General features: G+C 46.7%; 1 long non-coding RNA gene across 3 annotated transcripts; it reads left to right on the top strand.

Annotated features, from left to right (window-relative positions):
• Positions 1 to 62,608: 62,608 nt before the first annotated feature.
• On the top strand, positions 62,609 to 68,118 carry LOC120227733. 3 transcript variants are annotated; one of them, XR_005527362.1, is made up of 5 exons: positions 62,609 to 63,313; positions 63,396 to 63,542; positions 64,468 to 64,579; positions 65,113 to 65,247; positions 66,687 to 68,118. It is a non-coding gene; the product is annotated as an uncharacterized LOC120227733 (long non-coding RNA). The 3 variants fall into 3 exon arrangements; XR_005527349.1 differs by lacking the exon at positions 66,687 to 68,118 and having other exon boundaries at positions 62,965 to 63,313; positions 65,113 to 65,797; XR_005527357.1 differs by lacking the exon at positions 66,687 to 68,118 and having other exon boundaries at positions 62,966 to 63,313; positions 65,191 to 65,797.
• Positions 68,119 to 72,089: the final 3,971 nt, after the last annotated feature.

Raw genomic sequence — 72,089 nt, 5'->3', positions numbered from 1 at the left:
TTATTATTTTTTATGAGAAGCTGGTTTTCCACCACAAACGTTTTCAGTGAGTCAGTACTGTCTCTTTGTCATTTCTGTCTACCCAACCTTTCCTTCCTGCTTCAGACACCTAAATCCTACCATCTTTTGAGAGCCATCGCCTCCATGAAGCCTCCCCTGGTTTCTCCAGGTCTCATGAACTTCTGTTCCCTCTGCAAGTCACTCTGGCCTATATCAGGCACTCTGGCGCTACCATGAATATGCCCAGTTTTCAGAGAGTCTTCAACCTCTTAGGCCTTGGGTTCCGTCTCAACATATAGGAGAGAATTATCTCTGCCTTTTGAGGGTGGTTAGAAGTGGGGGGAGAATGAATATGTAAGTGCCCTTAACAGATGCTGGATTAAAGTCTTCTTACATTGTCGATAATAACAGCTCAGTAGTGGTCAATCACGTACTCTATGCGAAACCCTGTGGGGTATATGTTACATCTATTATTCTGTCATTTAAATAATCATTCAAGTGACATCATTCAAGAAAAATTGATAAATTGGACTTCACCAAATTTGAAGACTTTTGCACTTCAAAGGACACTATCGAGAAAGCGAAATGACGACTTGCAGGCTAGGCAGAAATATTCGATGTCCTAAATTAATATAGGAGAAATATTAACATGGAATATAAATATGTAAGTACTTGATAAATAAGAAAGTATTTGAAAATCATATATCCCATAAGGGACCAGTAACCAGTCTATATACAAAGCTCTTACAATTCAAGAAAAGGCAAATGACCCAATCAAAAGGGGGCAAGGGCTCTAAATAGACATTTCTTCAAGGAAGCAATATGCAAATGGCCAGTAAACACAGGAAAGGGATGTGTAAGGTCCTTCATCATCAGGGAAACAGAAATCAAAAGCATAATGAGATGCCATTTCACACCCATTAGAAAGACTGGGACCAGCAAGTCAGAAAATAACAAGTGTTGGGGGCACCTGGGTGGCTCAGTCAGCTGAGCATCCAACTCTTGATTTTGGCTCAGGTCATGACCCCAGGGTTGTGGGATCAAGCCCCGCTTTGGGCTCTACACTGAGAATGGAACTTGCTTAAGATTCCTTCTCCCTCCCTCTTTCTCTCTCTGCCCCTCCCACACTCACTCTCTTTCTAAAATTAAAAAAAAAAAAAAAACAAAGAAAAGAAAATAACAAGTGTTGGTGAGGTTGTGGGGAAATGGGAGCCCTTGTACAGTGCTGGTGGGAATGTAAAATGATACAGTTTCTTGGACAGACAGGCACGTCCTCAGATAACTGAACACAGTTATCCTACGAACCAGGATTTCCGCCTCTGGCCATTGGGAGGGAATGAGGCGAAATGAGAAAGGCCAAGAGAAACGAACAGATACGTGAAACACAAGCCCGTACAAAAATTGTACAAATGTTTATAGCAACATTATTCATAATAGCCAAAAGGTGCAAACAACCCATACGGTCTTCAGTGGATGAATGGATAAATACAATGTGGTATGTCCATATAATGGAATACTATTCAGTTCTAAAAAGAAATGAAGGTACGGATTGGTGCTAGAACGTGGGTGAACCTTGGAAGTATGATGCTAAGAGAAAGTAGCCAGTCAAAAAAGACCATGTATCATTCCTTTCCACTGGTTTGTAATGTTCAGAACAGGGAAATGTATCAGACAGATACAGACAGTAGGTATCTCAGTCGTTGCTGGGGGTTTAAAGAGGTGATAGCTAATGGGCACAGAGGTCCTTTTTGAGGGGGCAGAAATGTTCTAAAGTTGCCTGTGGAAATGGTTGCTCACATCTATGAATATACTAAAAATCACCGAAATGTACGCCTTAAATGGATGAATTCTATGGTGTGGGAATTAAATCTCAATAAAGCTCTTATAAAGGTAGCCATTCAATGTTTGTGCTCTAAGAAACAAAATCGGAAGGGATACCGCTGTCAAATACAAGAAAGAATTTCTGGACTCTTGCAGAACATGCTGAATAATGATAATATGGCCCCGAGTATACCCCTGGTTGCTGCTGTAACAAGTTACCGCAAACTTAGTGGCTAAATGCAATGCAAGCTAATTACTGTCCAGCTCTTTGGGTCTGAGGTCTGAGATCAGTTTCACTGGGTAAGCTTCAAGGTGTCTGCAGGTCCGTATTTGCGTTTGAGGCCCCTGGGAAGACTCCATTTACTTATCTCTTCCCAGTTTCTAGAATCTACCTTGGCTCTGGGCCCCCGTGAGTGTCTTGGCATAACTTTGACCTCCACTTCCATCTGCAAATCTCCTTCCCTGACTCTGACCCTCTGTCCTTCCTCTTTCAGGTCCTGGTGATACACTGGGCCCACTTGGGTATAATCCGGGATGACCTCCCTCCTTTCAAGATTCTAAACTTAATCACATCTCTAAAGTCCCATTTACCATGTCAGGTAACCTGTTTATAGGTCCCAGAGCTGTGGGCATCTTTCCGGGACCATTATTCTACCTCCCACAAGATGTTAGAGTTGCCATCCCTTTATTATTATTTTCTTAATGTTTATTTATTTTTGAGAGAGAGACAGAATGTGAGTGGGGGAGGGGCAGAGAGAGGGAGACACAGAATCCAAAGCAGACTCCAGGCTCTGAGCTGTCAGCACAGAGCCCGACGCGCGGCTCGAACTCATGAACCGTGAGATCATGACCTGAGCCGAAGTCAGATGCTCAACCGACTAAACCACCCAGGTGCCCCATACCATCCTTTTAAAAAGGAAGTGGTCCCTCACCTGTCCTCTATGACAACACAGGAAATCTTCAGACGTCCCTTCTGGCCTGGCACCTCTGACATGTTCTTTTTGTTTCTGCCTTTCTTCGCTTTTATTCCTGCTTCTTCCACTGGAACTGGTTGAATATTGGATGGGGGGGGTGTCTTGGGCTCTCAGGTAAAGTATTTGAGTCTTAGCTGTGCTACTTACTTGTAAGAATGTGGGAGAATTAAGGAATCTCTTTAAGCCTAAGTTCCTCCTCATCAAAATGAGGATTATAATATCCAGCTCATAAAGTTGATGTGCAATGTAAGCAATGGCCCAGGCACACGGGGGTGGTGCATTCGCCACAGGTCATTGGCATGGCCATATTTCCCCCATTCTTACCTATGTCTCTCTCCTTTGAATCATGGGAATTTGCACACACTATTGAAATAGCTGTTCTCTACTCTGTTACTACACAGTGAGCTCCTTAAAGAATGAACGATGGTCTTCTTTCTCTGAGGGTTTCGCAGAGAGCAGATGGATGGATGGATGGATGGATGTGGATGCACGGATAGGTGGATGGCAGATGGGGCACTGCTGAGTGGGTAAATGAATGAACCATGCATGGAGAGATCGATGATGGATAGGAGGCTGCAAATATTGTATGTAAGTGTGGATGCAGGTGTATATTTAAGTGTGTAGTTACATATGCATGTACGGGTTTATGGATGAATACATAAGTGCACGGAAAGATGGATGGATGGATGGATGGATGGATGGATGGATGGATGGATGGATGGTTATATAAATACATGAGTGAGGGGATGGGTGCATGCATACATGAATAGATCAATGGATGGATGGAGGTTTAGATGACTGAATGGATGGATAGACGTGTGTGTGTGTGTGTGTGTGTGTGTGTGTGAGAATGGGTACATGTATGCATGTGTAGATCCGGGGATAAACCGAAGCATGGACTGATTAGGGTATGGATGATGGAAATATGCATACATCTATAAATGGATGGATGACTGGATAGTTTTATGGATGAATGAGCGATCATTTAAGCAACTGCATTCTGGCACTCAGAACATTATTTCCATCCTAGATCTTTATCACCGACATTTTCTCTAAACCCAAGCATGGAAAAGAGTATTCTACAAGGATCTACCCTGTGTCCCATAAAAGGAGGCCTGGTGACGTGTGGCGCCATATTAAAATGATATGAATCAATATCATGGCAGAAGTGTTCACTAGAATCATCTCTAAATGCCTTCTCAGTATGGTATCCTCGGGGCGGATTCAAAGCTTGGCCCAGCTTCTGCGGCACAAAATGACATGACCACAAGGGATCCCAGATACCATTTGTTCCTACTTTCTCATTTTCCAGATGCGGAAGTCAAAACCCAGAGGAGGGAAAGGACTTGCCCAAGGCCGCCTGGCGCAGGAATGCCAGATCTGAAATAAGAACTCGGACACCCAGACCAGGGTTCAGCTGCGAGACGCCACTTGGCTTCGTGAGTCCCGTCAAACCTCTCTGTCCCCAGATGCCTCTCACGGCCAACCTCACGTGCCGGCCCCCAAATAAAGAGACCTTCTCTCTGTCTCTCTGTCTCTCTGTCTCTCTGTCTCTCTCTCTCTGGCTCCCACACCCGTAGGGCCTGGGAGCCAACCTGAACTTGCTCATCTCCTGTGTGGCAGTCATTAACTTAGCTGTCAACACCTGGCCGGCTGAACAGTCAGGAGGATTCAGAGAGACAAGGGCTTTGTCTTATGTGGCTAGATCCTGAAGATGCCCTCTGGGCTTTCAGTATTTAATGTTCTCGTCTCCTGACTCTCTAAAGGGAAATCTTTCTTCTCTTTCTCTTTCATTAGTGGAATAAAAGGAGGGAAGACAGAGTTTGCCCTAGTTACTCAACAAAGGCATACCACAAAGCCTATGTTTGTTCATCCCCGAGGCCGTGGGGGGCCTCCCCGGAGTCCTCCTGTGATTCTCAGAGCGGTTGGCAGTGGTGAAGTCAAGGCCTTTCCTGCTCGAAGGTTACATCCTCCCTTCTTGCCCGGGGAAGTCAGGTGTGTGGATATGGGGCAGAGCCCTGTTACAGTGGTGCTTTTGCAAGTCAGCCCCACCTATCTCTGGATTTCTGAACTTTCCGGTTCGAAAGAATGTAGACCCCTGTAGAGAGGAGCCCTCTCTTCTGCCGGAGTCCCCTCATCTGGCCCCGGGACCTGTGTGGGGACAACAGCAGTGTCAGTAATAATAGCTATCGCCCAATGAGACCACTGGCCAGCTTGACTCCGTCCTCACCACAGCTCTGGGAGGGGTGTCCTTTGGGCGGCCCCATTGGATGGAAAGAGAAACTAAGGCCTGGGGAATGCCACCCAGCTCGGGTCCCAGCACTGTGTTTAATTACTGCCTTCTAGGGGCGCCTGGGTGGCTCAGTCAGTTGAGCGTCCGACTTTGGCTCAGGTCATGATCTTACAGTTCGTGGGTTCGAGCCCCGTGTCGGGCTCTGTGCTGACAGCTCAGAGCCTGGAGCCTGCTTCCGATTCTGTGTCTCCCGCTCTCTCTGATCCTCCCCTGCTCATGCTGTCTCTCTCTCTATTAAAAATAAATAAAACATTAAAAAATTTTTTTAAAAATTACTGCCTTCTACCAGGCACCTTACCAAACACTTTAATCCACGTTAAGGCCTCACCAGGTAGGCCCTATTTTTATCGCTATTTATAGAGATGAGGATACTAGGAACAGAGAGCTTGAGTGATTTGCCTAAATACGCACAGCTGGAGGACGGCAGAGCTGTCTCTGTTTGGCGGTGACTTTTGTAAATTATACTCTATGGGATTATCGAGTCATAAATATTTGGGGCTCGATGGGGCTATGAGGACTATCTAGCAAAAAGATCATAGGTCCAGACAAAAGACCAATGGAGGCAAAGTGACGCACCAAATATCACACAGCTTTGTTAGCTGCGGACTTCTGGCAGAGTTGTAGAATTTGTATTATATTTTAAGTATTTAAATTATTATGATAATAGTATTTAGATTATCATTACAAATTCTTATAGCATTATTAATATTTTAATAAGAAGAATTTTAATTATTTAATTTAATTGATTATTATTTTTAAATTATTAAATAATAATATTTTAAAACTATTTTAAAATATTATTATTATTATTTTGAGAATTGCAACAGGCCTTGGGGAATTTTTGTAAATGTGCACTGTGCAAATCACACTGCAAGGTCATTAAAATAATAATGCCTTGTTGGAGCGCCTGGGTGGCTCAGTTGGTTAAGTGAATGGCTTCAGCTCAGGCCATGATCTCGCAGTTCATGACTTTGAGCCCTGCGTCGGGCTCTGTGCTGACAGCTCAGAGCCTGGAGCCTGTTTCAGATTCTGTATCTCCCTCTCTCTCTGCCCTTCCCCTGCTCACGCTCTGTCTCTCTGTCTCTCAAAAATAAATAAATAAACATTAACAAATTTTTTCAAAATTTAAATTTAGCAACGGTCGTCTGTGTGCTTCATGTTTATATCGAAGGTGAGCTTCTCATTGGAGTAAAGGACCCTGGGTTTCCAATGACCGCGGTAATACAAAGCTGCCTGTTGAAATAAATGTAGGTGACACCAAAGTGAGTCAGCACGCAGAACATCGTTACACACACCAGTTTGGGCAGTTTGTGGCTGTTGCAAAACTCGTCACCATAAGGAACGGCCATTGTTTTGGGAGATCTCTGTCTGGATGAGAAGTGGAGAGTTAGCAGACAGGAAGCCTGGGGAAGACATGCCTTTTCCTGATTCACATGAAGGTGCTTCATCTGTTGGGTCTGAGCCTAAAAGTTGACAGTGGTTGGGTGGTTCATGACAGGTGCGGCTTGCTGCTATAACAAACAATCCCCAAACTTCGGTGGCTTGACCCAATGGGCGTTTATCCTGGTCACACTAAAGGCCAATTGGATGCTCGTCATTGGTGAGGAGTTTCCATGGGGTCATTTAGAGACCCAAGTTCCCTCTGCCTGGTGGCTTTGCCATCCTCTAGGACCTTCATGTCTCCTGTCTCCATTTAGCTGGGAGATTTTCATGGTTATCACTTCTGTCGCATCCCATTGGCCACACCTCTGTCACATGACTACCCCTAACTTCCAGGGCATCTGGGAAGTAGAGTCTAGCCATTTACTGGGGAAGAAAAAGAAGTGGGCTGGGTGAGCCGCTAGTCTCTCTCTGCCCTGGATGGTTAGTGCACTCCATGTATTCAATATTCAGTCGACATCAGTTTATTCATTTAATATTTCAATATTGATTCATTCAATACTTGTTGAGCACCTATCAGACACTAAGCACTTTTGCACCTCGACTTAATTCCATAAAGTGATGGTTTTACCCTTTTCCTATGTGTTTGGAGATCATTTATGAGATATGTCTGAAAAATTAATTACACATACTGTATTTTCAGTTACAAGGAGTGATGACTCCACTCTTACCTTGGGTCTAGAGATAATCTGTGAGCTAATGTCTGAAAAACAAATTGCACATCAATGGTGTATTTAAATTATCTTTTCAGAAATACTTACCCATCTTCCGTGCTGATGGAAGAGGGCAAGGGCCATGTCTTAGATGTTATTCCCAAATACCTAACGCTTAGCCAGGCACATGAATGACTTATGTGAAAGAACATAGAAATTTCTGGAAATGATGAGTATATCAGTTGTGGACTGGACTAAGCGCCAAGATCCTCATCCACATCATTGTCTCCTCAGCCAAGAAAAGACTCCCAAGGCTAAAAGGAAGGGTGTCCTTGGCTTGGTACCCATGTCCTATTGCCCTGGGGACATGCTGTCGGGCAGCCGTCGGTCAGAAGAGGTTGGGGACCCTGAAGGTCTTCAGAGAGCCTCCTATCAATGAGCCCTGGTCTCCCTTCTCTCATCCAAGGCACAGGCGGTATTTTCTGCTTAATAAGATCTATATGAACTTGCCTGTTGAACTCATCCATAGGTGAATTCCTCCAAAAAGTGGGGTTCAGAGTGTCCTAGGAGCATGGTGAGTATGGCTAGCTCTTTCTAAAATGTTGAGTGCACTCTGCCCCCCCTTTCTTAAAAATAGTTCATTCATTCAATCATTCATTCACTCACTCATTCATCTAACTTGTATTGAATCCAAAGCATTTGCGGTCCTTTGTGTAAGTCATATCTTCAGATATCCGCTTTGGGGGTGGTTTGCAGCCTTGGCATCTCTCCTCCACGAACCCCAGTGACACCACCCGATAATTTTCTGGGACATGTTTCTCCTCCTCTTCACCTGGTTCCCATAGCTACTCTCACACTAGTCACACACAGGCCCTTAAACATATATTCCAGAACCCTTTCTCGTGTCATCCACATTATCTGTAGGTATCTATTCTCTCCATAGTAATTTGGTTCTTTACCAAAGATTGTTAAGTAGGGAAGGACATAATAAGATTAGATATACTTTGTTTCACTGTAGAAGGCTAATTCTGGGGCAATGGAGGGTGGAGGGAGGGGATAGAGGCAAGCAGAAGTAAAGGAAAGGCAGGAGGCTGGGGGAATAGTCTGGAAAAGGGCATGGAGCTAAGAGAAGCATCCAAGTGGGCTGGGTGCGGGGGTGGGCCCTGCAATGAGACCTAGGAAGGTTCGCACGCTTGCTAGCCATAGCAGCTTTGGGCAAGCGATATCATCTCCCCAGCCTCATCTTTCTCATCTCTGAAATAGGTCTATTGTGGCACCTCACAGAGCTGTTTGAGGGCTAAACAACGTAATTTGTGTAAAACATTCCATGGAAGGCTTTCTAAATGGCTTTGAAAGTATTTATAATTTCTAATTCATATAAAGCCACTTTTTCTTTAATTTTATATAAATTTTTAAAGTTTGTTTATTTTTGAGAGACAGAGCCTGAGCGTGGGAGGGGCAGAGCGATAGAGCAAGCGAGACACACAGAATCTGAAGCAGGCTCCAGGCTCTGAGCTGTCAGCACAGAGCCTGACATGGGGCTCGAACTCATGAACTGTGGGACCATGACCTGAGCTGAAGTCAGACGCTCAACCGACAGAAGCACCCAGGCGCCCCCACGTAAGGCTGCTCTAGAGAAATTCTTGGCATGTGGGGGGCGCTCTAAGTTCGCTGGTATCCTTATGGCTGTGGCGTCAAAGTGGTTTTGTGCGCCTGCGTGAGTGATGGTGCGTTTGGCCCAGGCATGAAAGCTTGGAGCTCATTGAGGGAAGGATGGGCAGCTGGGTGTGGGCTTTGTTAGCCCTTGTGACCTCCTAGCCTCGGCTCCCCCTCGGTATGTTCTTGACAAGTCCAGGGACCGGCTAAGCTGGGCTTATGCGTGTAGATGACCCAAAGCCTTAGGGCCAAGAGGCACAGACCTCTCTGCTATCTCTGGTGTTCATGCTTCTATTGGAAGAAGACTCTGGGGTCTAGGGTGTCTGATTGTGCCACAGCCGAAGGGAAGCCTCCTTTCCACATTGGAAAATGCAACTGGGGTCACGTCACCCGCTGGTTGAAAGCCTCCCGTGGTGTCTCCTCGCTCTCATGATAGAAGCAGAGTGCGCATACTGCCGTGGCACGCTGGGTTCTCCCGGAAGCGGCTCTGTGATGGAGTGAAGTGCACGGCATGAGATTTCAGGTACGTTCTTGGAATCGGTGCCTGTGGAGACGAGAGGAAGGGTACAGGAGCAGACAGAGGAGATGCAGGCCTGCCCCTGGACTTGACCGCACTCAGGGAGGACCCAGGAGCCAGAAGGCCCTTATGAGTTGTTTTGCACTGCACTGGCACGACCACACCTTTATAGTCCTTATAAAGGAATCAGTCACTGGACATAGGTCCCCCTGAGAAGGGGCGTGACCTTGGGCTAGGTGGCTTGCTGCTCCTGGAGGACTCCTTGAGGAGGCTGATGGCTGAAGGTCAACTCAACGGCTCACAGTGGCTTTGGCAACTGGGGTGGCACATTTTCCCTTAGAGGGATCTAGAGAGTGTGTCTCCGTGTCCACTTCAACGGCCGTCTAGATCCTGCCTGATGTGGGTCTAAAGATCTCCCCAGTGGACATCTTTTCTCACCTAATTTCCATTTCAATCTCTATGCGCTAGCCACACTGACCTCCTACATTGCAGGTGCCACATGCTGTTCTGTGCCAAAGGGCCTTTGCACATTCGATACCTGAGATGCTCTTTCTGGCTGTTTTTATCTGGCCAAAATCTACTTGTGCTTCCAATTTCAGTTCAAATGTCACTTCCTCCTGGAAGTGCTCCTCGAAACTCAGATACATTCAGAGTCCCCTCTTTTGCACAAGCAGTACCCTATGGACTTCCCGTTCACCATTTGCAATTTCAGATTTATTTGTGTGCATCTTTTCCTGATAGTTCTTTTCCTCATGCAACTAATAGCTCCATGAGGGCAGGATCTAGGGGACCTAGGGTTCACCACCATGTCTATCTGGTCCATAGGGGTGCTCAAGAATGATCAGTTTCCTCTTCCCTGTTCCCACTGGGCTATAGAAGACATCCTTCTTTGACATAGTTGTTATTTTGACCACCATTCCCCCACCCCCCCCGCAAATGCATTCATAGGTTCTGGTATTTAAGATTTTCCATTATGAGGACATCAGAGTGGAGAACAAATCCCATTGCTTAGCCTTTCAGTCAAACGTTGAAGTATATTTTTTAAAATGGCTTTCGTGAAAGGCAAATGACTTTGAATCTTCATTCTTCTACTTCTAGCTGTGCGATCTCGGGCAAGCCCCTTCGCTTTGCCGAGTGTGAGCCTTCTCTTTGGAAAATTTCCCCCTACCTCTTAGGATATATTGGGGCGTTGTACAGAGCCTGGCATAATACCTGACCCATAGTAGGTGCTCAGTGAACACTGCTTGCTTGTCTCTTCTCAGATGCAGCCTAGACTCTCACCACATTGCTGCCTGTCAAGAAAACAGACACGCCTCAGACAAACATACTGGCCTCATCGCCTCACCCTCCTGGCTGCTGAACTCGCGGGGGCTAAGGCTTGTTTGCCTTGGAAGACATGCTGATGGCTCCCAAGATGGTTTGTTTAACTGGTGGCCTTTGAAGGCTGGGTCTCGGGATCAGGAGACCCAGAGGCTGCTGGTCAGGTCAAAGGGGGCTTGGCAGACAAGCTGGCACAGAAGCCCGGTGATGCACTGAGTCAAAGAGGAGCGACTGCTTAATGTCTGTTGCTTTTGGAAAGATGGCTCTCCGTGCCACCCGTGGAGACAAGGGAGGCCTTTTCGTTCCTTGTTGATGGCTTGACATTTAAACATGCATGACAAGAAAACGTATATTCACGAAAGTGGCAGCTTTAGACAGTGGTCCGCAGGCCACAGAGTTCCTGGCATGGCATCCTCTGTTCCAGATGTTGGATGGCAGATGTCGGTAATGGGGCTTCACCGGATGCATCTGGCCTCCATAGACATGCTATGGCTTCCTTCCTGTTCATCACCTGCATTAACTACTATCTCCCTTCCAGGGAGGGATCACACACTTGGGGTGACATGTGTCTGTTTATCCAAACTGTTCAGGTCCAGTTAGGGAGGGAGACCTGTGTGTCAGGCTCCACCTCTGCCACCGGGGAGATACAAGACCTGTCTGTGAAAACAAACAGCCGTTTGTGCGTGCGTGTGTGTGTGTGTGTGTGTGTGTGTGTGTGTATGTGTGTTTGTGTGTGTGAGTGTGTCTGTCTTTGTGTGTCTGTGTGTCTGTATATGTTTGTGTGGGTGTGTCTGTGTGTCTATGTGTGTGTGTGTCTGTCTCTGTGTATCTGTGTGTGTCTCTGTGTGTCTGTGTCTGTGTGTATTTGTGTGTCTGTCTGTGTGTATGTGACTGTGTGTGGGTGTCTGTGTGTGTTTGTGTCTGTGTGTATTTGTGTGTGTGTTTGTGTGTATGTGTCTGTGTGTTTGTGTCTGTGTGTGTGTCTGTGTGTGTGTTTGTGTGTTTGTGTGTATGTGTCTGTGTGTGAGTGTCTGTGTGTGTGTGTGTGTGTGTGTGTGTGTGTTCCAGCCCAGCCACTTAGGCCTGTAGAACCACGGACCCCGGACCCCCTTTCTGGGGTTGGAACCTCCATTGAGCTGTTGACAGCCCCCCCCATCTGACCTCTTGCACAATTGCCAGGGACAACTCAGCAGCTTAGAAAAAGGAAGAAAACAAATAGCAAAGTCGGCCGAGCCTGTTTGTTCTGAGGAAACTCACGGAGGTGTTTGACAGTCAGTAGAGGCCAGCGCGGCTCTTGTTTTCCAAGGAGGAGGCAGGCGCAGAGGTGGGGGTGGGAGGGAGGAGGGCAGTAAAGGGGGACACGTGAGGGGAAAGAGGGAGGGGCAGGGGTGGGGGGCAGGGCAGGTGGAGGTCAAGCGATAGGGGACCCTCTGAGGGAACTGGTTAGGGGCTCCTCTGTGAGCTCCTGGGGCTTAGGGTGTCTGAATCCTCTGCTTATTCGTACTTACTTGTCCATTCCGGTATGTCCTTCCCTCCCGTCTCCCCTCCCCCCTCCTTCTTTCCTCCTCTGCTTTTATACCTATTTACTGAGTGCCTACTATGTGCCCCGCACTGATCTGGACACTCAGACCATGGCAGCAAACAAAGCACTTAAAGGTCTCGCTCCTACAGCGCTTTCAGGCTGCGGACTCAGTACGCGACGTCAAGGGCTGTAAAGATCAAGAAAGGCAGGAAAGCTGGGCAAGAACGAGGGAAGTGCTGGGGGCCATTCTGGATCACGTGGTCTGGGGAGGCTTCCTGTGGACCTCGGAAGACAGGCCTGAGTGCGGGGAAGGAGAGAACCGTGCAGCCGGTGTGAGGAAAGAGCGTTCTAGGCACACTGGGGAGCGAAGGCACACTAGAGTGTTGGTGCTGAGGCTGGAGCAGAGGGCAAGGCAGGAGGCGGGGAGGTCAGGGAGGGGAGCTGAAGACCGGCGGTGCAGGGCCTCGCGAGTCGTGGTGTGAGTGTCATTGGCACTCGATGGCAGCCCCCTGGGGGTGCAGCAGGGCAAGCGTATGCTGAGGTTTGTGTCCTAGCCGGACAGCTGTGCGTCCAACCGAGATTTCATCAGGAAGCAGAGGCATACACACTGCTGTGAGGGTGTGTGTCTGGGGTGCGGGGCTCCAGGAGTATGACCTGAGATCATCACGGTGGGCTTCCGCGTGACGATAGACTGGTGGCCTGGAGCGTTGGGACCGCCATGGGAGGCTCTAACAGAGACCCAAAGTAGGTCCATCTTTTTACCTGCGGGGTCCAAGCACCTCTGAAGCTTTGTACTTAGTTCCCGGTGGCAGAGAGAACTGCACTGTGGATGTCGGCATCGGACAGACCTGCGTTAAGCTCCACGGCAGTCCCTAGCGTCTCTAAGCCATAGTTTGCTCATTTGTAAAATGGGCGAAATAGAACCCAACCCCGGGGCGGTGGTAAGGACTGAATAGAACGACTCCAGGGCGTAGTGCAGGGCATCTTCTATAAGCTCTCAGGGCATGACCTGAGCTTTCCTCGGAAGCAGAACAGGACAATCAGTTACTCACAGTTTATGATATTTGGCAAAAAAAATAATCTTTGTGGATAAAATGCTTGGGTTTGTTTGGGTTTGTTACAGCTGTGCTCTACATCTCCTTCTTCTGAGTTGTGTGAATTGCCTAAAAAATCAGGACTGTCATAGAAGGTGCTGGAATTGTTGACGCATGGATTCAGGAGTTGGAGGAAATCATTTTAGATTCGTGTGTTCAGTTCCTCTAATGCAGTGGGACAATACGTTCCAATCCGTTTGGGGGAAAGTGGAGGAAAAAACCCCACCACTGTCAAAACACTGCCACCAACGTGAAGAAACAACAGCCCCAACACCAGCAGCAGCAGCAGCAACTCCACCACTAAACCATGACCCCCGTCACCATCACCACCGTCATCACCACCATCACCGTCAACGTCAAAAACACCAACAGCAATGACAACACAGAAAACCAGAAAGCCTTGCATTTCTGTCTCTTACCATATGCATGGCACCAGGCTAGGTGGTAGGGAAACAACAAGCCAATCGTACTTGGTCTCCAACTTCAAGGCTGTCATCATCAAGTGTCTGAAGTTATAATAGATGCTCTGAAAAAGGCAAAGTACCAGTAGTGTCCAAGTTGAAAGACAGGGCACATCTACCTGGAGATGCGGATAGATGAACATTGGTCATTCTGATGGAAAAGGTAGAATTTGAGAAGAACGCTACAGGGGATGTCAAATCTTGGCCACTCCGGACAACCCTTGACCAGGAATGGCAAATGGGAGGCTCTTACTCCACTTCCTCTGCTAATGGTGGAGATCCATAACCCACCACAGTAGACTAGCTGAGTCCGCAGTGGCCCTAAAATCTGCCTCAAAACAGGGCTACCACCCTACACCCTATCACCAGCCCAACCACCTACAGTGAACTAAAACTGGCTTTCAGGATAAACCCTATCTGCCTGCCCTAAATTTGAGAGCAGGTGCTTCAGGGCAGATACCTATCTTGTGAAGGGCTGTATCTCCAGGGTTAGGCCATGGACCTGGCTCAGGGATGGCTTTGAGAACCACTGAAGGAATGAGTGAGTGAATGAATGAATGCAGAAAAGAGGATATTCCACATGCAAATAATGAAGTAGGCAGAATCCTGGAAACAAGACATTACAGTGTGTGGCCTGGGAACAGCACATAGGCTATAAAAAATGAATGAAGAGGGGGGAAATGACCCTATTTTGAATGCCCTTGAATGCAACCACTGAAGGCATTTGAGAAGGAAAATAGCATGATGTGAGTTGCTCATATACCCTGGATAGAGACAGCAATAGTCTAGTGGAAAGTAGACGAGACATATAACTAAATTTCTTGTTCCCTTACTGAGTTTGGTGTTGATGTTTTTTTTCTAAGTCCTCCCAGCAAGCTTCTGAATTAAATGTTGTTATGATAGCCACTGAACAGATGAGGAAACTGAGGCACGGAGAGAAAAAAGTTACTCACCCAGAGTCTAACTTAACAGTAACTGGTAACGAACACCTGAACAGGTTAAATCCATTTCAGAATGAAGCTGAGCAACTACTCCCCACTGTCCCACAATATTTTAGCTGATTTTTTAAAATTTCTGCTTAGAACCAAAGGATTCGTTCCCTTCTTTCTGTAGCAGCGGGGAGCAAGCGACTCATCTTTTATGAGCCTGATGACAGCTGTTCTTCCCCCCACCCAGCTGTCCTGTCCTGAAATAGGATAGGGAAAGAATTAGACATTTTCACAGATAGCGGAGGAATAGCCTTGGAGCTGGGGTACTGAGTCTGAATCCCAGCCCACCCATCATGTTCCGGGTCACCCCGGCATCCGATTCTGCCACCTGGCCTCCCAGCCCATCAGCAGATGAAGACACGCCCCTCTCCATTTGGCTCCTGTGACCACAATGAAGAGGCAGGAGTCAGTCTGCAGACACAGAAATACTTTGTCTAATGCAAGTGTATGTAGAGCCTGCAGTATATTTGTCCTGGGTGGCAAGTACCGCGTGCCTGACAGCAGAGTTATTTCTACAACCATTATTACTATTTGATATGTGACTCCTGAACTCCAGGGGGCAAGTGGTTCCCTCAGCGGCAGGTGTCCAGTCCCCTGCCTCACCTGTCTGTGATTCCAACCACCGTTCGGGGTCCAGGTCTGACCACATCGTACGCAGTTGCGATGCACAGGGCACCTCGCCCACCCCGCCCGCTCCCTTGTACCTCTCGCTTCTGGACTGCAGGCCTGTCCTTCAGATGTCCCAGTGTGAGATGCAGAGGAGAACTCAGCATCCTGGAGAGGGTGGGGCTGTGTGACCTGTTCGGATGGCCCTGTGATGAACGGGGGAGGCGAGCAGGAGGTGAAGCCGTCCCTCCTTGCAGACAGCTGGGCCCAAGGTCCATTTCACGTGGTTTCTCAGACCCGACTGTAGCCTGATGGTGGCCCACTCAGTGGTAGTGCCTTCTTGTGTTGGCTCTTTCATTCACATGCTCTCTGGAGACACACTTGCCATCAATGTACTGATGCGTACATCTTGGCCTCAGTTTCCTGGGGATCCCAGACTTAAGTAGGGTTGAATCTAGACTTTGGAAGTTGGATTACCCCTACTGCCACTCCTACACGTGTGCCCCACTGAGGGGTCTAGCACAGTGTCTCACTCATAGCAGGTGCCCAGTGCATGAATAAACCAACGAGATGCTTATATCTCAAGATCGTAGCACAAGACAAATTGGATTTACAGAACTAGCAAAGTGTAGTGGTTTTCGGTCAAGACTTCAGAACTGAGAAGCAGAATCCAAATATTACCGGGGCAGTAATAGTAGCCATTACCTCATGTAAATTCCCTGGCCTCTCATACATTGGTTTCCTTGTCTGTAAAATGGATACAACCGTTTGTCACACATAGAAGGATTTCATGACCTCCTCTATGTAAAGTACTTGGCATGCAGGCTTCAATCAACCAACGAAATTGTTTTTCTTAGTAATAGTAGTATTACAGCTATTACATGAGAAAAAATGTATGGAAAAGCCGTAGGCGAGGATTCAAAAGGCGTACGTGTGATTTGGGGCACATCGCTGAATGCCATCCACCCCCCTCTTTTTTTTTTTTTACTCTCTTGTTGCAGGGATAGTAATGTCTAAGCCATCTGCGTTTTATGTGATAATTTTGAGAGCACTTTACGAAGTATACAGGAACAGTCAAAGAAGTAGGGACTATTTTTCCTCCGTGATATTGGAGGTGGATGGTGCTATCAGAAAGCACGTCCAATGGCTGAAGAAAGGGCTCCGTCTGGGGCAGATGGAAAGTCGTCTGTCATTTCTGAAAGGTGATCTCCCCAGCTGACCACAGCGTGAGCACCAGCTGAGATGTAAATCCCTGAGACATGTGAAGGGAACCTAGGTTCCCGGAATCCTGAAAGGTGGTACCAGCTCCATATTTCACATGTGGCTTAAGCCCATTATGGCTGATGAAAACGGGATTTTTAAAGGACATGTTTCTTTCACCCTTCAACCTCATTTAGTGGACCTTTGGCCAAGACCCGGAGGTGGTGTGTGCCGCCAAGGAATTTCTGGTATTTCCTGTGATGTCACTGGACTGAAACATAGGAGGAATTTCTTTTTACCTCATCTGCAGGGTAGAGGCAATCAGGCTCCTTCTTTGATAAAATTTTATCAACTTAGAATATGCCAAACATTTGTCTTGCTTCATTGTATTGAATTGTGTTGTATTGTGTTGTGTTGTATACATTGCATTTTCTCTTTGTTCCACTCCTCATTCTTATCTCCCTCCCCACTAAAGGCATCTAAAGGCATTCACATTCATGTCTGAATATGCCCTTAAATATTTTCCCTTTAGAAACATATAGCAACAAGGCCTGGGTGGCTCACTTGGTTAAGAGTCTGACTCTTGGTTTCTGCTCAGGTCACGATCTCACCGTTCATGGGTTCGAGCCCCGTGTCTGGCTCCATGCTGGCAGTGTAGAGTCTGCTTGGGATTCTCTCTCACTCTCTCTCTCTCTGTGTCCCTCCCATGCTGGCTCTCTCTGCCTCTCGCTCAAAAATAAATAAATGTAAAATTAAAACGTTAAAAAAAGACAAACATTAGAAGGGTTAGACTTAAAAAGATATCAAAAGAAAAAAATAGTAAGTTTTTGTGCATGACCTTATTTTATGTAAGAGTCAGTGAGCTATGGTCTCATTTTGTTCATTTTTTGGGGGTCATTTTTTTTAACACTTATTTATTTTTTGAGAGAGAGAGAGACAGGGCGTTGAGTGTGGGAGAGGCAGAGAGAAGGAGACACAGAACCTGAAGCAGGCTCCAGGCTCTGAACGGTCAGCACAGAGCCCGACACAGGACTTGAAGTCATGAACTTCCAGATCACGACCGGAGCTGAAGTCGGACACTGAACTGACTGAGACATTCAAGTGCCCCAACATTTTGTTCGTTTCTTAACTCAACACCATGTGGTTAAAAACTCCCTTTGCTGCCATATGAACATATTAACACACAAGTGTATGTGTCATGTGTGCGTGTATTTGTTTCTAACGCATAGAGCTCTGTAGGTTCCTGCCCCCATTTTCTGTATCATTCCCCTGGAGTTAGACACCTAGCTTATTTCCAATTCTCCACTACAACCAGCACTGTAGAGATCGCATAAGATCTTTCCTGGAAGTAGATTGTTGGATCTTAATATACATCTTACTTAAATCAGGATAGTTTCTTTTTAACTCATGTTTAATTAAAGAGATCCAAGCCACTTGGTGGGTAACTTTGCCCGAGCCCCTTGCTCTCTATGGTTATGTATTTCCCTTCATTGGTACAGAAAGGAGATTTGGATGAGAAAATCTCTAAGGGTTCCCGCAGTTGGAGTCCACTGCTTGTTTCTAAGCCAGCTGTGTTTATCAAACAAATGGGAGAAAAGTTGGACAATATGTGGTAGTCCATCATCCAAATATTTGGAAGTAGCCAGATGGTTAGCATCGTGTAGACATCCCTCAGAGACTTTCGCCAGTGTTCCGAGGTGGCTTTCTCAGGGCTATTTGTGTGCTTTTAGGTTTCCAAGAAGCCAATTCTTCTTTCTCTCCGAGAGTTAATGTAGATTCAGTCTAGCAGGGGTCCTGCGGTCTCTCAGGAATTTGGGCTTCAGTTTCATTCACTGGAGGGCTGGCATCTATCTATCTATCTATCTATCATCTATTATCTATCTATCTATCTATCATCTATCATATCTATTTTCTATTTGTCTATCAGTCTATCATTTATATGTATCATTTGTCTACCTATCATATCTAGCTATCATTTGCTCACATATTTATTTATATATTTATGGGGGATTCAATACTTAGGGCTTAATGAGAACATTGACTCCAAAATTAAATAACATGTTTCAGACAGATGTGTGTTCAAATGACTGGCTCTTTGACTTTGGGCCAGAAATCACTTCTGGATACCTCGGGTTTCTTATATATACATTACAAGGAACTTAACACAAAGTAAACCTTATTTATACACACACACACACACACACACACACACAGACCCTAAATATTTTGATACTCTTCCCATGGGGAAATGACATCTATGACTCTTCCAGTTGATTCTGCGTAGGCTTGGCACCGCTTCGACTAGACAGTATGGCAGAAGTGACGCTAGGTGACTCCTGTGGCTAGGTCCTAAAAGGTAAGGCAATTTTTGCCTTATTCACCGGAATACTAGTTGCTGGGAAAGAAATCTAACTACCCTGAGGCTGCCATATTGGAGAAGGCTCTAGAAGGCACCTGGGCTAACAGGCCTGTCTGAACCCAGCCTTCCAGACATCCTCGCCAAGGTCCCAGACACTTAGAAACAGACTTTCTAGTCCGCTGCCAAAGTCTTCCCAGCGGACACTAGATATTGTGGAGCAGAGGCCAGCCACCCCCGCTGTGCCCTGTCCCAACATCTCACTCACAGAATACGTGAGCACGATGGAATGGCTGCTGCTCCCTGCCACTGTGTCTAGAGGTAGAATGTTCCACAGGAGTGCTGTAGAACACCCTGACTAGCACTATTATTCTGCTCCTTTGAGGCAACACTCAAATATCATGTCTTCTCAGAAGATGTATTATTTTTTCAGCTTCACTGAGGTATGTACGATCTATATATTGTAAATTTTGATGATCTGAAATATGGATGTATTGTGAAAAGACCCCCACCACTGATTTAATTAATACATCCATTGCCTTACATATTTATATTTTGGGGGGGAGGGTGTGTGTGCGCACGCGTGTGTGTGAGAACATTGAACTTCTACTCTCAGCAAATTTCAGTTCTACAACACAGTGTTAACAGCTATGGTCCCCATGTTATACATTCGATCCTCAGACCTTATTTGTCTTATAACTGAAGGTGCGTATCTTTTTGCCAACCTCTCCCTATGGCCCCCCCCCCCCCCGCCCAAGCCCCTGGCATCCACTTTTCTACACTCTCTTCCTATGAGTTTGGCTTTCTTTTTAAGACTTCCATGTAAGTGACACCATGCAATATTTGTGTTTCTCTATCTTGTTTATTTCATTTAGCATAACGCCTTTCAGTGTCCCCCATGTCGGTCCAAATGACAGGATTTCTTTCTTTTTCAAGGCTGAATAATATTCCACTATATGTATACACTACATCTTCTTTGCTTTTTTTTTTTTTTTCTTAAATAAAAGTTTATTTGTTTGGGGACAAGGGGCAGAGAGAGAAGAGACAGAGTCCCAAGCAGGCTCTGCACTGTCAGCATGGAGCCCGACCCAGGGCTCTATCTTGTGACTCATGAGATCATGACTTAAGCCCAAACCAAGAGTCAGACGCTCAACCAGCTGAACTATCCAGGGTGCCCCACATACACCACATTTTCTTGATCCATTCATCCCTTGAGGGATACTTAGTTTGCTTCTGGACATTGGCTATTGAGAAACTTACTGCGATGAACATGGGAATGCAGATATTTCTTCAGGATAATGGCTTTGTTGGGAAGACATATTCTAATATTGATAGTGTCTGACATTTATTCAGTGTTTGCTGTATGCCTGTACTGTGTTAAGAGCTTTATAGGTATATAGTCATGTAATCTCACGACAACACTGTGAGGTAGGTACTATTTTACTTGTATTTCAGTGCTGCACAAACAGAAGCTTAAATAATTTCCTCAGAGTCAATGAGCTACGAGGCTGGTCACATTTGAACTCTACTCTCTTTGACCCACATAACGAGTGTTCATGACATGGCAGGACTAGACATTGCCGTTATAGAGACAGCACATATTTCTGGTGGCTTCTGAGACATGAACTGTGACACCTGATAGGAAGTTTTCCTCCCCTGCGTCCCCTCTCCTACTTCCCATTCAAAAACTAACCAAGTTGTTCTAGAGAAACAATCTAATATCGATTCTTCCAGAGGTAGGGGACGGTGGGGGGGGCTGTAAAACTTCCCAGAGAATCTGAGAGGAAGGTAGTTTCCATCACGGAGAGGGGGACTTCATTATAAAGAGCTAATGCCAAGGTATGCAATTTCCTGAAATGGCCAGGGCCCCCCCAAACTGATGGAGCCCCCCCACATCTGAGGGGGCGTCAGACAGTCCGAGCAGGTCGAGAACTGGATGGAAGACCCTTAGGCCGCTCCCCCTATCCCAGCCCCTACCTTAAATCCACAACTTTAAGTGAGCATAACCATAAAGCCACTAATAAAAACATCTCCACCAGCTCTATTTACCCAGCTGTGCATCTCAGGATCTGCCGCTGACATTTTTAATACTCTCCCGTTTCTCTGTCTTCCACAGGATTCATTTGAGGTGGCCCACAGGGAGGGGTGTCACTGAGGAAACAGAGTCCAGGCCCCCCAGGCCTCCGACGGAAGGGACTGGAGCATGCTGGGAAAACACGTCCACTTGAGGAGCACAAAAGACCCCAGGGGTGGTGGGAGCTGGCCTGGGGCCAACCGGAGGTCCGGGAGGGGCTGGCCGAGGAGGGAGGTCTGCCGGGGGCTTGGGAGCACTTACCCTCCCAATGCTAAGGCAAATAGTTTGCCCGTTGACATTGGAAGGCAGCAACGAGGGAGGCCTCCTGAGGCCTGTAAACCTTTTTATGAATTGTAGTGTATCTACGGGGAGGAACAACCCGTGAAACTTAAACACACAGCTTAACAAAATCACAAAGCGAACGCTCAACCAACCACACCCAGGCCGAGAAGCAGAACGTGTTTGCTGCCCACCCAGCCTTGTCCCTTCTGTGCCTCCCCGGCCACTAGACTTCACCCCTTCCTCAGAGGAACCCCTGTTGTGACTTCTGGCTGACGCTGTTCCTGAAACGTGTCCTTCTGTGGCCGGTCTCTGGGGTGGAAACCCTGGGGGTGGGGGGGGCGCCTCGTGTGTGCTGTGAGCGCAGCTGCCTGGGTCGTGGTGGACGCCATTCCGTTGCTCGAATATACTATGATGCATGAGGTGATTCTAGGGTTCATGGGCATTGGGTCGGTTGCCCGATTGGGAGTCATTGATGGTGAGGGCACCACGAACATTCTCCTCCTTGCCTCACGGTGCACTGACTTCCGTCAGGACTATGTGTAGGACGGGGAGGGGGCTGTGGCGCTAAGACATGGGCATGTCAGACGGTCTTCAAGAGCGTTCCCGCCAAATTCCATCCCTCCCTAGCAACGTGTCAGGGTTCTGGAAGCTCGTATCCTCGCCAACACATGGTGCCATCTGTCGTTCCAACTTGTCGCCGCTCTGGTAGGCGTGCGGGTATCTCACTGTGTTTGCATTGTTTTCACCATTTATTTATTTATGTATTTTTAATTAATTAATTTGTTTCTTGTTTAATTTAGGTCCAAGTTAGCTAGCACAGAGTGCAACAACAACTTCAGTAGATTCTTTAATGCTCCTCACCTATTTAGCCCATCCCCCCTCCCACAATCTCTCCAGCGACCCTCTGTTTGTTCTCTGCATTTAAGAGTCTCTTATATAAGGGCACCTGGGTGGCTCAGTGGTTAAGAGTCTCTTATGTTTTGTCTTCCTGTTTTTATATTATGTTTGCTTTCCTTCCCTTATGTTCATCTGTGTAGTATCTTTTAGTTTTTTTTAATATTTATTATTTTTCTTTGAGAGAAAGAGAGAGAGAGAGAGAGAGAGAGAGAGAGAATGAGTAAGGAGGGGCAGAGAGAGAGAGACGAAGACACAGAATCTGAAGCAGGCTCCAAGCTCTGAGCTGTCAGCACAGAGCCTGACGCGAGACTCAATCTTACAGATGGTGAGATCATGACCTGAGCCAAAGTTGGAAGTAGGAAGTCAGATGCTTAACCGACTGAGCCACCCAGGCACCCCTTGTTATGTTTTAAACTAGCATAGTAATGACTACTGTTGAGACTGAATGCCTTTTCATTTTTATGAAATGCCTGTTCAAGTCTTCTGCCCAGTTTCCTATCACGTTATCTGTCTTTCTTTCTCCTTCTACTGACTTGTCAAGCTGTCTATATTCTGAAAATGAACCTTTACTGGATTATAAATGTTACAGATATTTTTTCCACTCTGTGACTTACCTCTTAACGATGTCTCTTTACAATCACAAATCTTTATTAAACTTTTTTTTTACTCTTTTTTTTAAAAGTAAGCTCCATCCCCAATGTGAGGCTTGAACTTACAACACTGAGTGGCACATTCTACTGATTGAGCCAGCCAGGTGCTCCTAAATTGTATTAGTCTTTTCCTTTAAGGTCAGTTTAAAGGAAAATCAATTTTCCTTTCATTATGTCTGTCTCTTGCTTAAGAAATTTTTCCCTGGCTGAGTAAAATTTTTAAAAGTTCTCCTATGCCCTCTTCTAGAAGCTTTCTTCACAGTTAGATTCACAATCCACCATTTTCCCCCTCCATTTCCCCCATCATCCAGCCTTCTTCATCACTTTAATATCAGAATCCCTAAATTCTTTATCAGAAAAGTGCAGCTTTCTTACCCAAAGCGACAGCACCACCAATAATATTAACAACTTAAATGTATATAGAACTTTATAAAACACATTCCCACCCAGTACCTGATTTCATTCTTACAGATCAACACTTGGAGACAGTTGGAACAAGCATCCTGAGGCCCATTTTATTTTATTTTATTTTTATTTTTTTAATGTTTTATTTATTTCTGAGAGAGAGAGAGAGAGAGAGAGAGAGAGAGAGACAGCGTGAGCAGGGGAGGGTCAGAGAGAGAGGGAGATACAGAATCTGAAACAGGCTCCAGGCTCCAAGCTGGCAGCACAGAGCTCGACGCGGGGCTTGAACCCACGAACTGTGAGATCATGACCTGAGCCGAAGTCAGACGTTTAACCGACTGAGCCACCCAGGTGCCCCATGAGGCCCATTTTAAGACGAAAGATTGACCCTCAGAGTAACCCAACTTGCCCAAGGTCACACAGCTAATAAGGGGTAGAATGGGAGATTCAAATCCAGATTTGTCTGGCTCTCACGTATTTTACTAGCTCTTTTGATTAAGGTGATGTGAGAGAATAAATCTAGTGCGCCACTAGAGGGTTGGCATTTTGACATACCTAGGAAAGGCAGAATTTCTTTACTAGTGGTCTCATCTCATCCTCTGGGAAGTGGAGATGATCTATTAGAGGCTGGCTGGTCTTGATGCTAAACAGTATAAGTAACAGCCTTCAAGAATCCTAGTTGCTGCTTCAATCTAAGGAGATGCCCTTAGAGTTTGGAAGCTATATCCAGAACAGGTGGATGAACAAACAGCTGGTAGTTGTGAAAGATGGCGCATGATCGTAATAATAAGGGTAAGACAACGGAAGTCTTCTATAAGGGATTGCCTGCCATTGTTTGGGGTGCCAACGTTCCCCCTTCATTAGGGATAGATATCTCCTCCCCTTTGATAAATTAGTCCCGCCTCCTTTCTTGAATGGAAGTTGCCCATCCTAGTTCCTCACCATCTTGACTCAGGCGATTGGTGCCGACTTGGACACATGACTTAAAAGGGCCAATGAGAGCACGCCCTGGGATGTTTTGCAGCCAAAGCAGGAAGAAAACCATCCTGTCCTGACTTTGGTGAATCTGTGAGGTGTAAGATGCTCTCCACCCCAGGGAAGGAGCTGGCTTATAGTACGAGGGAATAGAAACAAAGAGAATTTTTGGAGGGCATTTGACTTTCCTCCTTCCACTCCTTCCTGAGATTCACCATTATGCAGGCCTTTCTTGAGTTGGGTGAGCCTTCCAGTACATTTCCCTTCATGCCTAAGCTAACTTCAGTTGGGCTTTCTGTCACTTTCAAGCAGCCCAAGAGTCTTGACGGATCTATTCTTCATTTCTCCACAATCAAAAAGCATGACGTCATTGATAAACCCACATATTCAGTTAAACCAATCGGATTAGATCCTTGACCCACTCTTTATTTCTGAGTGTCCTTTGGAAAGTCATGTAAGCTCTCTGGGCCTGAGTTTTCTCCTCAAGAAAATAGAGAGTAAAAATGGAACCTGTCCAGAGGGTATATGGGAAATCTTTGAGGCTCCCCATCAATTTGGTTTTAAATACACAGTTTTACTTTAAACAATAGCCTTAATAATAAACATAGTCCTCGGCTCATGGGGCTGATGTGAGGATGATTTGGATGCTGGAGGTAAAGTTCCTAACAGATTGACTGGCACATGGTGCAGATTCACTAACGATTATTATTAACAAGAACTTGCAAGGTCCAGGTCAAGGACAAAGGTAACTGTGAGTTTGTAAATGTGCTTTGAATAACCATCTCAATTAGAAACTCCTATCCTGAATTCTGTGGATGTTGGAGGGATTCATGGATGTGAATCCACTTTAAGAGACCATGAAACCCGTGAAATTATAAGTGAAAATATGTATCTACTGCATTTGGTAGAAGGCATGTGGCTTTTATCAGCATTTCAAAGTAGTTGGAAATCTCTCCTCTTACCTCCCGTCCCCCCCAAATCAGGAAGTACTGTTTAAAGATGATTCCAGGGAAAAACTTACTAGGCGATACCCATCCCCTCTTCTCATGTTGTACCGGCTGATTTAGTTCCCTTCGCCGGGCAGCGAGTTCCTTAAAAGCATTACTGCACAGTTGGCACAAAATTGTTTGGTGATGAATGAACGCTTGGGCTGGGATCATCTATGTAACCCCAGTCCCTGGTAGGGATCTGACACAGAGGGAAGACACAGCCAATCCTGATGCCCAATTTCCTAAGCATGTGTGGTTATGTAGTAACTGACCAGGAGGCCAGCAGGAGGCTACTGCGTCCTTGCCCCACGCTGCCTCGTAGCTGAATCCCCGTGTCCTGGAGCAGGCCATTTATGTCAAGCCCTCGCCTCCTTCTCAACCTCTCTGTTCCATGACTCCTGATATCTGTGGCATTCTTCTTCTTCTTCTTTTTTTTTTTTAACTGTGCTTACTTATCTTAAGAGAGAGAGAAAAAGAATCCCCAGCAGGCTCCACACCATCAGCACAGAGCCCGACGCAGGGCTCGAACCCACGAACCGTGAGATCATGACCTGAGCTGAAGTCGGATGCTTCATTGACTGAGCCACTCAGGCGCCCTGGTATGTGTGACATTTCTGCAGAGTTTTATGTAAGGACATCCCTTGGCTTTTGCCTTGCTATCTTTTCAATCCATTCCTATCTCTCTATGCTTATTCAACACCGTCCTTCTTCATTTATTTCTGAAGGTGACAGAAGCTACTTACCGAGGGCATGTGGTCCTGTGTGCCAGGCTCTTTGGAGTATGTGCTTCATTTATTTATTCCCACAACGTAATAAAGCATGATATTCACCCAATAATAACCTCCCAAATTGTGAAGGAGAAAGCTGAGGTATACTAAGCATGATGTCTGCAGTACAGAGTGCTGGGAAAACTCGATAGCCATAGCACAAATGAATGAAGATGGACCCTTATCTTACGCCATATACAAAAATCAACTCAAAATGGATTAAAGACTGAAACATAAGCCCCGAAACTGTAAGACTCCTGGAAGACAACCCCGGGGAAAAGCTTCTTGATGTCGGCCTTGGCAATGCTTTCTTGGCTATAACAGCAAAAGTACAGACAGCAGTCGGAAAAACAGACAATAGATTACATCAAACGAAAAAGCTGCTTGCACATCAGGGGAAAACGATCCACAAAATGAAATGGCAGCCTACAGAACGGGAGAAAATATCGGCAAACCACGTATCTGATACAGAGTTAATATCCAGAATATGTAAGGAACTCAATTGCAGTAAAACAAATAACTCAATTTAAAAACAGTCAAAATAACTGAATAGACATTTCTCTAAAAGAGACACACAACTGGCCAAACAGCTATACGAGAAAGTGCTCAACATTACTAATCATCAGGGCCATGCAAATCAGGTATACGATGAGTTATCATCTCACACCTGTTAGGATGGCTATTGATTAAAAACACACAACAGAAACCCAACCAAACTCAAGGTAACACGTGTTGGGGAAGACATGGAGAAAGGGGAGCCCTCATGCACTGTTGGTGGGAATGGAAATGGGTGCAGCCACTGTGCAAGACAGTATAGAGGGCCCTCAAAAAAGTAAAAATAGAACCACCCTATGATCCAGCACCCCTACTTGTGGGTATATAGCCAAAGAAATTGACATCAGGACCTCGAAGCGATTATCTGCACTCCCATGTCCACTGCAGTATTATCCACCAAAGCCAAGACAGGGAAGCAACTTAAGTGCCCATCCGTGGATGAATGGATAAAGAAAATGTGGTGTTCCCATGCAATGAATATTATCCAGTCTTAAAAAGAAGGAAATCCTGCCATTTGTGATAACATGGATAGACCTGGAAGATATTCCAATAACTGAAATAGATGAAACACAGAAGGACAAGTGCAACATGATACCATTTATATGTAGAGTCTTAAATGGCCACACTCATTGGAGCAAAGATGGTGGTTACCAGTAGCTGCTAGAGAGGGAAGCAAGGAGGCACCGGTCAAAGATACGAAGTCTCAGACATACAGTTAAAGAAACCTCGGCCATCTACTGTCTAGTGCACTGTCTGCAGCTAACAAAACTGCACTCGATACGTAAAAATTTGCTAAGAGAGTAGATCTTCTGTTAAGTGTTCTTACGCAACTAACTAAATAATAAGACGGGAGAACAAAAAAGAAAAAACATGCATTAGATTTCTAGTTAAAAATAAATGTGATGGCCGTGAAGAAAGAAAAATTGAACAATTAAGTCTATTTTAAGTTTCTCATTTAAAACGTTTTCATTTTAAGTATTATCTAATCAGATCCCTGGTTGACGTATCTTGTGTGCCTATGCAGGATACTTCTGCTTACGTGAATAGTTTTGTATTATGTGTGTGGCAGTGGATAGGTTCACATATTTTGTCTTTTCTTACTCTGTGACATTAGCTGCCTATAGGCTCTGTGGGCTTTTGAGTTTGCAATCTCTTCTTAGATCTTGTTTTCCATAAATTAGATTGTATATTTTTTAATGTTTATTTATTTCAAGAGACAGAGAGACAGAGTGCGAGTGGGGGAGGGGCAGAAAGAGAAGGAGACACAATCGGAAGCAGACTCCAGGCTCTGAGCTGTCAACACAGAGCCTGATGCGGGGCTTGAACCCATGAACTGTGAGATCATGACCTGAGTCGAAGTCGGATGCTTAACCGATTGAACCACCCAGGCACCCCTAGATTGTATTTTTTTTTAATCACTTGCTATTTCAAAGAGAGAGAGAGAGAGTCCTGAGTGAGTAACAGGGGAGGGGGTCTAAAGATCTCCTTCTGCCGAAAACCGAATAGGAATTCACCAAGGAAGAATAGGGAAAAGACTATTCTAAACCAAGGGAACAGCACATTCAAAGGCCCTAAGGCAGGAAAGAGTTCAACTGAAGAGCTCTCCAAAGCTAGCGTGGCCCGAGCACAGAGACTGAGGCGCTGGGGGTGGGGGTAGTATTAGTGAGGTCTGCATGAGCCAGAACTGGGTTGCACTGGAAATCTGAGATTGAATCCTAAGGGTCTTGGCAAAGTCATCCTGTGCTTGAAGCAGACATGTGACATGATAAAATTTGCATCTTTGCCTTCAGCAAAAATATCAGAGCTCGTGGATGGGGAGGAGCAGATAATGACCAAGAGTTCAGTTTAGGTACATTGGCCTTCACGTGTGCCCATGACCCTTAGCTCTTGGCTTTAGACTTAACAAAGACAATAAAGACAGTCTGCGTGTTGCTACCTTCTGAAGGAAGGTCTTTACTTTGAGCAGATAACTGCTGAAGGTGGGGCCAGAAAACTGAGAAGTTATCATGACACTCACACTTTTTTAAAAAAATTCTTTTAATGTTTTATTTATATTTGAGAGAGAGAGAAAGACACAGAATCAGAAGCAGTCTCCGGGCTCTGAGCTGTCAGCACAGAGCCCGATGCGGGGCTGTAACTCATGAGCAGTGAGATCATGACCTGAGCCAAAGTGAGATGCCTAACCAACTGAGTCACCCAAGCGCCCTGAAACTCACATTCTTCTGGGAGAAGCCAGGCTGCACTTCTGTACATCTTGTTTTGTCTCCTCCCACGCAGAGCTGTGGGCATTGGATCAGGCACCCAATATAGCTCAGGGATTTACTGGGTCAACAGACAACTGCTTCTTCCATTCCCTCATGGAGTGGGGTGGGTCTGGGTACAAATATCCCAGCATCCCTTTCCAGGGTCCTGTGGTAAATTCGGAGGCCACGGAACCGAGGGGAGGGGGCAGGCTGAGGTTTATAAGCAAAGCACCTTCATCACCTGTTAACTGCTTACTTCACCCAGCATATTCTAAATGCATTCTTGTTATGCATCCAAAGTGCTCAGGCCTTCACCTCTGTCTGTTTCATGCTTAGAGACTGGTTTTCAGATACATCTCCACATGTACACAATTTCTCTGCTGAGGCATGAAAACAGACAGAGACAACACCTCACCAAACAGGCGCAATAGGCCCATAAACTGTCCTCACCAACTCCTATCTGGTATATAACTTGAAGCCCTCAGGTTTCAGTTTACTCTGGGATAATCTGGTGGCCTGGACTATGAAGTAGCCTTGACTTTGTGACATAAACACCTCCCCACGAGCGGTGTTTTGGGGGAACCCCAACGAGAACACACCCCAGCCTGGGTCCGGTGTCTTTTCCTCTGTGCTCCTTGCGTTTATTTCCCTTGGAGGCTGTGATTTCCACATGGCTTAGCATTTTCTTCTAGAAATGTGCTAACGACTGAGCATTCTCTTGGGGTGAGAATGGTGTCCCCAGGTGCTGGCATTGTACCCGAAATACAAGAAGCATCCACCTCATTATGGGTGATTCACCTCTGTTGCGGGGCAGGGATTTTGAGATTTTGAGCTCTTGTGAGGGATCTCTACAGCGTGAGGGCTTAAGAAAAATCTCAGTGATAAGATGCTTGCCTGGAAGATCCTCTATGTCCTGGGGGAGAAGAAAGGCCCTTATTCTCAGAAGTGAGCCTCTGGGCACTCACAACACACGTGAGGAGTGTTTGGTTTGGTTATCAGTCAGCTGAGAAAACACAAGTCCTTTTTTCTGATACCTTCTACCTGGCCTTTGGGACCATAGGTAAATAAGCTCTAATATTTACTGGAGCTTCTGCTATTTCTTGTTTTGAAAACAGGTTAGTCCTAAACCTGGATGCGTATTTTTTTTTTTTCTCCTTTGGTTCCGGGAAGCTTGGATCTGGGGGGATTTGCTTGGTGAGCTGTCTCATGGGGCAGGGGGTGTGGCCTGCGCCCATCATTAGTTCTGGCTTTGGCCTCCAGAGCTCAGGCCAGCTTCAGGGGAACACAGATCAGCAGGTGGGGTGAATTTAGCAGAAGCAAGAGCTCATCAGGGAGGGCGGGAGCAGTGGATTTGAACTTAGATGGGTCAAGACCTTGCATACGCACAGATAATGTAAGAGACAGCCCACATTTACGGAGCCCTTCTGAGTGCTGAAAAGAATCTAAGCATCTGCATCTACACCATCTCATTTCACCCTCTCTGCAGCCCCGGAAGGAGGCACCGACACTACTCTTTTTTTTTTTTTTTTTTTTTTTTCTTTATATGATCATTTTATTTTATTTTTTTTTTTTTATTTTTAGTTTATTGTCAAATTAGGTTCTACATAACACTCGACACTACTCTTTAGAGATGATGAAACGAGGCACAGGGAAGTGGAGTAACGGGTGCGATGTCCCTCAGCTCATAGGTCATAGAGCAATTTGAAACCCAAGACAGGGCTTTTTTTTTTTTTAAATTTTTTAATGGTTACTTATTTTTGAGACAGAGAGAGACAGAGTGTAAGCAGGGGAGGGCAGAGAGAGAGGGAGACACAGAATCTGAAGCAGGCTCCAGGCTCTGACTGTCAGCACAGAACCTGATGTGGGGCTCGAACCCACGGACCGAGAGACCATGACCTGAGCCGAAGTCGGACACTTAATGAACTGAGCCACCCAGGTGCCCCCAAGCCAGGGCTTTTAACCACCGGGAGGAAGTGGCCCCACCAGTATCTGCTTAGTGCTGTCCATCTCCTTGTCTCATTTGCAGGGACCTCATGGGAACTCACGCTAACTTCACTCCTGCTGCAGTGGGGAACCTGGGAGAGGCCGTTCCCCAGAAAGGGGGCTACACTCTGGGTTTGTCCCTCTCTTCCTCAAAAAGGATCCCTGTCTGACACCTCTGGTTTCTGAGCTTGGCTTTGCTGCACACCACATGACTCCACCTGACACCCTAAATATCCTCTAGGCGAATTCAACCTTCCGAGATCCCCTTAGGAGAAATCTCTCCTCCTTCTTCCTAACTCGGTTCCTCTGTGAAGTCGGCCAAGACCATGACTCTGAGCCAGAGACCACCCATGCAAATGAATACGTGTGGCTGTGTTCAGGTAAAACTTGGAGAGGCCTGGGCGTGCTCTGCGGGGGTGTCGTCCACTGACCCCCGGTCTATAAGCATCCTCAGCCCTTCCTAGCCAGTCAGTCAACATCTGTTAAACGAGTGAACGGATCCTCACTGCCAAGAAAACAATCTCGTGGAAAGCAGTCACGTATCTGTCGCTGTAGAACTCAACACATTTTTTCAGAATGACGGGCATCAATTAGGAGAGCAGGCGCATATTAATGAGTGGGCGAGGAAGGGAACAAATGAATGAGTGAATGGATGAGCAAGTAAATAGATGCTCCGTGATCCTGATTGTTTCCTGTAAGCAGCGCCCATGTGTATCGTGAGGAGGGGCATTTTGTTCAGGTTGTGTTTGCTGCCGGGACTTGGTGGGATAAATCAAGCTTTTTATTTGGTAACATTGTGTGAGTCAGAGTTTGGTCAGAGGACACTGCAGATAGCTTGTCTCTGCTCCAGGTCCTCTGACGTCCTAACTGGGTGGAATCTAATGGCAGGGAGCGACTCCAGAGGTGGGGGCTGGGCTCCTTCAGAAGTGCCTTTGCTCAGCAATGCGGCGCGGGCCCCCTCCCAGGCTGGTGGCCTCAGGGTTAGCTGGACCTCGTGCGTGGTGTTTTAGGCTTCCAGCACCAGTGTCCCAGGGGGCAAGATGGAAGCTGGATTGCTTTAAGACCTAACCTCTGAGGTCACACGGTTTCACTTCTGTCACACTCTGTTGGAACTCTGGTGGTCAAAAGCACCCAAAAGCCCATGAAGATTCAAAGTGGGGGGCGGCCCAGACCCCACTTCTGGAGGGGACGGTGGCTGGGCCATATTGTCTAAGAGCATAGGGTTGGGTGGGGGGAGCCCTGGGTGCCTCAGTCAGTTAAGCGTCCTACTCTGGATTTCAGCTCTGGTCCTGATCTCACAGTTCGTGAGATCGAGCCCCACATTGGGCTCCATGCTGACAGTGTGGAGCCTGCTTGGGATTCTCTCTCTCCCTCTCTCTGTGCCCCTCCCCTGGTCACCCTCCCTCTCTCTTTTCTCTCTCTCAAAATGAATAGAAATAAACTTAAATAAAAAGGAGCATATGGGATAGGAGATATTGTCATAGTCTCATTGGAAAGTATAATCTACTGTACGACTTGAACCAAATAAGTTGGTCTGGGAGGGAGGTTCTGGCTCTGGAGACAGATAATCTCCGCGCTCCTGGATTCAAAGTCTTACGAACACCTCCCGGGGGGGCTGTCTGCACCACAGCTGCACCCAGTGTGAGATCATCGCGCCAAGACTCACAGGCGGACAGAACACGCCCAAGGTAGAATCATGGATCCCAGATATGGCCGCGTCATGCCCCCCGCGACATGTGACCATGCTCCCGTACACACAAGGGCCTTTGTAGATGTGACTATCTCAAGATGGGGATGATAAGCAGGAGGCGGAGTGTCAGAGTCACAGAAGGGAGGTGATGGCAGAAGCAGATGACAGACACTCTCTCGCCAACAACAGGTCCGTGAGCTTTGATGACGAGGAAGGCGCGACGAGGCCAGGAATGCAGGTGGCCCACGGGAGCTGGAAAGGACCGACAATAGGCGCTCCCCCCAAGCGTCCAGAAGGAGCACAGTGCTGTGGCGGCCATTGCTAGTCCAGGGAAACCCACTCTAGGCTTGCTGCCTTCCAGAAGTGTGAGATGGTAAACAGTGTTGTTCGGTGAATGGTCGTGGGGTCGTCTGCCATCATAGCAGTCATGGGGACACATACGTGAAGGAGGAGCCTTCGGCTCTCACGCTGCCTTTGATTCTGGAACTTTCTCCACGTGGCTGCCCTCAGAACTGTGCTACGGTAGGTAGCAGACGGTTGTTCATGCTGAGGCAGCCTGGACCCAGGAACTAGTTACGGTGGATTCCAAAGCTTTACCCAAGTTGGTCTTGATGTTGAGGGGATAATGTTTCTCATGAGAAGATCTTGGTAAGGGCCCCTCTGTGCTTCCTCATTGAGGAGCTTCGGAGCCTTGCTATTCAAAGTGTGGTCCCCAGACCGGAAGCTGAGTATCCTCTGGGCAAACCGGCAGGAGATACAGACAATCTCAGGGCCCAGCTCACACACACCGAGTCAGAGGTCTGCACTGTCCAAAGAGCCTCAGGAGACTGATATGTGCATTGATTTAAATTTGTGATGCACTGTTTTAGAGATTTGAGGGCATCGACCCACCTCCCCAGAAGTCCTCAGAGAGAGCATGAAATGGTCGTTTCCTTTGTAATTTCTTTTAATATTTTATTCATTTTTGGGGAGAGAGAGAGAGAGGGACAGAACATGAGTGAGAGAGGGGCAGAGAGAGAGAAAGAGAGAGAGAGACAGAATCTGAAGCAGGCTCCAAGCTCCGAGCTGTCAACACAGAGCCTGATATAAGGCTTGAACCCATGAACCACGAGATCACGACCTGAGCCAAAGTCTGATGCTCAACCAATTGAGCCACCCAGGCGCCCCAGTCTCTTCTCTTTGAAAAATAAAACAGAGGTGGCTCTGAGTGTGAGCAGGCCTGCAAAAGTAGAATGTGTGTCCCCCAGTCAGCAGCGCTGGGGGCCTGATTCATGACGTACATGAGGCTTAGCATTGTCACTTGATGCTGTTTCCAGGCCAAGCAGAAAACACACACTTGCGTGTTTTCTCCAGCAAATACTTACAGAGAGAAGCTCGTGATGCTCTAGAGAAGGAGCAAAGCAAGGCTCCCTCAAAAGGGTAGATGAACAAAGGAATACTCGTGTTTCCTTCAAAACAGTCTTAATTCCATTTCTGTTCAGTGTCATCTGGTGACATTACAGATGCTCAGAAGCCGCTTTTTTTTTAGTCATGCAAGGTGGCTGCTTCTGTTCAAGCTGTCCCTGCATGAAGCCACCCCCATGTCGTGTTTGTGAGTCTTCATGGAGCGTGCGAAGGAAGGAGGCGGTGGGTGAGAGAAGGAGGGGTAGCCTAGGGGATTGGTCAGACCAACACTCACTGCTTAGGACCTTGGTGAGACTCTGCTGTGATTCCAGATCCAGTGTGTGTCCATTTCAGAAATGGATTCAGGGCTGGAAACGAGAGAGCGGAGATGTCCAGGAACCAAGTGGCAATTCCTGAGAATGCGAAAATGCCAGCATCATGGAAAAAGGGGGGTGGGGGGGGAATGAACCCTTTGTCTCAGGAGGAACATTACTTTCACGTTCCATTTTCCTATCTCCCTCAGCGGCACTGCAGGAAAGTCGGAGATTTGGATCCTCAGGGCTGAGAGCCACACGTAGCCTCTTCATCAAAGATGCGAGAAAACTGGACGGTTGGATTGTTTGCATTGGGTTTTTTCCCTAATCGGGTTAAGTAAGACCCTTTCGCGGGGACCATTATTCCACATGGTCTGTAATTATTCAAAGAAATGTGAGAAGGAGGCTTTGATTTGGAAGTATTTGAAAAATGGGCTATTTTAAATAACACGCTGCTCACAGTCAGTGTAGGGTTTGACCTCACCAATGAAGCAACCAACCAAGCCAATTTACCGCAAAGCCCCGTATGGAAATGCACAACTCTTCAAGACGCCAGGGTTCTGAGTAAGTTGAAAGACATAGGGGAGTGGCAGACAGACTCTGAGAGTCTCTCCAAGGTGCTGGGCTGAGGGGTTTGCACACATTTTCTCCCGTGCCGCTCAGCACACTCTCACGTCGTGTGCCATGTTGGATTCCAGTTCAACCAACGAGCCACCCTGCAGTGAGCTTAAGCCCATCTCTCTGGGTTCACAGAGGTGGTGAAGCCCAATGCTGGGATTCAGGTCCCACCAAATCTGAGTTTCTCTCCTGGAATCCCTGTCACAAGCCCTCGGTGTGGTGGTGATGGTGGTGGTGACCCATTTTCCAGATAAAGACAGTGAGGATTGGTGACAGAGTCACTCGGATGTCACATGGCAGCGTCGGGCTTCCAACCGAGGACTCTCCGATCTCGGTGTTAGACCTTGTCGTGGACTGAAGTTGTCCTTTTGAGGCCAGCTCTTTGTGCTGATGAAACAGTTTGATATCTTGACTATGAGTCTGGTTACGTAAATGCACACGTGTGATAACATTTCATGGACGTCTGCATACAGCACACACACACACACACACACACACACGTACATGTGAGACTTGGCCAAATCTAAATAAGGTCTGGACCCGAGTTACTAAGCACTGTGGTCTGTTTCCTGTACTTGACAATATATTATGGTTATGTGAGATATTATCATTGGGGGAAGCTCCGTGGAGGGTCAAGGACTCTCTGTACTAATTTGCCATCTCTTAGGAGTCTTACCATGAAAAAAAAAAAGGAGTCTTCAAATTCTTTGATGTTTCTCCAGTGGAAAGATGAGATCTCTGTTTCCTCCCATTGAATCTGGGAAGGCTCTATTATGACTTCTAGAGTACAGTGGAAGGACAGATTGTAAGCTCGATTCTCAAGAACCTGAAAGCCTCACTGCCTGCATCTTTCTGAACTGGCTCTAAAAGCGCTGAGCCACTGTGTGGCCATTCGAGTCAGTGATCCTGGATGAACCCAGCCTTCTGTCTGTCCCTGCTGAACTCCCAGTCCCAGGAGGAGGAGTAAAGCTCACTTGGACCCTCCAGACCAGCCCATTCTCCGGCAATAAACACTGAGGGATGTCCATCAACACCACACAGGGCAGGAAAACGCCCAACTGAGCCCTGCTCAAATTCTTCACCCACAATAACTAGATTTACCGTGGGATCATTTTGTAACATCTAAAAATGTTGAGTTGCTCTGATGTACACCTGAAACCAATAGGATGCAGTGTGTCAATTACACTTCAGAAAAAAATTCTTGAACAATGAAATCATGAGACATAGGACAATGTTGTCAGAGGCTTCTACGTTGTGGGCAGTTGGCTATGTAGTAACAGAGAAGAAAATAGACCATTCTTAGATTTTAAAAAGGCAACACTGATGGAAAGGGGCTTGATGTGTAGAATTAGATGATACATACAGTAGGCGTGTTCCTTTCTCTCTTTTGGCCTCAGTAAAACTGGCTTCACCTTGAACATCACCCTCTCCAGGAAGCCTTCCCTGATGCTAGAGTCGGGATTAGGTGCCTCCTTCATGTTCTTCCCTTTCTCCCCTGTGGTCAGCAGAACTGAGAAGTAGCTTGATGCTTTGCCTTGTTTATTTCTCTCTCCCTTCCACAGACAGCAAATCCCACGAAGTCAGAGATGAATTTTGCCTAAGTCGCCACCCCTCCACTCTGCCTAGGACATGACCTTCAGTAGGTGGTTGTTGAATGAATAAACACAGAGATGGATGCCCTCCAGAGTCCTGCTCGGCTCTGGCCTCCTGCAGTGCTTTATCTCTGGAGCTTTAGGGCAAGTGAGAAGGCTCCAGGTGCGTCTGCAGCACCTCGCAGGCATCAGCTTTCTCTGTGGGACTCCAAGACCCTAAGTCCACAAATCCATCTGCTGGGCAACGGCTCAGAAGCAGCAGGAGCTGGCAAGGCAGAGAGACGAGAGGTGTGCCTACCAGTCCCCCACCAAGCTGGCGTCACCCAGCTTTGCTTATTTTCCTGCCCAGCTGCTTTAGCCAGAGGAGGGCCATCACCATGGGCTCCTGCCTCCTCAGCCATCTCCATGGGAGGTCTCTAGCCCCTCCCAATGTTTGCCTTTACAGCTGCCTCTCTTCTCATTTAGGCTCTGTCGGGGGAAGGGGAGCTATTTGGCTCCTCCCGGGCTGCCCTTGACAATTCCAATCACAATGACACAACAAATATTGACTGAGCATTACTCTCCAACAATGCTGGACCAGGCGTCAACCTCCAGGGGCTGAAGATCTCAGTGGGGTTATTATCGGGTGGAGGCTGGGAGATGACAGAAGGAAAATCAAGCCACAGCCATGCTCCCGAGAAAGTGCCGTGGTGTGCCGAGCCAGCGGCTACGGGCTTGTGAGAGCCGATAGAAATTTCATGAGCCGGTTGTTAAACCATCCGTGCTTTGAGATTGGCCACGGTGGGAATGTATATATCAAGAACACACTAGAATACCAAGCACACGCTAGAATCCAGCACCCTAACACCAGCCTGTCTACCGGCGCGCCACTGGGAAATTCACTTCCCCTTTCTGAAGCTGTTTCCCTATCTGAAAAATGGGAATAAAAATTCTTATCTTGAACGATTTCCCAGGTATTGACGCAGAATGGTGCCTGGCACATAACAGGTGCTCAGGAATGACCAGTTCCCTTTCCAGCCTTCTCTCTCCTTCCTGAACTAATATTGAAAGTAAACAATGGGGTCAGTTTTCCTTTGGATTTATGGGGTGATGAAAAAATATCACTGGGTAGGAAAAGAATATACATTTTAGGATGAAGCATGAGACTGTTTCCTAGGGACTGTTTCTCAGCTTTCCCAGGAGAGATCTTAACATTTTTCAGGATCTTCTCCCACCTCAGCCTTGATAAGGGGGCAGGAAGGACAAAACCAGGGAGAGATGTTGAGGGGGTCAACATTTAAGGTCTGTGTAGTTTTGTAAGCTGCCCAGTCTGGGACAAGTGTGTGCTCATGGTACTTCTGTTTGGTCATTCATTCAGTCAGTTGCTGAAAAATACATTATTGAGCATCCCAATAGGCCAGCTAATTTCGGAGGGAGACTCGGGGGATGCAGCCATGAACAGGTGTTTCCCCTGCCTTTATGGAACCTAACAGGTTATTGGTGAAGACAGTCATTAAGGCAAGTGATTAGAAGGTAATAGGGGTAATATAAGGGAAAGGCAGATCACCGTGTGGGCATGTAAGTGGTGGGGAGTGATTTTAGTTGGAAGTTTCAAGGAAGTTTCTCTAAAGAAGTGACATGTAAGCAAAGGTCTGAGGGGACACGGTGTTTTGTCAGGCGAGGTGACGAATATGGCAGGCTCTAGGATGGCCCCCATGATCCCTGCCTCCTGGTGTCTGTACCCTCGAATGTGGACAGGACTTGTAACTTTTTCCAAGAGCATAAGGCAAAAGTGATGCTCCATCCTTTCTATTATTATACTGTGTAAGACTGTAATTTCTGTCTTGCAAGTGGACCCTTTCTTTTGCTGTCTTAGCTCGTGTGCATAGATGAAAATGGCTGGAGAGTTCCACGTGACAGGGAATTGAGAGCAGCCTCTGGCCAATAGCCAGCAAGGAACTGAGGCTCCCAGTCAGTCCAACAGCCCATGAGGAGCTGAATCCTGTAAACAGTCAGTGTTTGGAACTGTCCAGTTCCAGTGCTTGGAACTGTGTTCTTCCCTTGTTGAGCTTTCAGATGAGACCTCAGCCCTGAGTGAGAACTTGGTTGTAGCTTTGTGGGAGACCCAAAGCAGAGGACCCAGCTAAGCCAGGACCCACAGAAACTGGGAGATAATAAATGTATTTTAGCCCTCGGCCACTAAGTTTGTGATAATTTGTTATGCGGCCTAGCTCACTGATACAAAGAGGGAACAAGAATTTATTCCAGGCAGAGGGAACCATATATGTGAAAGGGGGTGAAAGAAAGACAGCCTGAGCACTGGAGGGAGGAGAAGCAGGTTGGTGTGGCCGGAGTGAACATGAAGGCAAGAGTGTGGTGAGTGAGAGGTGAAGCAGGAAGGTGAGCCCAGGCTATGCCCTGAGGCCCACGGAAGCCACAGAACAGATTCTGGAACTGATCCTGGAACTCTGGGGCGTCAGTGAGAATTTAGAAACAGAGAGCTGGATGAAATCTGCTTTGGAGAATGCCAGGCTGGCTGCAGCAGAGAATGGGTTGGAGGGGGGCACAGGTAGATGTGGGGAAACCCCCTTGGATGACCAAGAAACATGCCACGGTGGCTCGGGCCCTGAGTTGATGGTTGACTCATAGAGAAGTGAACACTTTCAAGAACTACTTTTGAGGTGGGAGGGCCAGGATTTGATGACAGAGTGGATTCAGGGAGAATGAGAAGTAGAATCATCTGTTGAAATAAAGAACAAGGTTTATGGTTAGAGATATTTTTAAGGGAATCAGAACATTCTGGATGAGTCTGGGAAGATTAAAAACTGCAGTGGAAATCAGTCTTTTGATCCCAGCTTCTGTCTGGGTCATTCTGACCTCCCTTGCGCAAGGCAGTTTAGGATCTGCCTAGCTACTGAGCACAATTAACACACTATGCAGAGATTTGATTAGCATGTGAAGAAGGGCTGGCTGTGGAATAAATCTCCATGTCATTTTACTGATGCTAATTATTTCATCTGAAAACACTCAAGAGTGTGGGTGTACATTTATCGGAGGAAAGTTATTTATGTCCCTGGGGATCGAGCCAGGGCTCAAAACGATATGGATTTATTGTGAATGTATGAAGTCCTTGACCATCCCATTGTAGATTTAACAGAGGTAGAATATTGTAAGATGTGAGTGTGGGGGAACCATAAAGGTAAGTGAGCTTGTTCTATTTAGAGAGGGAAGGCATCAATTCATTCTCCTTTCATTTATGCATTCACACAATTTTTTCTTCTTACAAATAAATCACTTGTAAACGCTTTGATAATCATCCCAGAACATCCCCTAATTTTTCCATGTCTTGGTTTCCTCCTGTGTGAGGGTTGGAATGCCACACATCAATCTGGACCCAACTGTTGATGAAGCCAAGACTGATTCTCCTACAGAATACAAGCCCCATGAAGGCAAGAATGTGGGTAGCGTTTTCTCAGCTATGTCCCCGGTGACTTAGGAAACTGCCTAGCTCCCTAGTTATTTGCTGAATAAATAAATGACAATGTATACAGCATATGATGGCCCTTAGAAAATGGCAGCCCCCTTCTTTCTTTTCTTCTTTGCTCTTCTTCCCCTGCTCTGTTCCCTTCCCTCTCTTTTTCACCCTTCTCCTCCATTATCTGCTCCTGGGTTTGGGAAAATGAAAACAGAAAGTAGCTCTCTCTACTGGGTTTCTGATTTGCTGTTGGCTTGTCTAGCATTTGTATAATTAGGTTTATTTCTTTTTATATTATAAAAATCAGAGGAGCATCACATTTGGGGAGAACTGGTTAAACTCAGCAGTAGAAACCAGTGCTCTGGAGGTTGGGGCTCAGTCTAGTTCCTCCTTTGAAAGGATATTTATATTTTGGGAGGTGGTGGATGAGTGTGACAGTTGTTCCTTGGCTCAGATGTTATTTGCCTCAACTCACGGAAAATGAGAAGTGACCTGAGAATTGACAGGGTGAGCAGTCTAGACTTTAATTTTGCTGCTTCTCAAGATGGGACACATATACTTCTTTTATCCATCCATGCATCCACTCATCTGTCCATCTGCTTATGTATCCATCTACTGCACCATCCATCCATCCATCTACTCGCCTCTCCATCCACTCTAACATCCATGCATGCATGCATCCATCCATCTATCCACTTATGTATCCATCCACTTTGGCATCCATCCATCCATCCATCCATCTTCTCACTTACCCATGAACTCTACCATCCATTCACCCACTCATTACTCACTCACTCACTCACTCACTCACTCACTTGTTCATTCATTTTTCCATTCAAGGGATGTTTGTTGAACATCTGCTATATGATCAGCCTCATGCTATGAACTGGACATACCACAGTGACAAAAATGGGTATAAGTTCTTTCCAAAGGAGCTCACTGTTTAGTGCAGGTAATTCACAGGCTATCGTGGAGTAGAAAATTCTGCACGAAAAAGATGACAAATCTTTCTGGCATTTGGTTTTACTCAATAGTAAGTAGGTGAAATACCATTTTTATTGTAATGGAGATTGACTGTAAAGTAGAATTCAGAGGTTGCTAGAACTTCCGAGATAAAGTGCAGGACTTCCAAAGGATTTTCCTCTTGAATAGGCCTCTTTGGGCTCCTCCTTAAACCGAAGGGTTTTTTCTATATTTGGGGACATTTTTGGGGAGAATCTGGGGAGAATTTTAAAAGCACTGTCAGGAAAGGGGTTGCAATGAGTTTTTGAAGACAACAGGGTGAAAAACTGTTATTGGATATTAATCAACAAATACTGACTGTATCCCTTCTATGCATAGAGCACTCTGCTGGGCATTGTGATGTGGAGAGTACAGGAGGCATCTATGAGCATCTCCTGAGGTCATGCTTCCTCCTCAGAACTGTCCCTCCCTCCCACCCCTTCTGAAGCAGTAAACTGAGGCAGGCATGCCTGTGCTAGGTACCCTGTGACCCTTCTTCTTATCTGATTAGTCCAAGAGTAGCACACAGACACCATTAACCCAATTCTTCCCTCTTAGGAATTGACCCATGAAGTATGAGTCTAAGGGTGAAGGGACAGTATGGTCACCAACGTTGGGACCAGAGCCCATGATTGCTAATGACATGCAGGAGGGGCAGCTTGAGTCTTTAAACACACAGCTGGTGGTCAGAGGGAGAGAAACCAAGGTGGCACACAGCAGACATGAACTGTATGTGTCCTAGAGATTGGGGCTGGAGTCCGTGGGGCTGGGCTCTACTTCTTCAAATCGGCTTTGTTGAGCTTCCCCTGATTTTCATAATCCCCTTTTGCATTAGCTAACTTGTCTGGGTCTCTACTTCGTAACACCCTCATGAAAAATAGGAAAAGTGATCAAAAAAAGACTCTAGGAACATGGTTCCTGCCCTCAAGGAGCTAACTAGCTAAACAAAATAATGCCCTCAATGAGGAGCACACACTGACCTCATGCTATATAGACCAGACCCCTTGCATGATCACAGCTGAGCCTCACAGCCCTCTTTAGGTTATTACTGCCGTCATATTAACAAGGGAACCCTGGTTTAGAGAGACTCAGCTACTCACCTCCAGTCACACTGTTAGCCATAGATGGAGTCAGCTGTGGATGTGGCTAGCCTGTCCCAGAGCTCTCTCACTTACCCAATATGCTTTGCTGACCACATGGAGAAAGAAGGGAGGCAGGGCCAGAGAGGATGAGGTGAGTGGCGAATGAATGAGAGGCACTCTATTTAATCAGAGAAGAGAAAAGGTGACTGTGGGCCACTGTCTGGCGATAAGCGGAGAAAGACCCAGATGGTAAGTTTCGGGGATCGGAGAGGGCCGCATGTGCGAACGCACACTCAGTCATTCCACACCCTTGATGTGGATTTAGCACGCTTATTGCTAGAAAGCGCTGAAATTGACCTGGTCTTCAAGGGAAACGTTTTGGCCACAGGGATCAAGGACCCTTAACAGGCCCTCAGTGTTCAGCAAGCGAATTCCACATTGGCAGATATTTCACAAAAAAGTCGTCTGCAATGCACACCAAGTAGTAGGTGCAGAGGATCGCCATGAGCCCGTACTCATAACAGCAAAGGATTGGAAACACCCTGAAGTCCAACATGGGGAACGCATCACAGCAGGGAACAAGTGTTTAATGACGGGCTGTCCGGTTCATAAGGGTTGCCTTTAGGCTTCAGTTCCATCCTTCTAGGCTTGGCTTTGTGATGCTGAGGCTGTGAGTCTGTGACCACTTTCTTACCAGCAGATGAGTGGTAGAGGTGATGGACGGCGGGAGGAGGGAGGAGGTCACTCCTTCTTGGTTGCCTCCTGTCCCTATCAGATCACCCCTGCCTCAGTGACTCATTTCAGCTGTGCTGACAGCTCAGAGCCTGAAGCCTGCTTTGGATTCTGTGTCTCCCTCTCTCTCTGCCCCCTCCCCTGCTTGCACTATTTCTCTCTCTCTCAAAATAAATAAACGTTAAAAAAATAAAAATAAAAATTTTTAAAAATTACTGAGATATTTTGAAATATAACATTATATTGGTTTCAGGTATACAACGTAGTGATTCATCTATTGATATCCATTGATAAATATCTATCTATATTTATATAGATTAATCTATATTATACCTCTATATATAATACCTATGTATAGATAGATACCTATCTACTGATAGATAGATATATAGAGAGTATATAATATAGATAAATATAGAGAGAGTGAAACAATTCTCTATAATATATAGAGAGTGAAATATAGAGATATAATATAGATAGATATAGAGAGAGTGAAATAATTCACAATAAGCCTAATTACCATCCATTACCGCACATGGTTACAGTTTTGTTTTTTCTTGTCATGAGAACTTTTAAGATCTACCTCTTTAGCCACTTTCAAATAGACTCTACAGTATAAATGAGAATCTCCATGCCATGCATTGTATCCCCAGGACTTATTCTGTAGCTGGAGGTTTGTACCTTCTGATGGCGCCCCTCCCCCACCCGTCCATTCTCTGTGTTCAAGAGAATGCTTATTTTTTTGAAGCATAGAGAAAAAAGAGTGAAAACAGCTGTAAAGAGCAGTGTGACCGGTGGAGGCCTCTGATGGCTGGCACGCACCCTCCATGGCACGGAAACCCCCTAAGGTCTCACTTGGCTCAACCCTCCCGCTGCTGCGTCTCCTGAGAAGCTGACGTGTCTGGCTTGGGACACTTGGGAATTTTTCCTACTGGGTCTGTTTTTCTGTTTTCCTCCCCTGCCTCCCCTCTTTAGAGGCCTGGTGGGGTCCTGGGCATGGTCCGTGCCATCAGGGAGCATGGGAAGGCCCCCTTTGATGTGGGCACGGCCAGGGAAGGAATCGCTTTAGCGGGACAGCCTGACAGATCTCGGGTCCCATTTCTATGGCAACGGAGTGGCAGAGGCTGAATGTCTGATTTTGTTTTGGGCTGTGGTGGCCGCTAATTACAGGCAGCTCTGTGTCCCTTTGCTCTTCCTTAGAAAGGTCTCTATTTATTTGTTGGCTGGGTTTATTTACTCCCCCCCCCCCCTCGGCTTTTTGGATTTTAGTCTTTCTCTTCTTTCTTCACTTCACCCTTTAGAAAAAAAAATCTTTGTTGTATCTGCGGGATATTTGCTTTCCTGGTTGTTATGGAGATGAAAAGCCAGATTACAGAGCAGGCTCGGGAGAGGAGGAATGATCAGCAGGACCCAAGGTAGCCTTAGCCCAGCTGGAGATGAGTGCACCTCAGAAGGGGCAGAATAGGGCCCCCAGGAGAGCCTGGGAGGTGAGGGGAAGAGCAAACGGAAGTGGGGCCCCGAGAAGGTGGGCCAGGTAGCAGGCTCACGAGTAGATTCCTGAGAAGACTCACAAGATGGCCAGGGACCTCTCTGGCTGCAATTGGCTTGTCTTCATCGAACATTTTGATGTTCCATTTGCTGCACTGTCTGGCTTCCTTCTTTCCAAAGTACGGTCTGCAAACTTTTCTGCTTAGCAGGCGGACACAGCCTTCGGGGCTTTCGTGAATAATACCTTCTGGGGAAAACCCGTGCTCCATTCCCTGGGACCGCCTGCGGGAACCCCTCGCGGGGCTGGCACGCAGTGATCTCAGGAGGAGGCCTCAGGCTGGCCCTGCCTTGCCCAAGGGGGTAGCCCTGAGCACTAGACGGCTCTGGAAACCAACGAACATGAAATAAGATGGAAAGTGGAGTCCCTTCTAGGTACTTTCTGCTCCCTTTTTCTGGAAACCCTAAAATGGCTCCAAAAAATAAAGTCCATGAAGCCAGTACACTACAGTACCTCACTTGCTGTATTTCAAGTATTCAGTAACCACAGGTAGCCGGTGGATACTGTGTTGGGAAGCTCAGATGTACAATGTGTCTGTCGGCACAGAAAGTTCTGTTGGAGAACTTTGGTCTAGTAAATAGCATACCTTTCTGGACTGGGGTGAAAGGAAACCAATGGTTCATAGCCATTCATTCATTCATTTATTCATTCATTCATTCATTCATTCATCCATGGACACAGGCAGCTCCTGTCCTCATGAAGCTTATCTGTTGGTATATGGTAAGTGTCCCAGGGGCACCTGGGTGGCTCAGTCTGTTAAATGTCCAACTTCAGTTCAGGTCATGATCTTGCAGTTCATGAGTTCGAGCCCCGCATCGGGCTCTGTGCTGACACCTCAGAGCCTGGAGCCTGCTTGGGATTCTGTGTGTCCCTCCCTCTCTGCCCCTTCCCTGCAGAGAAGAATTTGGGTCTGGAAAAAAATGAAGCAGGTTAAAGGAGACTAGAGAATTCTGGGTGCTAAGAAAATGGAGTGGGGTCTATTTTATTGTATTTTTTTAATGTTTATTTATTTTTGAGAGAGAGCGAACAGGCATCTCCTTTAACCCTGCCAGATTAAATCCTCCCGGAGAGGGAGACAGAATTCCAAGCAGGCTCCGCTCTGTCAGTATAGACCTGATGCGGGGCTGGAGCCCACAAACCGCGAGATCGCGGCCTGAGCTGAAATTAAGAGTTGGATGCTTAATCAACTGAGCCACTCGGGTGCCCCGAGAGGAGTCTATTTTATAAAGGGCAGTCAGAGTTGGCTCACCAAGAAGGTACCAACAACATGGTAACAACAACAAAAAACAAAAAATAAACACACACACAAACGACAACAAAACACAAAAAGCAAAACTCAAACAGCAACAACAACAAAAAGATTGCAGATTTCCAAGAGGCAAAGAATTCCAAGCAGAGGGAACCACTCTGCAAAGGCCCCGTGGAAGCCTGCTGGCAGTTTTGAGCAGGTGGGTGAAATGATCTGATGCGTTTTCGCAGGCCCCCTCTGGTTGCTCAGTGGAGAATAAAGCAGAGGGGGAAAGAGAGAGAGGTGTCTCAGAGAGATCAGTGGGGCGGGGTGGGGGGGGGATGTTGCTGTAATCCAGGTCAGAGGTGACAGTGTCTCAGACCATGACAGCAGCAGTGGGAGAGGTCAGAAGTTGTCAGATTTCAGGAGACAGTTCAGAAGCAGATTTTTCTGCAAGATTCACGTGCGGTGTGAGAGAAAGAGAGGAGTCAAAGACTTAGAGGTCTGAGGATCTGGAAAGAGAGGGTTTCCATTCACAGAGATGGGGAAGGTGGGGGCAGCTGCAAGGTGGGGACCGATCAAGACCTTACCTGTGGACATACAAGTCCAAGATGCCTATCGAATACCTGAGCGATGCTCTCAGGTGCCACATGAATTGATTATACGAGTGTATTCACTCAACAGGCGTCTGTCAGGACTTAGTCATCCTGGGTATAAGAGACTGACACTAGTTTCTTTCGTCTTTCCAATTTTCTTTGGTTGATCATTTAAAAAAAAAAAAAAAGAGGGGCACCTGGGTGGCTTAGTCGGTTGGGCGTCCGACTTTCGCTTGGGTCATGATCTCGCGGTTCATGGGTTCGAGCCCCGCGTCGGGCTCTATGCTGACTGCCGGCTCGGGGCCTGGGGCCTGTTTCGGAGTCTGTGACTCCCTCTCTCTCTGACCCTCCCCTGCTCACGCTGTCTCTCTCTCTCGCCTAGNGCCGGCTCGGGGCCTGGGGCCTGTTTCGGAGTCTGTGACTCCCTCTCTCTCTGACCCTCCCCTGCTCACGCTGTCTCTCTCTCTCGCCTAGAAATAAATAAAACATTAAAAAAATAAAAAAAAAAAAAGAAACACCTTGGGGCATCTGGGTGGCTCAGTCGGTTAAGCGTCCAACTTCGGCTCAGGTCATGATCTCTCGGTTCGTGGGTTCGAGTCCCCACGTCGGGCTCTGTGCTGACAGCTCAGAGCCTGAAGCCTGCTTGGGATTCTGTGTCTCCCTCTCCCCTGCTTGCACTCTGTCTCTCTCAAAAAATGAACACACATTTTAAAAAATTAAAAAGAAACAGACATCTTGTTTCTGTTATTTTTATACCAACTCGGGCAAATCTAAGGTCCACCCTGAATAGACACTGGGCTACCTGGTTCCTTGAGTCTCCTGCTCCACCCCCCACCCCCCACTTTTATTTTCAGTTCATCCAGTTCACAGCCAGACACTAAGGGGCACTAAGAGCGTGGAATGCAAGGCCCAGCCCTCAAGAAGCTGACAACTGGTAGGAGTCACTAAGGCACAGAACAAAGCACTTGGGCTTTGGACCCATCCAACCTGATTCCCCAAACTGGCTCCATTACTCACCGGGTCCTTGTCCTGGGGCCATGCACTTAGCCTCTCTGAACTTATTTGCTCATCTGTGTAATGGGGCACCTGATACCCAGCGCTGAGAGCTGCCAGCAGGATTAAAGGAGATGCCTGTAAAAGTGCCAACATACTGCCTGACACATCTAAGTGCCTCCTTAATAAATGGTTGTTAGGATTCCCTTCACTGTTAGCGAATGGAACAGGCACGTAATAGGAAAAATCACAGCATGTGGTGTCCGTGCGCTTCTGAAAACAGATGTGAAGAAAGGAAGGCAAGACAGCTCAGGGGCTGGCAATAGGGACCTTTGGAGGTACATGGTGGTTCCAAACCCAGCACCTCCGCTTATGCTTGGGTCAACACTGGGCAGGCACTTTAATTTCCCAGAGCCTTGCTTTTCTGGTCTTTAAAATGGGCACAATAAACCAGGAGTGCCAACGCGAGCGTTTGTCATGAACATCAAGACTGTGATGTGTGTAAATACATTAGCACAGTTCTTGGCTCATCGCAATTGCTCGATAAATGTCAGTTGCTACTATTTCCAGGAGAACACAGGGAGCCTGAGCGAGGAAGCTCTGGGGGGCGGGGGGGGTGGACAAAAGAGAATCAGAGGGAATGCGCGTATTCGAAATTAGGGAAAGAGAAAACAAAGCAAAAGAGAACAGAACAAAGCCCTTTTCTGGGTGTAGAGGAAGGCAGCCCAGGCCTTCCCTGTCTGGTGTGGACAGATGTTTTTGATGTTCCCAGGGAGGATCCTGAGGCTCTTCAAGATTTTAAGCTTCCAAACAAATCTTCCAAGTGTCCGCCTTGACCGAAGCAGGAAAATGGTGGCTATTTTGGGGGGGATGCTGATGTACAAGAGGGTGAGTGTGTTTTGGGGGCTGTATTTTTATTACGAGACATGTATGCCAACTGGCCTTCCTCATCCCCAGCCCACAGGGTCTGTGACATCATCCCAGATGTCAACTCTAGAACTTGCATGAGCCGGGTAGGCAGTGAGCGCTTGTCTGTGTGCTAACCAGGGTGGTGTAACCAGTTTGTGGGCAACGTTTCCCTGAGCTGGTAGGGTGCCTACAGCTTCCACTAACTGAAGCCTTGGCCCACAGCCTGACCTACTTCACATTGACACAGGCCCGTAGCTTCCCTATGGACATCACCAAGAATCCAGAGGTGAAAGGCGAGGGCTGATTCATCTCCTTTTGTTATGATGTGCTCAAAGCACCTCATTGGCTTTGTTGGGATAACCCTTCTAAGGTGGAAAGCAGGCAAGGTGAGCCTTGCTCTCTACGCCTTCAGTGAATAAATGCATCCTGTTGGTTATCTCAGCCTGGTGAGGTAGACCACAAGAGTCTTGCAGTCAACAGCCAACCCACGGTGTGAGCCCTGGTTCGGCTACTTACTAACTGGAGGCAAGTCGTTCAAGTCAGTCTTTCTTTATTTCCTCATCTTGCAAAACCAGTTACAAACACTTAACATTTATAAATGGCCACATCTACGCCAAAGACTGTTGTAAGGCTCGAAGCAACAATATATGCCCAATGCCCTCTTGATAAATAGGAACGTGCTACTATTTACTAGCCCTAGCCCTATGCTAGGCATTGTGCTTGGCGTGCTGCCTTCATAAATTTATTCAATCTTCCCACCACCACTGTAAGGGAGGAAGTATTATCGTCTCCATCTTACAGATGTAGAAACAGAGAGGTGAAGACTTTCCCAAGGTTACTTTGTAAGTAGTAGAATGGACATTCGAAGGTCACCTCGTTCCAAGTCGTGTCCTTAACCATTAGGTAATACTCCCTTTCAGTAAAAGATTATTGTTAAAATTTTACAAATCTAGTCTTTCCTGGGTGCTCTGTGAGCTGTTTGCATCCCCCTCAGAGCCCAGAAAGGACCACAAGCTTGTCTTATTCCCTCCACAGAGAACAGTGGCGGATCTCAGGCCAGTGGAATCTGTACCAATCCGTATACTTATTTATAGCAAGACAGAACTAAATTCTGACCATCCAGTCTCGCTCACTTGCTCTCTCTCTCTCTCTCTCTCTCGATCCCTGGGGGCCTCTTAGTAGCTTATTTGGAGTGAACACCATCCGGAAAAAAAATTTTGCTAAGAAAAACAGGAATCAAGACATCAGGACAGGTTGCCGACAAGACCTTTGATCTGGCCGGAAATAAATATAAGCGAAGCTGTCGAGAGCTCTCTTGCCCAATTTCCATCTAAAACAATGGAAATGGGCCTCAGTCACTGAGCCCCTCACTGACCCCCAGAGCTGGTGAGCATGGAATTGTGACCCTGACTTCCACATGGGGAGCCAGCACCCCTCTAACACTTCGCTGGTGCGCTCTGTGTCTCAAGGGCAGACTGGGGAGAAAACAAACCTCCGTTGTCCACTGTAGTATTATTCACAACAGCCAAGATACCGACCTGTGTGTCAAGGGATGGATGAATTAGGAAATGATGGTATTCAGCTTTAAAAAAAGAAGGTGATCTTGCCATTTATGACAGCACAGATGAAACTGGAGGGCACTAGGCTAAGTGAAATAAGCCAGACACAGGAAGAAAAATACTACATGATCTCACTTACATGCGGAATCTAAAAAAGTTGAATTCATAGAAACAAAAAGCAGGCTGGTTACCAGGGGCAGGGAAGTGGGGGCGATGGGCAGACGTTGGACAGAGGGGACAAAGTTGGATTATGCAGGATGAATCGCTCTGGAGACTTACTGTGCAGCATGATGGCCCCAGTTAAAAACACTATATTGTGTTCTGGAAACTGGCTAAGAGCATAGATTTCAGGTGTTCTCAGGAAAAAAAAAAAGATAACCATATGAATAGATGAATATATTCATATGTTCATTAGCTTGGCTATAGGAATCATTTCACTATGTATAGGTAGATCATAATATCCTGCTATATGCCTCAAATATATGCAATCGTTGTTAATTTCATTTTAAATCAGGGCAGGAAGAAAGTTCTGGAGTTGATTTGGACCTGGGGGCACCTCTAGTTCTGTGGGGAAGGTGAAGTTACATAACAAATGACTTGACCATTTGGGAAATAGTAGCAATTGTTACAGGAATTTGTTTATGCAGCAGCTGCTGTGCTAAGCACTTAAGTGTATTCACGTGCTTCAGCATCACTGCACCCTATGACATATGAAGTATTATCGTTTCCATTTCACAGATGAGAAAACTCGGGTCCGCAGTGTTTTAGCAGGTTGCTGTGGGCCTCAGGAGCTACAGTGGAGTGGAGGAGGAATTCCAATTCAGGCTCTGTGGCTCCAATATCTGGACGTTTAACCACAAATCTGTTCTTAAGTAATGACTGGAACCCAGAAATGGGAGGTTTCCAGTGGGAGTTTCCTTGTTCGTGAAGATGGTCCTTGAGCTGCAGAATTGTAGAGCCAGTGAAGTGAATCTTGGCATTTATTGAGAGCTTGCTGTATGCGTAGCACCATATGAAGGATTTCAGAGAGTCAAAGAGCAGTGTAGAAGACAGGGCTCAGGGGACGAATAGGTAAGGGGGAAATAGGACCCAGGGATGGTTTGATTATAAGATGATGTAGACTCATGTATCTGGCTTGGGTGATGGGGTAGGTGGTGGAACCATTCACCAGATTAGGCCACTGAAGGGAAAATCTGGAGGAGATGGTGAGACAGACCAGCTGGGAACCATTTCCTGTCTTCCATACCAGTAGATTTGTTCATGTTTTGGCCTGTGGGCTAGAGGTGGTCATATGACCCAATTCTTATCAATGAGACTTGGATGGAGAAACAATGACTCTGGAAACGTTGCTTACTTATTGATCGAAGGAGAAGGTAATTCCAGGAAAAGACCCCCCTCCATACACACACTTTCTGCCTTTGGCTGAGGTCATGATACCAGGACTTGAGACCGCCATCTTTTTTTTTTTTTAATTTTTTTAATGTTTATTATTTTTGGGGGAGAGAGAGAGAGAGACAGAGACAGAGACAGAGATCAAGCAAGGGAAGGGCAGAGAGATTAGGAGACACAGAATTGGAAGCAGGCTTCAGGCTCTGAGCGGCCAGCACAGAGCCCGACAGGGGGCTCAGACTCACAGACCAAGAGATCAAGACCTGAGCTAAAGTCAGCCACTTAAGCAACTGAGCCACCCAGGTGCCCCTGTGACTGCCATCTTGTAAGCATAAGTGGCCCAACGTGAAAAGTCAACATATTGAGCCCACTAGAAAGGACCGATGGGCAGAGCTTGCCTTGGTGTCCAGCTGACTGGCTGCTCACACCTGGAAAATGACCACTTGTCTACAGATGTCCAAAATATGTCCAAATGAAATATCTTTAAGGTTTAGTGCACGGTGAGCTGGCTTTTCTGTTCCTGGCAGCCGAAAAACTCCTAAGTGGTCTCAGTGTTCAGTTCAGTGCCAGGGCTCTTCAGCGTCTGGGAGGTCACTTGGCAAACTTCTTGAGAAAGATGAAGGAAGAAGGAGAGAAGTGGCAACAAAGTTGTATCGGCTTGTGCTGGGAGAATGGGGTGAGAAGGGGTGAATGCGTTTGCTGGAACAGGAAGCTACAAAGGCCCTGAGCGCATGCAAATCTCCTAGCGGGTCACACTTTCGAAGCTGGTCGTCTGACTCCATGTGTGGCTCCCACACAGGTACCCTTCCTGCTACGCCCCGGAGGCCAAATTGTACAGCTTGGGGGCTAAACATCTCTGTCTGGGTGTCTTTCCTCGGGGTCTAACTTGGGGGTTCCAGGCAGGTCACAGTGAGGAAGAAGTGTCCACCAAATCATGGCCAGCCACGGTCAGGGCAGCTCAGGTGAGGAACTTGGGTAGGGGGAGTTCCCCTGCGTTCGGGGTGCCTCTCCACCAGCCTGCTGGTGTTGGGATGCTCTTGGTCAAGGGGACCCTGCCGTGAGCTTCCTCCTTCTACCGAAGGTGGTCCCAGCCTTACTACACCAGCCTTTACTTACCCAGCCTCTGCGCTGTGCTCCAGACAAACAGATGCGGTCTGCTCTCTGCTCCCCGTCGGCTCCATCTGCAAGCATTTGCGTGTCCCCTCTCTCTGGGGATTGGAGACCTGACCTCTTCCTCCCTCCGTCTTCCTCCTCCCACCCCCCTCTACTTCCTCCCGTGACATCTGAGAGGGGCAGGAGGCCCCGTATGTCCCTGTTACAGTCTTTGAAAGCCTCCTGCACCGCACCTCCTTCCCCACCTACCCTCCCTGGAAAGGCCTGGATGCCTTTCCTCGCTGCACTCTTATTTGGCACCAGATGTTAGAGGTTATAAACCGACCCCCTCGCGTTTACATCTTCCTTTATTTTATTCGCCTCCCCACCTTCCCGAGGCTCTGCCCACACCCCCCACCCCCACTCCCCACCGTGGCGTGTGTGTGCTGACCTCTGCACGCTCCCGAGTCAACCGATTGCGCCTGAATCCACTTAAAGGTGAAAGGATAAAGCAATTTTCTTCAAGATGTGGCCTAAACTGTTTAGTCTTGGAGGCCTCCAAAGGGCAGGAATGAAAGGGTGCCCCCCATCCCCACCCCCACCTCTGTCTCCAAGCGCCCGATCCGGGCTCGCCTTGATCTATGCAATTTGGAATAGCTTAATCTTCTGCCCCTGGGCGGGTGTGTCAGACCTCTGCTGAATTAGGCCCATAATGTATGGACAATGTCAGCAACTGCCTGGTTAGCAGACTTGGGGCAGGGGTGGGGGGGTAAAATTAAAAAGGGTAATAATCAATTGTTCCTGCATCCAAAAGTCAGGAGGCATCAATCCAGAAGGAGAAAGTTGTAATCCATCAACCTGACAGAAGGACAATGAGCTGTGACTTGAGATTTTTAATTGTTAAGTGAGGGACTGGAAGGTGGAGGTTTGAACCAAAAGATCTCTGGGCCCCATCCACCGGCAAAGCACATCCGGCCCCACGGGCGTCCAGAGGTGTTTGATTGGGGAAGGGTTTGTGTTAGATCTGGAGCAATGTGAAGAGGGTGTTGTCATTGGATCCCGCAGCATGGAGGGCCCTTGGAGACAGAGAGCTTTTCTCTTCCAGGGAATGATTCTAAGTTCCCTGGTTCTAGAAGCTGTCTTTCTTCTGCAGCCTTCATACGTGGTCTGTGAAGCACACTATGTATGGCCCATCCCAAGGTACTGTCATTGCCTGGTGGTTTATTTTGTTTCCTTCCACGAGTCCGTGAGCTTTCTGTAGGCAGGAGCCACGCCAAGCTTGCCCCATGGTGTGGTCTCCCGGTAATCTGAATAGTTGTGACTTTGTGCAAGTGACCGTCTGAGCCTCTGTTGGTCCAGCTGGAGAAATGAGATTCAAGAGTTAGCACTCTCCCCATAAGAGAATGGCAAGAATTGAATGGGCAATCCAGGCACTGTTGGTTACATAGTAAGTGCTCAACACATGTTCATTGTGTTATTACCGTAATTATTGTGGTTGTCCCCAAAGGGCTGCCCCCTCGAATCTCAGGTATATTCATTTCGAACCAGCCCTACTACAGGCAGATGGTAGATTCTTCCTTTCATGGAATCTCTGGAAGGTGTCCTATCCCAAGGGGCCAAGGTGTGGGGAAACTGTCGCTAAGAGCAGTCTGCGTGAAATTCCTCCTCTGTTCTCTCCGAATGCAGGCACATGCTCGTCTTTAAAAACCCGAGAAAATGTTGGTCATTCTGTCCAATGCCTTCACAGATATCGTGAGCTCTACCCAGAATTCATGGTGGCATCGGACTTCCTAAAAACAACTCAAAGGCAAATGTGTACGCCTGGAAATTCCACCTTTCTGATTCTCTCCTAGAGAACTACTTGCGAATGCACATTAAAAAAAAAAGATGGTCATTGCCGTCCTATTTGCAAAGGCATAAAACATGAGATAGCCTAAAGGTACATCGGTGGGAGACAGGTCAAATACATCACGGCCTGTCCACGCAAGGGAAGGGGGTTCAGCGGTTTAAAGAGGTGATCTGGGACGAAGTCTCCAGGATATATTGATAAACAAAGGAAAAAAAAAAAGAAAACAAATTCCACAGCAATTGCATCCACGTAAAAAACACCATTAAAAAGCATCCCCTTGGACATTGCCTAGGTCTGTGCACCGATGCAGAGAAATGTCTGGACCCAAAGTCAGCAAACCAGCAAGAACAGAGCTGAGTAAGTCGGGATGGGAAGAAGGAAAAGGAAAACAGAACAGGAACATTCGCTTCTTGTTCTCACCTGAAACGATGACTTTTTTTTTTTTTTTACCACAAGAATATATCATGCATTCCTATCGTAAACTGGGACGTGAGAGACACACACATAAATAGGGAAGCTTAACACTCCAGCTCAGAAGGGCAAGATTTCAGCAAACTTCAGTAAGAATGAATAAATCCCACGGGCCTCTCAAGAGGAGGATGGAAGTAAATTGGGGTGCACTCGCAGACTAGGCTAACGAGAAGAAACAAAGACCAGCTCCCCACAATACTGTGGCTAAATCTCACAAGTGCACCACCAACACGAAAGAGAAGCCACAGCACCCGATTCCACTGATCTAAAAACCAGAACCAGGCAAAACAAATCTAGCCTATTTTTAAGTCAGGCTATCGTCTGACCAGGGGTGTGTGGGGGGGCGGGGGGAGGGGGTGAGGGCGGGAGCATAAGGAAGCTTCCAGATGCATGAATGCTCTCTCTCTTGATCTGGGCACACATTACACCGGTTCCGTTTGTGAAACGACATTAAGCTGAACACTTATGATTTGTGCACTCTTCTGTACGTATGCGATAGTCCGTAAAAGTTAAAAAAAAATCAATACTAAAAAAAATGTTTTTTTTATATGACAGGGAGGGAAAAAGCCCTTTATCTTTCTAGCAAAGAAGAAACCCCACCATAAACCAGTCTTAACCATTTTTGAAGCCTTTAACACAAGTAAATAATCATTTTTTTTAATGAAGGGAGGAGCCCATACCTTTCATCACATTTTCAAAGGGAACCTTCACCCCCTGAAAGATTAAGAACAAATGCTGTGCTATTTTTCAGGAAAGGTGGGTAAGGTGGAGGCGCGGGGGGTTGGTGATTATTAAAAAAAATAAAAATAAAAATAAAATCCTTGGGAGAAATTTGCTTCCCGCTCTAAAGGTATCTGCCATGAAATGTCAAGCTGAAGACTGTTGGAAGTGGGAAAGGTCTGGATGAGCTCTTCGGGCAGCCATCCACCTCTCCAAGTTCTCGGTCAAACTTGCCTTCTGTCTTGCAGGCAGACATTCACCTTGCTGGTCCCCGTACATCTGTGGTTTACGGTGATGTGTGCTGCTGGGCAGGTGATTTATAGCTTGGCTCAGGCTTGGGAAAAGGTTTCTAGGGGAAGGTCCTCCCCCTGCCTGATTTGTTTGTAATTTAGGGGCATTTCTGGAATTCCCCAGGCCATTGGCTCCTGGCAGACAATGAATGTGGGTCATTTCTAGGATAGATTCTCATCAACATATGCGTTCTTGTGAAGAGAGAAGCTTGGTCAAGGGAAGTGGCTTTGCCCCATAAATCACCATGCATTTGGAATATGTTGTCTCTCCTTATGAGATATGAGAGTGAGAGAGAGAGACAGGCAGGCTGGACTCACGTGCAGGGCATTCTCACAGGAAGCAATGCGTCAGGGGGAGGAGGGCAGAACCTGGGGGCTGCCTGGGACAAAGTAGCTTAAAGAGACCCCCTCCCAGCCACGGCAGGACACCAGAAGGCCACATGGTGGCCCGTCCCTGCATTCTCCGCATCAGGATGCTCCGTGTCCCTCCTTGGCTCACCCACTCCCATCTGCTTCCCCATTTCCTCTTAGAACGGTGTTGGGGAAGGCAGTTCACAGACTTGGGGTCCAACCCCAGCTCCGTGTCTGCTAACTGTGTGAACCCGGGCGTGCTGCTCAAGCTCTCTGAGACAAAGATGTCTCCTCTGCAAATCCCACTGCCTGCCAAACAGGGTTTTTCTGGTGGATTCCGTGAGAAATTCAATGAGATCAAAGGTCTCCCATGGTGCATTCAGCTGGATCTGGGTTCATAGTAGTTATTAGTATTATTATTTGCACCTTTTTCTACACTTATTCCTTGGAGGTCTCTGGAGGCATTTTGTTTTGTCACCACTGGGGTGGGTCCTCCATTAGGGGGACGCCGGGGATGCTGGTCAGCACCCCGCCATGCCCAGCATGGCCCCCGCGGCCACATTTCGATAGTGTTGAGGCTGTTTAGTTGGGGCGTTTTCCTCCTTGCTATTCCCATACTATATTTGGTGCCCTCATTCCCTTTCACCTTCATGTGATGCTGCAGGGAAGTTATTTGTCACATCTCCAACATTATTAGAAATGGGTCCAAACCCTGGCATTGCCACGTACTGGCTGTGTGTCCTTGGGTGAGTTACTTAACCTCTCTGAGCATCGATGTCCTCGTCTCTGAAATCAAAGGCCAGTGTTTGAGGATGAAGTAGGATCCTGCACAGGAAAGACAGCCCAGAGGACTGCATGTGTCTCCACCATCCAAGCAACCTCAGGAAGACCGTGAGTTTCTTGAAGACGAGGGTCCACGATGGGCTCCTTTCTGGGCCCTGCATAAGGGCAGGAAAATGGTCTCTCCTCTTTCATCTCTTCCCTGATGTTCTCAACTGGCCCCTTCCTTTTGCTTTCATTCCTCGTTTTTCTTCCTTCTTTTTATTTCTCCTCTTCCCCCCCGCCCCCCCCAGCTCACCCTCGGGTGGGAACAGGGGGGCCCAAGCCCTCTCTGCTGTGGTTACCCATGCACGATTTCAAAGCCTCCTTCTGAACACAACGTGACCTGTTTCCAGGGGATGGTTTGCTTGTCTGGTTTCTTTCTCTTTCACCCCCTGGCTCTGGTTATTAAACTTCGGTTCCTGGAAGAGGAAGGGGTGAACTTTGAAAGCTCCGGAATCAAACGCTCCTCAGGGCCTTCTTATCACTTCCCCTCACCCCCTGCCTTTCCTCCTTTGGTTGTAAGAGTTGGGGATGGCAGACCCCTGGGCGGGCCGCCTTCTTCGCTCATCTGAGTCCCATTCGCCCTGGTCTAGTCGCGCAGCCCCTCCTGCCCTTTGCATCTGAGCACCACCTGACCAGCGCTGCCCGCAGGACCAGATGGGGAGTGAGTCTCCCGTCCTGGGTGTGTGCTCCTGCCTGGCCCCCCACCCCTACCACCGGCAAGAACCGCCACCCTCTCGGGGGCTCCCTTGTAAACAAGTCCCATGTAAGTCAAGAAAGAGAGCCCCACTCGACATTGACTGGGCATAGTCTATGCACCGACATATTGCTAATGCATATGCATATGCTAGTATTGCATATTTCCATACACGATTGCATTCAACCCTCACGCCACCCCAAGGCCTTGGCTGTTTCATCCTTCCCATATTAAAGATGATGAAGTCCAAGCCCCAAGTCACAGGCTCGCTAGGTAGCAGAGCTAGGCTTCAAACCCAGGCTTCTCGGATGCCAGAGCTCTAGGGACTGACTGGTCCCTGAGTGGACCCCCGTCCCCGGTTTTAATGCCACGAGTCCAGAGTCCTGGAAAAGCACGCAGGCCTGGGAGACCCATCATGGCCTGTAATCAGAAGAAGCAATGAGGCCGACCCTGATACTACAGATGCCGAACGTGTTTAAGAACAAGATTTCCTCTCCTTTCCTTCCTTTTCTTTTCCTACGTGGTCGGCTGCAGAAGGGGCTGGGCTTGCGGTGACTTTTTCATCTGAGGATCCAGGATTGCTGAAAACTGACAGTGTCTGGCTTTGGAGAAAGCTACTTTCTGGTGCTGAGGTGATGTACAAGACGTGATTTACTCCTCGGTGGGCTTAGGGTCTCCCCGGAACCTTCTCTAGCCCCTCCCTGGCAGTTTCTTGACTTACAATCGTGGTTCACAGATCATCTTCCATTTTCCAAAATGTTGCCTTTCATTGGGAGCAACCGGCTCATTTGAGGGGAGCCAGCCATGAAATACACAGCATGAGCCAGCCAGCAGAGTTCGTTCGGTCTGGCAGGTAAGGCTCCCCATGATGTCCCCAGCCTTCCTCGTCTGTGTCGGAATCTCCAAGTCCACTTCCTCTTCCCCCTGGTCAGCACCTGGGCTCCCTTTCCCCGCCCCCCGCAGTGGGATGCGGTCGTGCGACAGAGTTCCCGCCAGTGAGATACAAGTGGAAGTGAGGCTTGCCACGTGGTCCATACATGTCATCCACCTGCGAGCCCCTCTTCAATACCTGCAGTCTCTTCACTTCTGGTGACGCGAGAAGACACAAGAACCACAAGATGGGGGAATCCTGGTTCCCAGAATCACCTCCTGGAACGGAGCTGCCTGCTACTGAACTTGATCACTACCCAACATCTCTATCCTGGTCCAGTGAATTTACACACCTCTTCTCTCCCCCACCCATGCTTGTATGTCCTCTGCTTGGAACAGTCTGAGTTACTTACATCCTATCTTAAGCTATGTTCATCTTTTTAAAAAAATTTTGTAAGTGTATTATTTATTTCTGAGAGAGAGAGAGACAGTGTGAGTAGGGGAGGGTCAGAGAGAGAGGGAGATACAGAATCTGAAACAGGCTCTTAGCTGTCAGCGCAGAGCCCAATGTGGGGCTTGAACCCACAAACCATGTGATCATGACCTGAGCCAAAGTCAGATGCTTAACCGACTGAGCCACCCAGGAGCCCCAAGCTATGTTCATCTTTAAAGCCTAAGTCTCATCTCTTTGGTGAAAGATTCCCATAGGCTTTAAGAGACCCATTGTACTAGGGCACCTGGGTGGCTCAGTCCGTTAAGCCTCTGACTTCAGCTCAGGTCAATATCTCACAGTTCATGAGTTCAAGCCCCACATCGGCCTCTGGGCTGACAGCTCAGAGCCTGGAACCTGCTTTTGATTCCTTCTTTCTCTCTCTCTGCCCCTCCCCTGCTTGCCTCTCTCTCTCAAAAACAAATAAACATTGAAAAAAAACTTTTAAAAAGAGACCCATAGTATCTCTTGACCTCATTCATTCATTCATTCACTATTCTCTTAATATACTCTGTGAGCATTTCCATGAATGTCAGGAACTCTGTTGAGTATGCAGAAGAGGAAAACTCCCAGGCCACACTCCATCATAAAGGGTGGTAAGACAAACAGAATAAAAACTAGACGTCACAATCCATTGTAATAAATGCCCCATAAGCCTATGGGAACACGGACAGGGATGAATGACCCAGTTTTGGAAGGGTGGCATTCAATAAATAACAGCCATTGTGATTTTACCAGACCTGGGTTTATTCTGATAAAGTTCGTAAAGATGGTGGGACAATCGATAGCCTCCTGGGTGGCACGTCTTTCTACGGAGTCTCTCTGTTTCACCTCATGTTTTATCCTATGATGCCCAACCATGCCAATGTGTCGCAATCATGTTAGCCACTGGGTGGGAAAACACTCAGAGAAGAAGAGCCTTAAAAATAATGGGCACAAGCCCTCTTCAGAAGTCAGTGTTGGCCTTGGGAGGCAGAGGAAGGAACTTGACATTTATTGAGGGATCCCTGTGTGCCAAGCACACCATCACATGTTAAAAAAGACTTCACCATCACGACAAGCGTATGAATTGGATATTTTCTGTGTGCATGTTTTATAGGTGAGGCAGCGAAGTTTTCAGGGAAGCATAATACTTGCCAAGTTCACGTATCAGGGAAGGGATAGAGCTCCGGACTCCAGAAACCCAACTGTCAACCACAGTGCTGGTATTGGTTCAGAGTCCCGCAGGAGAGAGAAGGCTCACTCCACTGGAAGAAAGGGTAACAAAGGGGCCATTTGGAAAAGTGCATGTGGAGTTAAAGGAAGCTAATGAGCTTAGTGAAAGACCCTGACATTGGCCGTCGCCTGAGGTGTTACCCACTATTGGCCAGAAGAGGTAAGCATGGGGAAGGGGAAATTACTGGAAGGTGAAAAGAGCTGTAGGTGTAAGAAAAGACCTTCAGAAGGGAGACGTGGCCTTGGTAGAGGGACTCGGTCATTGCCGAACTCAGACCCCACGGGAGAGAATGGAGAGGTTAAATACCCCAACCTCTCTCTCTACTCCATTCCTTTATATCTCTTGTAGATGCCTCCCACTGATCCAACCCAACTGGAATCCCAAAGACAAAGGAGCCTGTTGATGCCACCCATCAGGCCAGCCTTCCAGGGCAGAAGTCGATGTGGAGAGCTGGGCTGCAAGGGCGAATCATGTTTCCCCCATGCAGCTCATTTAAATGGTGGTGGATGGATTGTGTACTTTCCAATAACCTTTGTTCTTTCTTTGTACTGTATTCACGCAACTGTATTTTAGTGGGAATAAAAGCATGAGCGAATTTAACAACGTTGTGACCACAGACCATAAATTTCTGCTGCTGAAGGATTCTGGGAGCAGATCTCTCTGGAAAATATGACCTCGAGCCAATGTGGTTATGGTGGAACCAACCAAACTTCCTCGGGCAGAAGGAGTGATCATTAAAGTCTTTGTAACTCTAAGCTCCCTCATTTCTTGGACAGATTTTTAAAATCCACTCATCACTGCCGGGACTGGTGGCACCGAGCACAAGCATCGCTGATTAAATGAAACAGAAGCAAACTGTGTTGGATTAAATAAAAGGAGAAAGAGAGGCACACCCAACATGGCTTCTCCAGGAAGCAGAGAAAGAAGCAGACGAGCCAGAGCCTTCAGCAAAAAAGGAAAAGCAGGAACAGAACCAGGAAAAAAAAAAAAAGGGAAGAAAGAAAACACACACACACACACACACACACACACACACAAAACAAAACCACCCATTTCTGATTTCCTGAGCTTTCAATATGGGGATCATTAACAGGAGCATTCTGGCTAATCTTAATTGCTAGGGCTGAGGAAAGGAATTGCCAGGGTAATCAGACCCCAAAGCATACGGGGCTTTATAGATTAAAGCAAAGTTATCTCCTAATCCCATCAAAACGTCATAATCTTGTGTCACAGCGGCATCTAAACACAGCTGATTGAGATCCCACGAGGGCCGAATCTGGGATCCATCACAGGCCTGCTGTCCCGGAAAGCAAATAACCCCAAATGAGAAGATTGGATTTAGTGTGGTCTGGAGATATTTACTACAAAGGCCGGAGTGCCGGCTCCGTCTCTCCCTCGGGCTTTGCAGGGGAAAAACTCCAGTGTCCCCCAGATGCATCCTTCTTGAAAAAAGTTTTCCCCAAATGGAAATAGATCCATCGTGTGTGCTGATTGTAAAATTAATATGTGACTGCTGTGAAACACACACACACACACACACACACACACACACACACAAATGCAGACAACACAGCGAAATACGGAGAAGCGAAGAGGAGATATGCAGACTCACCAGCCAGGGTAGCTTTTGTTATTTTGGGTGTGTTATCTTTCCACCTCTCTCTGCTTCTCTTTCTAACACCCCCTCGTCCCCCCTCCGCCCCCCCCCCCCCCGCTGACTGGCAACCTCTGCCTTCTAGGTCTCACCATGTTCTCGCCTCCTTTGCATTGTCCCTTCCACTCCTAAGGCAGTTCACTTGGGCCGCATCCACACTCACACGGCTGATGGTGACTAACACAACTTTCGTGTCTCCATCTGTTCAGTGTCATCAACCAGTAGACAGTGACCAGCATCTCTGAATTCCATTTCAGATCCCACAGAGAGAGGCAGCTAGATGTCTTCGGGTCATTGACATCGTATTTATCTCTTTTTTTACATTGTTTTTTAAAAAGTTTATTTGTTTATTTTGAGACAGAGAGAGAGAACACACGCAAACAGGGGGGAAGCGGAGAGAGAGGGAGAGAGCGAATCCCAAGCAGGCTCCACCATGTCGGTGGGGAGCCCAGTGTGGGGCTTGAACCCAGGAACAGTGAGATCATGACCTGAGCTGCAACCAAGAGTTGGATCCTCAACCGACTGAGCCCACCAGGAGCTCCTCCTTTCCCTCTTCTGCTCTTCCTTCTCATTTTCTACCTCCTGGACTTTCTTTCTTTCTCTGCCTCTCCCCTTTTCTTTTCCCTTCCATCACACTTCTTCTATTTCTTTCCGCATTAGAATGCTCTCAATGGCTTCCCTTTGTGGATCAGTCCTTCTGACATCAGGAAAAGCTAGCAAAGTAGGCAAAGCCCAATTACCAGAGCGCTCAGAGAATCCATTCAACCTGCCTTTCACGAGACTCAACATTCAAGGTCTGGAGCCCAGCCTGTGACACTCTCTATGCCTTCGCCTATGCTCTTAGCCTCCATCAGATAAGTTTCCCTTCTGTAAAATGGGGTGAAAAATCTACTACCTCACTTGACATCAGGAAGTTTCTGAATGAGATGAAACATGGCTGCTACCAATATTAGGAAGACATAATGTAAAAGGGATACTCTACTTATTCCGGATAGATCCAGGAAGAACAATTAGCAGTGGTGGGACAAAGTTACAAGAAGATCGAGTTCGGCTCAATGGAAAGGAAAAATTTCCCACAAATGTCTGCCGATGGGCTAGGTCTTCTTCTTTTTTTTTTTTTAATTTTTTTTTAACATTTATTCAGTTTTGAGAGACAGAGAATGAGAGCGGAAGGGGCAGAGAGGGAGACACAGAATCTGAAATAGGCTCTGAGCCGTCAGCACAGAGCCCGACACAGGGCTCGAACCCACAAACAGTGAGATCATGGCCTGAGCTGAAGTCGGATGCTTAACTGACTGAGCCACCCAGGTGCCCCAAGGGCTAGGTCTTCTCCGGAGATCCTAAGCTCTCTCTCACCAAAGTGTCCAAGACAAGGCACACATGCCACGTTCTTGGATGTTACAAAGGGAATTCAAGGCACTATGGACAAGCACTGACTTCTGATTCGCATTTCAGATCTCTTATTCTCGGCATCTCCAAGCTTTTGGTTCTCCAACTCACACGCCTTATGTCTACATAACCGAAGCTTAACTTCACAGAACTATGGGCGGTGGCAGGGAGGCAGGCTGATCTAGAAGTTAAAGTGTCTGACTTTGGAAACACACCTTGCGGCAACAGTAAGGAAATTGCATCACTCCTCTTGGGTTTTCTTTGCTTAGGTTGACAAGAGGCGAACATGCTCTACTCTACCTCCCTGCCCCCACCCGTCCTATCCAGGTAAGGTGGGAGAACGTTCTGGTAATGAAGGGTTGGCTGACTACTGTGATGAGTGTAGGTGTACATGCTAGGGAGCAGGTCCACTATGTGGAGGGAGAAGACATCGAGTCTCCATCCGAGAAAAGGCAGAAGGGAAGAAGAAGGAGCTGGGAAGCACGCTGACACAGGAAGAAGGATTCTTCCAAAGCACTGAGTGGAGAACAGGAAGGAGCCAACGTGAGAGAGAGGACTCGCCTGATGGGAAGGCATCGATCAATTTTTGGGAGGTGACCATACAAACGCCCTCCTCCTTTTGCTCTGTGGGGTCTTCAGTAAAATTTCTGTGGCTCACTAATGCTGCTGTTGCAGGTGGCCATGTTCCACATCGACCTTGGCATCGGACGAAACAGAGAGACCATCGGGGGCAAGCTGACTTCTGTGTTCCATCTGTCAGAGGAATAAAGTGGCCGGTATCTCACCGGATGCAGAGAGCATCTAACACCCAGCAGGCCCTTGGTGAGAGCTCCTTGGATCTGCAAGTTTCCCCTGGAACATGAGGGCTGTCTTTTTCCAGACCAGTTATGTTTTTCTCTCTGAGAAATGACCAGGCCTTTCGCGTTTTGTGAGCATCGGGTTTCCCATTTACTTTGGCCTGGAGAGAGAGTGAGCTATGGCCCCTGCGTCCCGGGGAGCTCTCTATTACCTCTCTCCATCTCTTTCCCCCCACCCTGTCACACCAACGCCTCGAGCTAATTTGGACAACTCGCTTGTTTCGCTGCCTGAAATCCAATCCTCTGGAACATTTTCTCAAAGGAGAGAAACACTAACGAAGCTATTGAATGGAAATGTCCAGCCCTGAGAGGCAGGTTTTTGGAAGACAAGGAGACCCTGAAGTCTTCACTGGGATAGTATTTTCCCACCTTATTTCCAGAAATCCTGTGGTATCTCAGCATGGATCTCTCTCTCTGTTTATCTGCGGCAATGCATGGTAGATAGACTAATTGGTGACTAAGACATTGTCCCCTCTTCTAGGGCATTCTACTCTGGGAATGGCTTTAACAGGCCAATTTGAAGTCATGTTGAAGACACAAGGTTTCCTTTCAATGGGAATTTTGGGGGGCGTCCTATGGCCAAAGCAATGGCCAAAGCTTACTTAGTAAGCTACTCTCTTTTGCTTCCTTCACCCATAACTGAAAGATATGGACCCCTTGCGTCAGGGGAAGGTAGAGATTTCCAAGAAATAGGGTTGGAAGTTATAGTCTTCCTTCTTCAAGCACTAGTGGTGTGGAAAGCATTGGTCTCCAGGTAACTTGAAAATCAGACCATGTTGTCAGCTGGGGTGAGGATGTGGGGGGATGGAATGTGGGAAGCGGGGGGCATGTAGGTTATGAGTACATTACCCGTGAGTTACAAGTGTCTCACTTCTCATTTCCAAACACAGCAGAGCTCTCTGCTTGAGGCTGCCAGCCTCACAGGCTATCATGTCCTCCAAAGCGTCTTTGCTCCAATATGTGGGCCAATTCTGGATTAAACACCCTGGAAGACCTAACTTGGTGAGTACTTGGAAACTTCTTTACATGGCATCTTGAAATCCAGGGTTTTGGAACCGGAAAGCCAGTCAGAAAGCGAACAGCTACCCCAAGAAGCTTCTGTCTCTATGGGCTGTCACCAGGAATCTGAACGTTTGCCTATAAAACAACAGAGAAATCTGCTCAATGTGGAAATCAGTTTGCTAGGTATAAAAAAACAAACCAAACCAAAACGAAACCAAAAACAATTATACAGGCATTCTGGGTGGCTCAGCTGGTTAAGCATCTGACTCTGGGGTTCAGCTCAGGTCATGACCTCACAGTTCGTGAGTTCAAGCCCCACATTGGGCTGTGTGCTGAGCGTGCAGAGCCTGCTTGGGATTCTCTCTCCCTCTCTCTTTGTCCCTCTCCCCACTCTCTCTCAAAAAAAATAAATAAATAAACTTAAAAAAACAGTTATAAATAATAATAATAAATATTAAATGGTAACATAATAAAAACATATCATTACTCGTAATAATATTGTCAATAATTGTTCTTTATCATCACATCTGTAGAATAGTTAGCATATGCCTGGGTTGGACTATGAGAAAAATAATGGATAGCATATATAACAAGCACGTGCCGTGTTTCAGGACTGTCCTCAGACCTTCACGTGTATGAAATCATTTCCACGCAGTTCCGTGAGGCAGGTACAAGTAATGTTTTCATTGTATGTTTCTGAACAAATGCTTTGCCCCTTGATCTATGCCGCCGCCATATCATGTACTAACCTGCCGAATAAGGTCTATTTCTGGGCTTCAAGCACATCCTGCCCGCCCTTCTGCCAGTGCACACAATTTGATGGTTGTAGCTCGATTGCATGAGTATCCAGAAAGGCAAATAGTTTCACCTTTGGAAGGAAATTAAGGGCTAATCCCACGCATTTAGCCGTCTAGATGGACTTGGAAACAAGCTACCTTGACACTCTCCCGTCCTTAACCTGCGCCTCACGAAGCCACCACTGGTATTTTGGTTTTGAATTGCATCGTATCTTAAGCAATCTGGAAGAAAGGACATCTCTTACAAGGTTGACTCGCTTCATGTAAACGTGTTTTTTAATGTGCCCATTAAGAAGGTTTGGTAGTTTTCCGCATGTGGGTAGGATATGTGTTCTCTTATGGTTTTCTCTAGGCGTCTTATGAAAATTGTTGCTTTTTGGGAGGAATCTTTTTTATTTTTCTAACCGCTGTTTGTGGCCATTTAAGAAGCTATTGATTTGTGAATGTTTAATTCAGTATCTGGCAACAGGACTGAGCTCTGTATTGGGTTGTGATTTTTTTAATGGTTTCCTTTATGTTTTCAAAGGTAAAATATTGTCATCTGCAACTGATATTTTCCTCCTTTTTGGGGCCTATTTATCTATTTTTTATTTTGGCTATATGAATTCTTACAGAGCCTAGGCCTTTCAGGAAAAACGTTAAATGTTAATGGTATCAGTGAACATCATTGTCTTATTTTGATTCCAATAAAAATACTTGTAGTAAATTACCATTAAATGACACTGTGGATGTGGTTTTGAGATAGATAATCGTTAGAATTTTTTTTTAAAGCTATCTTTCCATTCCAAGTTTTATGAAAGGATTTTTGGTGAATGGGTGTCATTTTTTGTTTGTTTGTTTTTGCAATGGCCTTTTATGACTCTATTGGGATTGTTATACATTTCTACTTTGCCTATTAAACAAGCTATTTTATATTGTATTCCTAAACTAAACCCTCCTTGGACCTGACAGATCATCTTTTTAATGTAGAATTTAATATAGCATTTACATTAATTAAGTATTAATTAATTGAGTAGATAAGGGGCACCTGGGTGGCTCAGTCAGTTGAGCGTGTGACTTCAACTAAGGTCATGATCTTGCAGTTTGTGAGCTTGAGCCCCGCGTCAAGTTTTGTGCTGACAGCTCGGAGCCTGGAGCCTGTTTCAGATTCTGTGTCTCCCTCTCTCTCTGCCCCTCCCCGACTCACACTCTGTCTCTCAAAAATGAATAAACATTAAAACATTTTTTAAATAGAGTAGTTAATATAGTATGTAGATTAATTATTAATAAATAAATTATTTAAGTGAGGATTTTGGCATCTGTAACTCTAGGTGAGAGTCTTCTGTAGCTTTTTTTCTGCGCCATTCTTGCTACCAAGTTTATGCTGGCTTCAAAGGATGAAGGAAGAAGGGTTTCACCTTTGCCTATGTTCTGGAACAAATTATATGGCATTGGAATGACCTCTTTGTTCCTTGTGAAAAACTGGCTTTGAAATTGGGCTGCTGAATCTTCCTCGGAGATGATGGTTTTGAATATCGTTCTCTAAGAAACTTGTTCTGTGTTAGCCCTCTGCTACCCCGGCCTATCTGATACTTCCCAGAATATTAACATTTTTGTTGAGATATAAGTTAGGGGTGTGGGTTTGTCCAGTAGACTGTGTATTTTTTAAATAGTCTCATGCAAACCGTGTAGCTGAAAGTTAGGATCCAGAATATATAAGGAACTCCTACACCTCACCAGCATAAAGCCCAACCCAATTAAAAAATGGGCAGAAGAACTGAATAGGCAGTTCTCCAGGGAAGGCATTCAAATGGCCAATGGGTACGTGAAAAGGCACTCAACATCGCTAATCTTCAGGGAACTGGAAAACAAAACCACAATGTGATATCATCTCACACCGATGAGGACGACTATGATCCACATGAGCAGAAGAAGATAACAGGCACTGGGGAAAATGTGGAGAAAAGGGACCCCTCATGCACTGTTGGTGGGAATGTAAATTGGTGCAGCCACAGTAGAAAACAGTGCGGAGTTTTCTCAAAATATTAAAGATAGAACTACTGTGCGATCCAGCAATCCCACTTTGGGGCATATAACCAAAGAAGTTGAAATCAAGATCTCAAAGAGATAGCTGACTTTCCATGTCCCGGCACCATTATTCACTATATCCAAGACATGGCTGCAATCGAAACGTCCAGCAGAGGGTGAATGGATAAAGAATATGTGATGCTTACATATATTGGAATATTATTCAGCCTTAAGGAAAGATACCACTTAACTGTGGAATCTAAAATAATCAAACTCATAAAAACAAAGAGTAGAATGAAAGTGGCCAAGGGGTGGGGGATGGGACCCAGGGGGTTGTTGGTCAAAGGGTACTAAGCTTCCGTTATGCAAAATTAATAAGTCCAGAGATGTACTGTATATAGTATATATAAGTATAGTGCCTTATATATAGTATAAGTATATACTATAAGTATACTTATATACTATATATATATAAGAATAGTGCCTATAGTTCACAACACTACATTGTATACTTAAATATTTGCAGAGAGCATAGATCTTATGTGCAGTGTTCTTATCACACACACATGCACACAAATAACGGAGAGGGCTGAGGGAAACTTTTGGAGGCGATGGGTTTATGGCATAGATTTTGGTGGTGATTTCATGGATGTATATTTCAAGTTCATCAGGTTGTATAAATTAGATACTTATCATTTTCTGTATGTCAGTCATTCCTTAATAAAATGATTTTTAAAACCCTCATGTCTCTCTCTCTTTCTTTCTTTCTTTCTTTCTTTCTTTCTTTCTTTCTTTCTTTCTTTCTTTCTCTTTTCTAATATTATTTATAGTTTCTCTATCCTCTCACCTGGATCGATTTTTTAAATATCAGTGTTATTCAATACTCATGGTTGTCAACAACAGCGACCAATCTGCCAGACACCATTCTTAATACTTGACATAGAAGAACTCATTGGAACCTCACAACAACATCAACAGGTAGGTGGTATTATTGTCTCCAACTTACAGATGAGGAAATAGAGACTCAGAGAGGTCAAGTGACTTGCCCAAGGTCACCCCGCTAGCAAGTGATAGAGCTAGAAGCCAAGCCCATATTTCCTCCCTACGGAGCCTGGATACAGAGCTGATACACAATGAATCAATGAATATCTTGAAATTTAAAAGTAGAACAATTGATGTGACTGAAAAGCAGAGGGAGAGTAAAATGATAGCAGAACTGTTAAATAGTGGTGATGGCTTGCCTCCCCCATCTTTCAGGAGAGTTGATCCCAGGGACTTTCACATTCACTTCATTCATTAATCCATTGAACTCACTCTTTTCTAAATATTTATCAAAACTTTATTGTGCTTCTAATAATGATCTGGGCACTAATCCATGGATTTGAGATGCATTAGATAAGCAAACAGACAATAGTCCCTGCGCTGGTGACTCTGACATCTTAGCTATCAGGTTGGAAGCAGGGAGAAGAAGGGGATGGTAAAACTTCCTGCAAAAAAAAATAGTGGATAGCATGGCATTTGGGTAAATGGTTAGTTTGATTCAAGTCTGATGAGTGTATTTCTAGTTATCTGTCTATAGATGTTCTCATTCTACAAATGTTTCAGCAACTATCATGTGCTGGTCCTCGGCGTGGGGGACCAAACAAGCCCCAGATGAGGGAGCTGAGGCCATTTTACCGAAACACAATCATCAAATGCTTCTCCCAGAAGGGATGAAATTGACCTCATTGCCCACAGGAAGCAGGGACATTTCACTGGTACCAGGAGACCTTTAAACAATGACGTGCACACTCCAGGCTCTCTAAGATTGAAAGAGACAGGCATCCCAGTGGCTTTTCCTGCCTCACCTCCCCCTCCGGTCATCAAGGCAAAGTCGGGCTGCAGACGGGCCCCGCTGCCTTCAACACGGGTCTTGCATTAGATGTGTGTCAACAGAGATTAGCTCAGCCCCACACGCCGCCATTCGCCATTTGTTAGGCCACCTTCACCAACCCCGTAATCTAATCTCGGCTGGAGCAGTGCCTTTTCCAGGTTAAATGCATTAAAGGAGCGGGGGGTGGGGGGGTGGGCTGCTCAGGGCTGCGTGGCCTCTCTCTTTCTGACAAGCCTGACCCCACTCCAAACCCCTTTTCCCCAGAGACGCCAGGGGTCAGAACCTCCCCGGTGTGGAAGAGAGCACACTCGACCCAAAAGATGAGAGGATATTGGAAACATATTCCGCAGGCGTCCGCGCTTCGGAAATCCAAGCAGAGCAGGAGGTGACAAGTTAAAGCTTTCACTGCTGGAACTGTTTTTGCCTCTCTAGGTTTCAGCAAGAACTTGATAGAGATGTTGGTGGGGTGGGTGGGAGAGGTGAGGAGGGAAGCAGAGGGAGCCGGGAGCAGATGGTACCTGAAGGCAGGGGAGGGATGTTTTAGACACCTTTCCTGGAAATTTATGGGGGACGGCTCTCCACGGCCCGGCTCCATTCCCATACACGTGTCCTAGAATCATGGGCTAGTTCTCAGACAAATAAACGTTTCATCGGCAAATCTCACCTTGCCTTTTGCTCCGAGCTCCTCTGAAACCTTGACTGGTGTGAGTGGGTATCCGTGTGGCTTGCCGCCATTTGTGCTCCACGTGGAACAGGGTCAGGATGAGAGGGTCTCTTTCCTCTGAGCATGTCTGCTTCTCTGTTCCTGTGATATTCTTCCTGCAGCCGAAGCTCCCCCCCGTTCATCCCTGCAGAGCCGCATCTCGGAGGTTTTCTCTCTTACTTAGTGTCTCTTAACTCTGCTCATTGTAAGACTGATAGCCACTGCCCTGGACCAGCCACCACCATCTCTAAAATGGCACTGAAATGGGTCTCACACACACACACACACACACACACACACACACACACACTCCTCTCTCTGTGCTTGACCCAAGTAGAATCTTAAGGTCTCCACTCCTTTTTGTCTGTTTTTATTTTTTCCATGTGATGTTATTTGTGTGAGCACCTTCTGTGTTACTGTGAGGAGGGGTGGATCTTTCTTTTTCATCGCTGCGTCGGATTCTGCATTGTGTGATTACAGCACAATCACCCCTTCGGCCTACTTTCTGCGGTAATGGGCACACGGGAATTTTTCCATTTGGGGCTCTTATAGGTAACAGTGCCATGAGGGTCCAGGTCGTCCCTTTTGGTGACCGTGTGTGTGTGGTAGGTAGAAAGTGCTTTTTAAAAAAAAAAAAAAGTTTTAATGTTTGTTTTTATTTTTGAGAGAGAGAGCACACAAGTGGGGTTGGAGCAGAGAGAGAGGGAGACACAGAATCTGAAGCAGGCTCCAGGCTTTGGGCTGTCAGCACAGAGCCCGATGCAGGTCTTGACCCCATGAACTGCAAGATCATGACCTGAGCCAAAGTTGGACGCTTAACCAACAGAGACCCCCACATGCCCCGAAAACACTTTTCTTAAGTCACAAAAACCTGATTGCTCCTCTCTTTCCGGAGCTTCAACAGATTCTTATCCCCTTCTGATAAAGGCCCACCTCCTCCCTGTGGCCACCAAAGGGCTGAAAGGTCTGGTCTCTGCTGGTTCCCCACCCTGACAAAGGGTGTCAGAGGGGTGCAGTCAGGACACAAATGAGGGGAGGGGCCCTGGGCGGCTCAGTCAGTTTTGCAGCCTACCTCGGCTTAGGTCATGATCTCGTGGTTCGTGAGTTCGGGCCCCACGTCGGGCTCCATGCTGATCCCTTCCCCACCACTCTCTCAAAATAGATAATAAGTAAGTAAGTAAGTAAGTAAGTAAGCAAGCAAGCAAGCAAGCAAACAAACAAACAAACAAACAAATTAGTTAAGTATGTAAGTAAATGAGTACCGAAGTAAGTAAATAAGTAAACAAGCAAATAAGTAAGTAAATAAATAAGTAAATAAACAGATAAATAAACACATAAGTAAGTAAATAAAGTAGATAAGTAAATCAGTAAGTAAACAAACAAGCAAATAAGTAAATAAATAAACAAGTAAATAAATAAGTAAACACATAAGTAAATAAAGTAGATAAGTAAATAAGTAAACCAACAAGCAAATAAGTAAGTAAATAAACAAATAAATATGTAAGTAAGTAAATAAATATGTAAATAAGACCTGCACCAAACCCCTTAACAATTTCAACAACAGAGATTAGAATCTGCACTGCGGAGAGGGCTCTTGGGAGGGAAGCTAGAGTGGGTCAAGCTAAGCGTACAAAGGAGAATAGTGAGGACCCGAGAGAAAGCTGGAAGGTTCCTGAGAGACGCTTGTAGGAGGGAGAGGGTCTCCGACTCCATCGCCATCACAGGACCTGGGACACAGCCGGTCCTCATTACGTATATGCTGCCTTCTCCCTGCTTGTTGGTTTTTCCTTTAAGTTGAGTCTGCCCGTCATTTCCGGTTTATCGTCCACTTCCTGTCATTTTGTTGAGACATAACTGGCACAGGACACTACGGTGGTGTCAGGTGTACAACATAACACCCCAGTATTTGTCCACATTCTGAAACGACCACCTCAATGGGTCTAGTTAGCATCCGTGCCCATCACACAGGCCACCTTCCTCTTATGGCGATGACCCACGTCTCACTTGGTTTCCGGAGGGTCAGGGTAGCAGTCACGTGGGGGGAACAGCATGTTCCCCAGGCCCGCCCCAGTGTGCCCTATAGCAAGGTCACCAAGGTTCGCGAAGAGCGCGGTGCTTGGCAGTACAGCT

This window comes from Hyaena hyaena, unplaced genomic scaffold (assembly GCF_003009895.1).
Source record: "Hyaena hyaena isolate Hyena2069 unplaced genomic scaffold, ASM300989v1 scaffold_0, whole genome shotgun sequence".
In the NCBI taxonomy this organism is placed as follows: domain Eukaryota; kingdom Metazoa; phylum Chordata; class Mammalia; order Carnivora; family Hyaenidae; genus Hyaena; species Hyaena hyaena.
The sequence above is the reverse complement of the archived record's forward strand: the minus strand, read 5'-3'. Positions and strand labels throughout refer to the sequence as shown.